This window comes from Myotis daubentonii, chromosome 13 (genome assembly GCF_963259705.1).
Source record: "Myotis daubentonii chromosome 13, mMyoDau2.1, whole genome shotgun sequence".
Lineage (NCBI taxonomy): Eukaryota > Metazoa > Chordata > Mammalia > Chiroptera > Vespertilionidae > Myotis > Myotis daubentonii.
In genome coordinates, this window is record NC_081852.1 from 1,259,800 (window position 1) to 1,330,827 (window position 71,028).

The 71,028-nt window shown below is 50.9% G+C and overlaps 1 protein-coding gene across 1 annotated transcript; it reads right to left on the reverse strand.

Annotated features, from left to right (window-relative positions):
• Positions 1-6,632: 6,632 nt before the first annotated feature.
• On the reverse strand, positions 6,633-56,015 carry LOC132214618 (protein Daple-like). Its single transcript, XM_059661957.1, is given in 27 exon segments — positions 6,633-6,669; positions 8,534-8,607; positions 8,777-8,781; positions 10,816-11,010; positions 22,170-22,408; positions 24,113-24,202; positions 28,929-29,074; positions 30,704-30,749; positions 31,548-31,591; positions 31,697-31,793; positions 34,011-34,176; positions 36,839-36,954; positions 37,028-37,272; positions 37,761-37,985; positions 38,037-38,222; positions 39,764-39,901; positions 44,544-44,689; positions 46,580-46,752; positions 47,009-47,127; positions 47,768-47,908; positions 51,260-51,313; positions 52,973-53,082; positions 53,085-53,121; positions 53,435-53,516; positions 54,214-54,332; positions 54,775-54,915; positions 55,932-56,015. Coding segments are annotated over 27 exon segments (3,255 nt in total).
• Between the last annotated feature and the right edge of the window lie 15,013 nt (positions 56,016-71,028).

Consider the following 71,028-nt stretch of genomic DNA (forward strand, 5'->3'; position numbering starts at 1 on the left):
CTTCTTTAAATCACACAAATAACATAAAGCCCAGAGCCCAGATCCAAGGGCACTGGAAAGTGCCCAGAAGGAAAGCCGACTTACCCTTCAGGCCACGAGGTGAGCTGTCACTGGACGCATCACTAGGGCTCTCCAAGATGCCTGGTCGATACCCTGAGAGGAAAGGACAATTCTTTTATTTATTTATTTATTTATTTATTTATTTATTTATTTATTGCTTACAGTATTACAAAGGGTATTACATATGTGTCCCTTTTTTTCCCCCCGCCCTTGACAATCCCCTGGCGTCCCCTACCCCCCAGTGTCTTATGTCCATTGGTTATGCTTATATGCATGCATACAAGACCTTTGGTTGATCTCTTACCCCCCTCCCTCCTGCCCTCCAACCCTCCCGGCCTTCCCACTGCAGTTTGACAATCTGTTTGAGGCTGCTCTGCCTCTGTATCTATTATTGTTCAAAAGTTTATAATGTTCTCTATTATCCATGAATGAGTGAGATCATGTGGTATTTTTCCTTCACTGACTGGCTTATTTCACTTAGCATAATGCTCTCCAGTTCCATCCATGCCGTTGCAAATGGTAAGAGTTCCTTCTTTTTTATAGCAGCATAGTATTCCATCGTGTAGATGTACCACAGTTTTCTAATCCATTCATCTACTGATGGGCACTTAGGCTGTTTCCAGATCCTAGCTATGGTGAATTGTGCTGCTATGAACATATGGGTGCATATATCCTTTCTGATTGGTGTTTCAGGTTTCTTGGGATATATTCCTAGAAGTGGGATCACAGGGACAAATGGGAGTTCCATTTTCAGTTTTTTGAGGAAACTCCATACTGTCTTCCATAGTGGCTGCACCAGTCTGCATTCCCACCAGCAGTGCACAAGTGTTCCTTTTTCTCCACATCCTCTCCAGCACTTGTCGTTTGTTGATTTGTTGATGATAGCCAGTCTGACAGGTGTGAGATGGTACCTCATTGTTGTTTTGATTTGCATCTCTCGGATGATTAGTGACTTTGAGCATGTTTTCATGTGTCTGTTGGCTTTCTGAATGTCCTCTTTTGAAAGGTGTCTATTTAGGTCCTTTGCCCATTTTTTGATTGGATTATCTTCCTTTTGTTAAGTTGTATGAGTTCCCTATAAATTTTGGAGATTAGGCCCTTATCAGATATGACATTGGCAAATATGTTTTCCCACGCAGTGGGTTTTCTTGTTGTTTTGTTGATGGTTTCTTTTTCTGTGCAGAAGCTCTTTATTTTGATGTAGTCCCATTTGTTCATTTTCTCTTTAGTTTCAAGTGCCCTAGGAGCTGTATCTGTGAAGAAATTGCTTCGGCATATGTCTGAGATTTTGTTGCCTTTGGATTCTTCTAGAATTTTTATGGTTTCCTGTCGTACATTTAAGTCCTTTATCCATTTTGAGTTTATTTTTGTGTATGGTGTAAGTTGGTGGTCTAGTTTCATTTTCTTGCATATATCTGTCCAATTTTCCCAATACCATTTATTGAAGAGTCTATCTTGGCTCCATTGTATGTTCTTGCATCCTTTGTCAAATATTAATTGAGCATATTGGTTCGGGCCGATTTCTGGGCTCTCTGTTCTATTCCATTGATCTATATGCCTGTTCTTGTGCCAGTACCAGGCAGTTTTGAGAACAGTGGCTTTGTAATACATCTTGATGTCTGGTATTGAGATCCCACCTACTTGTTCTTTTTCAGGATTGCTGCAGCTATTCAGGGTCTTTGTTCCAGGTGAATTTTTGGAGAGTTCGATCTAGATCTATGAAGTATGCCGTTGGTATTTTAATGGGAAGTGCGTTGAATTTATAGATTGCTTTGGGTAGTATGGACATTTTAATGATGTTGATTCTACCAATCCATGAACACGGTATGTTCTTCCATCTGTTTATGTCTTCCTCTATATCTTTTTTCAACGTCCTGTAGTTTTCTGAGTAGAGGTCTTTTACCTCTTTAGTTAAGTTTATTCCTAGGTAGCTTAATTTTTTTTGGTGCGATGGTAAACGGGATTGTTTTTATAATCTCTCTTTCTGAAATTTCACTATTGGTGTATAGAAATGCCTCAGATTTCTTGGGGTTAATTTTGTATCCTGCTACATTGCCAAATTCATGTATTAAGTCTAGTAGCTTTTTGATAGAGTCTCTAGGGTTTTGTATGTATAATATCATGTCGTCTGCAAATAAGGACAGTTTTACTTCCTCTTTTCCAATTTGGATGCCTTTTATTTCTTCTTCTTGCCTAATTGTGATGGCTAATACTTCCAGTACTATGTTGAACAGGAGTGGTGAGAGTGGGCATCCCTGTCTTGTTCTTGTTCTTAGGGGAAATGCTGTTAGTTTTTGTCCATTGAGTATGATGTTGGCTGTGGGTTTGTCATATATGGCTTTTATTATGTTGAGGTATGATCCTTCAATTCCCACTGTGCTGAGAGTTTTTATCAAAAATGGGTGTTGGATATTGTCAAATGCTTTTTCTGCATCAATTGATATGACCATGTGGTTTTTTTCTTTCAATTTGTTTATGTGATGTATCACGTTTATTGATTTGCGGATATTGTACCATCCTTGCATCCCTGGGGTAAATCCTACTTGGTCATGGTGTATGATCTTTCTGATGTACTGCTGGATCCGATTTGCTAAGATTTTGTTGAGGATTTTGGCATCTATGTTCATGAGGGATATTGGCCTGTAATTCTCTTTCATTGTGTTGTCTTTACCTGGTTTTGGTATTAGGGTGATGCTGGCTTCATAGAATGAGCTTGGAAGTGTTCCTTCCTCTTGAATTTTTTGTAGTAGTCTGAGGAGGATAGGTTTTAGTTCTTCCTTGAATGTTTGGTAAAACTCCCCTGTGAAGCCGTCTGGTCCTGGGCTTTTGTTTGATGGAAGCTTTTTGATGACTGCTTCAATTTCTTCCATAGTTATTGGCCTGTTGAGATTTTTAGATTCTTCCTGATTGAGTTTTGGAATGTTGTATTTTTCTAGGAATTTGTCCATTTCCTCCAGGTTGTCTAGTTTGTTGGAGTAGAGCTGTCCATAGTATTTTTTTAACAATCATTTGTATTTCTGTGGGGTCTGTTGTTATTTCACCTCTATCGTTTCTTATTTTGTTTATTTGGGTCCTCTCTCTTTGCTTCTTGGTGAGTCTGGCTAGAGGTTTGTCAATCTTGTTTATCCTTTCAAAGAACCAGCTCTTGGTTTCATTGATTTTCTGTATTGTTTTTTTGGTCTGTATGTCATTTATTTCTGCTCTAATCTTTATTATCTCCTTCCTTCTGCTCACTCTGGGTTTTTTTTGTTGCTGTCTTTCTAATTCTTTGAGTTGTAGAGTTAGATGATTTACTACCATTTTTTCTTGTTTTTTGAGATAGGCCTGTAGAGCTATAAACTTCCCTCTCAGGACTGCTTTTATTGTGTCCCATAGGTTTTGGATTGTTGTGTTTTCATTGTCATTAGTTTCCAGGATATTTTTGATTTCTTCTTTGATCTCATTGGTAACCCAATCAATATTTAATAACATGCTATTCAGCTTCCAAGTGTTTGAGTATTTGGGGTTGTTTTTATTGTAGTTTATTTCTAATATTATGCCATCATGGTCTGAGAAGATGCTTTTTATTATTTCAATCTTCTTGAATTTGGGGAGACTTTGCTTGTGACCCAATATGTGGTCTATGTTTGAATATGTCCCATGAGCATCAGAGTGGAATGTATATTCTGTGGCTTTGGGGTGAAGTGTTCTGAAGATGTCTATTAAGTCCATCTGATCTAGTGAGTCATTTAGGATTCCTGTTTCTTTGCTGATTGTTTGTCTAGCGGACTTATCCAGTGATGTCAGTGGTGTATTTAAGTCCCCTACTATAATTGTATTGTTGTCGATCTCTCCTTTGATACCTTCCAGGAGTTTTTTTTTATGAATTTGGGTGCTCCTGCATTGAGTGCATATATGTTTACCAGAGTTGTATCTTCTTGTTGTATTGATCCCTTTAGTATGATGAAGTGGCCTTCCTTATCTCTTGTTATGGCCTTCACTTTGAGGTCTATTTTGTCTGATATAAGTATTGCTACCCCAGCTTTCTTTTCCTTTCCATTTGCCTGAAAGACATTTTTTCAACCCTTACTTTCAGTCCGTGTGAGTCCTTTCTAATGAGGTGTGTCTCTTGTAGACAGCAGATGTATCGGTCATGTTTTTGTATCCATTCAGCCACTCGATGTCTTTTGGTTGGAGCATTTAGTCCGTTTACATTTAAAGTTATTATTGAAAGGTACTTGTTTGTAGCCATTTCTTTTTTAGTGTGGCTGTTTTCTTTCTGAGCTTTTTATTTCTTTTTTTACACCAGTCCCTTTAGCATTTCTTGCATTGCTGGCTTGGTGGTGAGAAACTCCCTTAGCCTTTTTTTGTCTGTGAAACTTCTCATTTCCCCTTCAATTTTGAATGATAGCCTTGCTGGATAGAGTATTCTTGGATTCAGTCCTTTGCTTTGCATCACTTTGTAAATTTCAGTCCATTCTTTTCTGGCCTGATGTGTTTCTGTTGAGAAGTCATTTGATAATCTAATGGGAGATCCCTTGTATGTAACTTTCCGTCTCTCTCTTGCAGCTTGTAAGATTCTCTCTTTGTCCTGAACATTTGCCATGGTAATTATGATGTGTCTTGGTGTGGGTCTTTTCGGGTTCACCTTGTTTGGGACTCTCTGGGTTTGTGTGACTTTTTTCTTCCCTACCTCAGGGAAGTTTTCGGATATTATTTCTTCGAGTAGGTTTTCTAATCCTTGTTCCTCTTTCTGTTGTTCTGGCACCCCTATTATTCATATGTTGTTTCGTTTTATGTTGTCCCAGAGCTCCCTTAGGCTCTCCTCCTGTCTTTTAATTTTTTTCTCCAATTGCAGTACAGTTTGGGTGTGTTTTGCTTCCTTGTCTTCTAATTCACTAATTCGGTCCTCCGCTTCTCCTAGTCTACTGTTGATACTTTCAATGGTGTTTTTTATTGCAGCTATATCGCTCTTCATTTCTTCTTGGGTCTTACTTAAGTTGTTGATTTTTCCATCTGTTTCTTCTAGCTTCTTGCATATGTTATTGATTTTTTCCTCCGTCCAGTTTATGAACTCTAGGACCCTTATTCTGAATTCTTTTTCGGTCATGTTGCATGCCTCTGTATCACTTAGCTGCTTTTCTGGCGAGACCTCTTTTTCTTTCCTTTGGGGGTTTCTTTGTCTACCCATGTTTGATCTCACTGACATATCTAGAAGTTGAGTCGTTCAGTGGCTGCTCCCTGGGTGGCAGTGACTCCTTGGTCTGTGGTTGCTCTTCGGGCAGTTGCGGTAGCAGCTGCTCCTCAGTTGGCAGCAGCTCCTCTGGTGGGTGCTGTTCACAGCTGTGGTAGTTCTTCTGGCTGGTGGGGGTAGGTTTCAGGTACAGCTGCTGTTCCTCAGACAGAGGGTGTGGTGCTCAGGAGGCTGCTGTTGTTTGGATCTGCTGCATTGATTTAAAGGCACAAAATACAACACAACAAGGCACCACGTACCAGGCACCACTCTGTGTTGTTGCTGGGATTGAAAATCCCTCTATAGGCCAGACCCTGTTAACTCCCAGGGACTGATCAGATTATTTTAATCCTTGATCTCGTTCAGGGTGGAATCTGGGTGTGGTTGTGCTCCTTGCCTGGGGGCTAGGTAGGGGAGTCCCACCCTCTGGAAAGGATGGCGGCCCTGATCCTGGGCCCAGGGCTGTCTCAGGACTCAATCCGCTGCCACCTCTCCCGGCCCCCCCTCTCTCCTCAGTCTCTCCCCAGATTGCACTCGTCTGCACCTTCTCCCTCTCTTCAGCACAGGTGAGTGTCTGTATCCGGAATGTCTTACGAACAGGATTCAGTGAAAATAAACAAGTAAACGCCAGCCGCGGAAACAGGGAAGGCTGACTTTCTACAAGCTCTTCTATTACTGGCACTGCATGCTCTGGTCAGCTCTTCAGATTGCTCCCCTGTAGGCTCAGTCCTCCGTGATCACAGAACCCAGCTCTCAAATCCCCCGGCGGCGCCAGGAATCCTGCGGATCTCCTTTCCCCAGTCAGGGGCTGTGCCTGTCCCAAGGGACGTTGCTATCTGCCACGCGGTCTCCCTCTAACCCTCTGGGCTCAGAGGTCTGGCAAATCTTCCTGCCCAGATCCCTGGTTTTTTACCTTTCCAGGGGAGCTCTGCCCTTCCCGGCTGCAAACCGTCTCACCAGCTGAGTAGTTTCGCCAATTTGGCGTGGGTGATATTAGTTTCAGCTGCTCACTCCATTTGCTCCAGGAGACGACCTGGGACCCGTCTGCCTATGTCGCCGCCATCTTGTTGAATCTCTCGGAAAGGACAATTCTTAACTGAAAGGGCCGATGACCCAGTCTAGCCCACACTAAGCCCTCCAGTCTGACAACAAGGACATAACAGAGCGATTCTGTCACAGCTCAGGGGAGCACCCCCAGGAGCACAGCTCGGATTCTGGAGACGCCCCAGGAGGGGTCCTGCCTCCCCTGAGTGCCTGGCCCCGTGCACAGTGGGCATGAGCTGTACGGGATGACAGCCTGTGTTTCTGTGTCTGTGAGGTCTGGGGCTGGGCTCAAACAATTTTGTTAACAAAGGAAATTTCACGCAGAACTCCGGTACAGGCCAAACAGGGCGGCTCTGGGAAAGCGAAGGGTTGGAGGGGTGTGGAGCCCACCATCACTACACATGGAGCTTTCTAGAACACATGGAAACACCCTGCCTAGACCAGGACAGTGGCACCTGGTGAGGGCGGGAGCCAGCACAGGGCAGAGTGTGTGCGCCACGTGTGCACAATGTAGCCTGTGCCTGCTCCAGGGCCCGCTTCCCCTCGGTGGTCCGAGGGGCGGGTGCTGGGGTCTCAGGAGGAAAGAACGTGCTGGCTTTCCATGGCTGTTTGCTGTCCTTCAGCTCCTTCTCTTTTTTGTTTCAAATTGACATCTGCCGCGAAGGGAAAAGAATCGGACCTCCCCTGTGACAAGTGTGGGGCAGCTGCCCTCCTGTCTGCGGTGTGTGCCCGCCTGAGCGTGCCTAGGGCAGCCCTCCCTGCCTCCCTAGGATCACAGGGGGAGCACCTGCTGCAGGGAGGGCGGCACCTCCCGGTCAGGGCAGGTGGTCCCTTCCAGGCCTGCAGACCTCCCCTCCTGGTCCACGCCTCCAGCACACGCAGTCCCACGGCGCAGCCCCTCCCCCCCCCACCCCCGCCCCCAGTATCATCAGACTGGTCCTACTGCACAGTCACAGCTGGGGACAGGGACTGTGTGCTCGTCATCCCTGCACACAGCTGGTGTTGAGCTGAACTGCACTGATAACCAGGGACACACTAGGAGCGGATCTGCTTCCTGCCCCACCAAGCAGTCTGCTCTGGACTCACTGGGGCACAGGGCTCCCAGGTCCCCAGCCCTGGCATGCTCTCCAAATAGCAGGCACCAGAAAAAGCCTCTTAGCAGCGGGGTTTGGGGGTGAGTCAACAAGTACTTGGTTTCGGTGAAGAGCACAGAAGCAGAATGAGCCCCCTCTTTCAGAAGGAAAAACTTGAACAAAAAACCCACCTTCCTCTTGGAAAAGGATGTGTCATTGAAAGGCAACTGTGATACAGATCAGCGGCTCCCAAAGCCTCCGTCCATTCCAGCCCTGCTCTGCCCACCCCTTTGCCTCTTTCTCTTGATGAGAGAAGCTCGAGGAATCAGAACACTTAGGAAGACAATCCCTTTCCTCAGCGGATTCAGCATAAATCTGGCCCCTCGGTGACACTTCCAAGAACAGTGGCCAACTCCTCCTGTCGTGTTACCCTCCACCCAGTGTGAAGAGGGTGGGCTCCACAGTGTCACACTGCCCCCCACAGAGCCTGTCTCTGCCCATAAGTTGCAGGAGCCCATGCCAGCACCATGGAGCTTTCTAGGCAATGGGAGGGTGGGAGATAGTGCTCCTCCTGCACTTATTGTTGATACTTCAGAAGCCGAAGCCAATGTAAACGCTCTCAGTTTTTGCTTTAATTAAAAAGTTAGCTCCCCACCCTCCTAGGATTTTGTTCTTTGGAAATTATAAAGACCCGAAGCGACTGTTAATGGTCGAGAAGGCTGGTCTCATTCCCTGATTCCCTTCTGCCTCCATGAGATGGCAAGAGTTTCCACCAGTTTCTAAGATGAAATTTACCACTGGGAGCTGCTCTGGGCAACTCCAATCCAGGTGAGGAAAGTGAGACCTTCCTGCAATCAGTGCTCTCTGCCTGGGCCACTAGGCCTTCCTTCAGGAAAGGGCAGTCCAAGCCTCCAGAAGAGTGACTCCCCATCACGGAGGGATGGAAGCAGGAGCTGCATGCTTAGGCCCCTCGGGGAGACAGGGAAGGGGTGTTGAGGAACTGCGGGTCCCTATTCCCGCTTCAGCATAACACCTCCACTTTCACCTCCTTTGTGTGTGGGACTTGCACACAGGCCTTAGCTTGAAGGAAAAGCACTGCTGATGGAAACAGGTCTGAGAACACAGGCTGAAGGGCACCACGCACCGCCCACTCCCCGTGCTGCCTGTGGTGGGGAACTGGATCTCCAGGGACCGTTCACAGGGGCTGTCATCTGAATTCTAGCCCGTGGAGAACATAATGCTGGTGAGTCAGCGGACCTGGAACATCCTCGGGAAACCTGGGCCTTTTGCCAGACGGCCACCTCTGACTCTGGCCCAGCCCTGAGTCGTGGTCGTGTCCAGCTCCTGGAGGAGGGAGGGATGGGTGGACCCTGCCCTTAGGGAGTACGTGCCCTGCATGTCCTATATCTCCCCATTTCTCCTGCTGGGACAGCCTCACACTCAGGACTCTCTCTGACTTAACTTTAAATCACTCTTCCGCCTGCGCAATGACTGGGACTCCAAAGGACAGAAGTGTCCTGGCCTAAGGGCCATGCAGCAAAGGCAGCTGATACTTAGTATCCTGGGAGCACCTCCACCTCCAGGGCCAGCTGCACCCAAAGCAGGGCCCTGAGAGCAATCCCCTCCCAGGGGCCTGGGCTCTCCGGCGGGGGGCTGGGGGGGGGGTGTTGGAGGAAGGTAAAGGAAAGAACCACCACCTGAGGGAGGAGGCGGGTTCCCTAGAGAATGAGCCTGCACCAGCAGCTCCTCACCAGCAACGTCAGGAATCCATGGGCCACCAGTCACTGCTCTTCCCTGAGAAGGACTAGGATGCCCTGTGCCTCAGGCCTGCCAGCTGCTCTCTGACAGCAGCCCTGGGTCCCCTCCAAAGGGACACCAGGGTCTCCATTTTGCGGACAGTTCTAGGTCCCCCTGAGCGTGAGCACTGGGCTGCCAGGAATCGCCGTGGGCAGTGCTGGGCGTGCAGTATGGGGGGCCCTGGGGCAGGCTCCGCAGGCATCTGAACAGGCCTGGGCTCTGGCTCAGGGGGGATCCAGGCTGAGGCAGCCAGAGGGTTCGCCTGGAGGGCCGGGCCTAGAGCCACACAGCCTGCTGGCAGGCCCAGGGGAGGGGGTGCTCCCGGCTCCTGCTGGAGCCCAGGCAGGGCTTCCGCTCTGCAGAGCCTGGGAGACTGGGCCGACTGCTGAGTGGCCACAAGGAACACAGAGCGAGCCCGTCCCAGCTGCACAGGGCACAGCACCCTGACACCCAACAGTCACTGGCTGCCATTTCGGTGTCTGGCCAGGAGCACAGAGGGACTGCCTCCTGCCCTGTGCTCACTCACCTCACCTTCTCCCAGGGGTGCTCCTGATTTGTAAACCAGGGGCCAGGTCCTGAAGCTGAGCCAGGCAGCGTTGAGAGCCGGGGCCCTGTCTGTCTTTGCTGGGCTTGTCAAATTACAGTTATGCTTGTCATAGCTCCCAGGGTCCAGTGGGAGGTAAGATGATGAAAAATCATAACCCCTTCTCTTCTTGTCAGTTTCTAACACCTCCGGGGCGGTCATTTCCAGCTCTTCTGCTGTCCTCAGATGCTGTCATCTCTAGGTCATAAGCAGAATGTCTTTTTAAGTTTTAAGCTGTATTTCTCCCATCTGTTGCACATTTTAAATTTCCCAGTGCTCATCCCCAGATGCTCCTTTTCATAGCATCCTGCCCTGGTTGCACCGTGCAAAGTGGTTTACTCTGCTGTCATGATGAGCATTTTAAAGCTTTTGTCTCTGCCCAATGCCTGCTGACCCTGTTGCTCTCACATTGGTTTGTCTCTGGTGTTGCAGACGCTCCTCAGGTGTCCGGGAACCCTGACCTCTCATGGGCTCCCCCTGGAACATATGACCCGACTACCCTGCTGGGAGAGTCTCCCGCTAATCAGATGCCTTGAAGAGGACCATAATTTCCCATGTAAGGTGCGAGCACGCAAGGCTACTGGCATCTGGGAGGCATCCAACCTGTCAATCCTCCCTGAATCCCCTTGTTTTTCAGTCTAGGACACCTGCCCTCCTCGCCATGGACTGGCCTCCAGGGCAGGGACCCTGTCAAGTCTCCTCCCGGAGAATAAACCTCCAATGTTGCCTGAAGTTAGCCCAAACTCTGGTTCACCTCCGTTCAGGAGCCACTTGTTGCTACCAATTTCTGAGCAGTGGTGTGGGTCCCAGGGCTCAGGCCCAGCCGTCCAGATGGCTGAGTTACCCTCCCAAAATCGCACAGCTGTAGGCGGAGCTGAGTTCTGAACCTGTGTCTGTGGGATGCCAAACCTGTCCACAGCGTCACCCACCTGCTGATCACCTCTCAGTCTGGGAGGCGCCTCCTGCCCCTGTGAGCCGGGGTCTTTGGGAAGGACCTCAGGCCGAGATGCTCATCCCTCTTGGTTCTGGAGCGACCCGTGACTCACCGTGGGTGCGGCCTGGGTGCCGGGAGGTGGAGGTGGAGCTGGAAGGAGCTGTAGTGATGGCTGAGGATGAACAGGGCCCGGAGCCCAGCTCTGATGGCCGGGGCTTGGTGGCTGGGTCAGCGGAGGCATCTCCTCGAGTGCGGTCAAGGCTGCCTCTGTGTGGGGCCACTCCCTTTGGTATTGGGTCCCCAGGGCCTGGGGCAGAGAAGGACAGTGAGAAATGAGGCTGCAAAATCCCATGCCAAGTTGGGGTGATCACCTGAGGCCTAAAAGCAGAGGCAGCAGGGCCAGGGAGCCCAGGGACAAAAATGGGGCTGTGTGCCTCACGGTCTGTGGTCTAAGGGGGGGCCCTGGCGGCAGCCTGAGTTGGAGGCCCCAGGATGCCGGCCCTGGCTCTAACCATGGCTCACAGTGTGAATCCCCAGCAGCCGGGAGGAAATAAAGGGTGAGCTCAGGAAGCTCAAAACAATGTTGGTAAAAGTCCAACACATTCACTACTGGCCCCCTGCCGTGTCCCTCAATCCCTGATCACTAGTGAGTAGACCTGGCCTGTGGCTGCTCAGGACCACTCCCGACCTGGGGCCAGGCCCTCAAGGTCCGGGATGTGCACCCTGCAAACGGGCTTCCCTTCTGATTTGAGAAAGAAGTTCACTGCCACCCTAATAGTCATCTGTTTAAGAAGTTTTCATCTCTATGGTGACTGACTGCAAGAATGAGTTTTACCTTGTATGTTTTGCAATCTCTGAGTTTTCTACTGTGAACATATACTCTTGTCCAAGTTAAATAAAACCCCAATGAAAACAGCAACATTGGGAGCAAAAACAAACCTAAAAGACCTTGGACTACCTCGTAGTAGGAAAGGGGATGGCTCTCCAAATACAAATGAAAAACGAATGTGGTTGGAGTTCCTCAGAGCATCAGGACAAGGCTGTTTTGCACAGTGTCCTGCTCCAGGCAGCCAGAGGGCTATGGTCCCGGAGCCACGCCCACTGTGGGGATTCTGGGCTCTCCACTCTCCGAGGACCTGCTGCCCTTGCCCTTCAGCCACCCAGTGTCTGGACTCACGGGGAAGTTTTAAGCACCCAAGCCTTGCAATTGAAACCAAGGGGAGATTTGGATTCTGAAAGATAACCTTGATGAGAAGCAAGATTCAAGTCTGGTGGGATGAATCTGACAGGCGTCCACTGCGTGAAGTCAGAGTGAGCAGTAGCCGGGAGGCGGATGCTCCAGACAGCAGCCAGGGCAGAGAGCGCGCGTTTCCAACAGCATGCTGGGCAGGCAGGCAGGGGACCAGCACACGGCAGCCCAGGAATCAGAGGGATGCATGTGACAAAGTCAGTGCCACATCAACTGACAGGAGCAGTGTGAGAATCACCCGTTTACTTTTACGGTGACCTTGTGTTTATATGATAGTGGTTTTCCATTTACGGTACGGATAACAATCTTTTAAAATAAAGTGGAAACTGCAAGTCGATTCAAGGGGAAGTATGTAAGTATCACTCAGGTGAAATAGACTTTGCAAAATCATGGAGATGGTATGAGGATGGCTGAAGACAGAAAACAATGCAGTAGCTAAAGGCTTCTGTGGACCAGCGCTCCAGCTGACGGTGACTTTGAGCTGATGTCCTGTTTGTCCACTGCTGCCCTCACAGTAGCATCCAAGACGTCAGAGGACCTCAGCACAGTCCTAAAACGTCGCTTTGGGCTGAACCCCGGCTGAGCAACATCGATCCGATTATTTGAGATGCTGAGTGGAGCAGTAAATTCTTCAAAACACAGAACACATCTAAAAATGGACTGCTCTGCAAAAGCCAAGATTCTGTGCTCTGACTCAGAAGGTGGAGACAAGGGCAGCAGATTTAAAGTTAGCGGCCCAAAAATGAGTCTGAAAAATCTCACTTGACAGGAGGTGCGCAGTTTCGGAAGCATAGCGACCGCTGATGAGTTCTGCGCTGCACAGGGGCATGGTCTACAAGCCTGCAGGTGCGAGAGAGGGGGCGGCACTGGGCCCGGGGCCTCACTTAGCACAGACACCCTGGCCATGGATACCCCAAACCTCCCCTAACACTGCGCTGCGCTGGAGTCAGGTCCAGAGTCTGAGACAACTGGTCTCCTTTAAAGTCAGAATCCAGGTTGGCTACTTTAAGCTTGGCTTGGAATTTGGGTCAGGAGGAGGGGTCCACTATGGGTCATCTGGCCTTTAGCTACTGTTTTTCTGTTTGTTTTTTGAATTTCAGACATGAAGGCAGGTACATTGTGAAGACACTGATGGATTTGAAATCCCCACTGTCTGAGAAATGGAGGGGCTAGTGAGAAGCAGGTTTGATGTCAGAGGAGGTCCAGAACCTCAGGCGTTTACAGAAAGCCGGCCGGGCTGATGAAGACTTGGCCTTGTCCTCACTTCCACTTCTGCAAAAGCGACTCTTTATGTGCCGAGTTGCTAAATTGTGATCCCCCGATAACCCAAGAGAGGAAGGAAAAACAAAACAAAACAGCAAATAAATGAAATGAATAACAAATGACTGCGTTAGCTAAATGTTCTTGGGAAATCAGAGTCCTGTCCTGCCCAGGAGAGTTGGAAACAATACCCACAGCACAATCAGAATCAGGACTCGATGAACCATTACGCTCTGACCCCACTTAATTAATTTAGTGGCATCCTTGTGCCCAGACTTTACCTAGCACGTGAGGAGGATTCTATATTGCTCTAGGAGCCAATGCCTTAGACTATTTTTCAATTTCAACGTGTTAAATTATTAAATAAGAATGTTTATTGGTTTAGGACCCAGTTTTTCTTAGTCCTCCACCCTAGTGACAAGATCCCTGGCAACTTGGCTCTCACACAACTAATTCCTGTTCCTTTTCGAACACCTTGGGACACTTCCTGGTGTGCTTCTGGCTGCTGCAATGGGACAGGCCACCTGAACTGCTCACTAATAGTCCTTGTGCATCTCAAACAGCCTCTTATGGAAGGATGAGTTTGAAATTCATCTTTTTCAGACCAAAATACTGTCAACGTCAAGAATTATTCCCATTTAGATCCCTATGCATCTTCTACTGCAAACCTACACTTCATGACCTTTAAATTATGGAGTCTCATCAGAGCAGACAATTGGCCTAACTTCCTGAACATGTCATGTACATGAGCGTAACTGACTTATCTGATTTCTGACTTAGGATTCAAGTTCATAGCAGGTCCACCGTTATTTCTCTCTCCACAGCACCACCTGGTGGCCACAGCTCACACCACAGGAGAAGGAACCCACTACCAGTGATGGTGAACCTTTTGGGCTCTGCCTGTCAGCATTTTGAAAAACCCTAACTTAACTCTGGTGCCGTGTCACATATAGAAATTTTTTTGATATTTGCAACCATAGTAAAACAAAGACTTATATTTTTGATATTTATTTTATATATTTAAATGCCATTTAACACAGAAAAATCAACCAAAAAAATGAGTTCGCGTGTCATGGTTTCACCATCACTGCACTATGCAATGCTGGTGCCCCAGGCTTGGTCAGCACCTTCAGGGACCAAAGCAGCCTCAACTGCAGGCAGTGCTCACAGTGTTTAAGAGTTCAGGCTCTGTAATCTGTCAGGCACAGGTTCAGATGCCAGCACCACCCCTTATTCTCTGGGCAAGTGCTTAACCTTGTCAAGCCTCACTTTCCCAGCCCTGGAAAGGGGATAGGAATCGTACCTGCCTCACATGGCAGTTGGAACTAAAGGAGAGATGTAAAGTGTGAAACTAGCTAAAGGGTGCTGAGCCCAGAAAGAGCCCCCATTACATGGCTGCCGTTACTAATATCTACCACTGACCTGCTCATTCATGGATCCAAACAGTTGTTTCTTTATCTTTTTTTTTAAAAAAAATTTATTTTATTGCTTAAAGCCATGGTCGGCAAACCGAGGCTCTCGAGCCACATGCAGCTCCCTGCCCTTCCCCTCCAGCCCCCGAGTGTGCCTCCTCCACAAAACACCACGTGCGGGCATGCACATACAGTGCAATTGAGACTTTGTGGCCCATGCACAGAAGTCGGTTATTTTGTGAAAGAGCCGGTATTTTGTGGAAGAGCCACACCCAAGGGGCCAAAGAGCAACATGTGGCTCGTGAGCTGCGGCCCGCAGATCCGCAGTTTGCCGACCACTGGCTTAAAGTATTACAAAGAGTACTACATGTTTCCTTTTTTCCCCATTGACCTTCCCCTGGCCTACCTTACCCCCCAGTTTCTTGAGTCCATTGTTTATGCTTATATGCATGCATACAAGTCCTTCCGTTGATCCCTTACCTCCCCCACCAACCCTCCCCAGCCTTCCTGCTGTAGTTTGACAGTCTGTTCCATGCTGCTCTGCCTCTGTATCTATTTTTGTTCACCAGTTTATAATGCTCTTTATTATCCATAAATGAGTGAGATCATGTGGTATTTTTCTTTCATTGACTGGCTTATTTCACTTAGCATAATGCTCTCCAGGTCCATCCACACTGTTGCAAATGGTAAGAACTCCTCTTTTTTTTTTTTTACAGCAGCATAGTATTCCATTGTGCAGATGTACCACAGTTTTCTAATCCATTCATCTGCTGATGGGAATTTAGGCTGTTTCTAAATCTTAGCTATGGTAAATTGTGCTGCTATGAACACAGGGGTACATGTATCCTTTCTGGTTGGTGGTTTTGGTTTCTTGGGATATATTCCTAGAAGTGGGATCACTGGGTCAAATGGGAGTTCCCTTTTTAACGTTTTGAGGAAACTCCATACTGTTATCCACAGTGGCTGCACCAGTCTGCATTCCCACCAGCAGTGCACGAGTGTTCCTTTTTCTCCACATCCTCGCCAGCATTTGTCCTTTGTTGAACTGTTGATGATAGCCATTCTGACAGGTGTGAGATGATACCTCATTGTCGTTTGAATTTGCATCTCTCTGATGATTAGTGACTTGGAGCATGTTTTCATATGTCTCTTGGTTTCTGAATGTCCCCTTCTGAAAAGTGTCTATTCAGGTACTTTGTCCACTTTTTATTGGATTGTTTATCTTCCTTTTGTTAAGCTGTATGAGTTCCCTGTAGATGTTGGAGATTAAACCATTATCGGTGATAACATTGGCAAATACTTTCTCCCATGCAGTGGGCTTTCATGTTGTTCTATTGATAGTTTTGTGTGTGTGTGTGTGTGTGTGTGTGTGTGTGTGTGTGTGTTTGCTATGCAGAAGCTTTTTATTTTGATGTAGTCCCATTTGTTTATTTTCTCTTTAGTTTCTATTGCCCTAGGTGCTGTATCGGTAAAGATATTGCTACCACAAATGTCTGCTATTTTGCTGCCTATTGCTTCTTCTAAGATTTTTATGGTTTCCTATCTTAAAGTCCTTTATCCATTTTGAGTTTACTTTTGTGTATGGTGGAAGTTGGTGGTCTATTTTCATTTTTTTGCAAGTATCTGTCCAGTTTTCCTAACACCATTTATTGAAGGGATTCTCTTGTCTCCATTGTATGCTCTTGCCTCCTTTGTCAAACATTAATTGAGCATGCTGGCTTGTGTTGATTTCTGGGTTCTCTGTTCTGTTCCACTGGTCTTTATGTTTGTTCTGGTGCCAGTACCAGGCAGTTTTGAGAACAGTGGATTTGTAGTATAGCTTGCTATCTGGTATTGTGATCCCTCCTACATTGTTCTCTCTCAAGATCGCTGCAGCTATTTGGGGTCTTTTTTTATTCCAGATGAATTTTTGGAGAGTTTGTTCTAGATCTCTTAAGTGTGCCATTGGTATTTTAATGGTGATTGCATTGAATTTATAGATTGCTTTGGGTAGTAGGGGCATTTTAATGATGTTGATTCTACCAATCCATGAACATGGTATATTCTTCCATTTGTTCATATCTTCCTCTATCTCTTTTTTTCAATGTTGTGTTGTTTTCTGAGTACAGGTCTTTTATGTCCTCAGTTAAGTTTATTCCTAAGTATCTTAATTTTTTTTTTTTTGGTGAAATGGTAAATGGGATTGTTTTTTTTTTTTCGCTTCTCTTTCTGTGAGTTCATTATTAGTGTATAAAAAGGCCATAGATTTCTGGGTGTTAACTTTATATCCTGCTACTTTATCAACTTCACTTATTAGGTCCAGTAGTTTTTTAATGGAGTCTTTGGGGTTTTTTATATATAGTAACATGTCATCTGCTAATAAGGACAGTTTTACTTCTTCTTTTCCAATTGGATGCCTTTTATTTCCTTTTCTTGTCTGATCACTATGGCTAGCACTTCCAGTACTATTTCAAACAGGAGTGGTGAGAGTGGGCATCCCTGTCTTCTTCCCATTTGTAGGGGAAATGAGTTTAGTTTTTGCCCATTGAGTTTGATGTTGGCTGCAGGTTTGTCATTTAAGGCTTTTATTATGTTGAGGTATGGTCCCTTTATTCCCACTTTGCTGAGAGCTTTTATCAAGAAAGGGTGTTGGATTTTGGCAAATGCTTTTTCTGCATTGATTGATATGATTATGTGATTTTTGTCTCTCAGTTTGTTTATGTGATGTATCACATTTATTTATTTGTGGATATTGTACCATCCTTGCATCCTCGGAATAAATCCAACTTCGTCATGGTGTATGATCTTTATAATGTAATGCTCAATTCGATTTGCTAGAATTTTGTTGAGGATTTTTGCATCTATGTTCATCAAGGATATTGGCCTGTAGTTCTCTTTTTTGTGGTGTCTTTATCAGGTTTTGGAATTAGGGTAATGCTTGCTTCATAGGAAGAGCTTGGAAGTGTGCCTTCCTCTTGAATTTTTTGAAATAGTCTGTGGAAGACAGGTTGAAGTTCTTTGAATGCTTGGTAGAACACCCCTGTAAAGCCATCTTGACCAGGGCTTTTGTTTGCTGGAAGATTTTTGCTCACTGCTTCAATTTATTCAGGAGTCATTGGCCTATTCAGGTTTTTTGATTCTTCTTGATTGAGTTTTGGGAGCTTGTATTTTTCAAAGAATATGTCTATTTCGTCTAGGTAGTCCACTTTGTTGGAATAGAGTTGTTCAAAGTACTTTTTCATAATCATTTGTATTTCTGTGGGATTGGTTGTTACCTCATTTCTTTCATTTCTAATTTTATTTGGGCTCTCTCTCTTATCTTCTTGGTGAGCCCGGCTAGAGGTTCATCAATCTTGTTTATCCTTTCAAAGAACTAGCTTTTGGTTTTGTTGAACTTTATTATTGTTTTTTTGGTCTCTATGTCACTTATCTCCATGCTGATCTTTATTATTAGCTTCTTTCTGCTTACACTGGGATTTTCTTGTTGCTCTCCATCTAATTCTTTGAGTTGTAGGGTTAGATAATTTATTACCATTTTTTCTTGTTTTTTTGAGATAGGCCTGCAAAGCTATGAACGTCCCCCTCAAGACTGCTTTCACTGTGTCCTATAGATTTTGGATGTTGTGTTTTCATTGTCATTTGTTGCCATGATGCTTTTTACTTCTTCTTTGATCTCTTTGGTAACCCAATCATTACTAAAAAGCATTCTATTTAGCCTCCAGGTTTTGATTTTTTAATGTTTTTTTTGAGTTGATTTCTACTTTTTTGCCATTGTGATCTGAGAAGATGCTTGATATGAATTCTATCTTCTTGAATTTGAAAAAAAACTTTACCTGTGCCCCAATATGTGGTCTACCTTTGAAAATGACCCATGTGCACTTGAGAAGAATGTATATTCTGTGGCTTTGGGGTATAATGTTCTGAAGATGTCAATTCCATCTGATCTAGTGAGTCATTTAGGATTGCTGATTCTTTGCTGACTTTTTGTTTAGGGGATTTGTCCAGTGGTGTTAGTGGGGTACTAAAGTCCCCTACTATGACTGTATTCCTGTCAATCTCTCCCTTGATATCCTCCAGAAGTTTTGTTATGTATTTGGGTGCTCCTCTATTGAGAGCCTCTATGATTACGAGAGTTATATCTTCTTGTTGAATTGCTCCCTTTAGTATTATGAAGTGGCCTTCCTTATCTCTTGTTATGGCCTTCACTTTGAGATCTAATTTGTCTGATATAAGTATTGCTACCCCAGCTTTTTTTTTTTTCATTTCCATTCGTCTGAAAAAACCTTTTCCAACCTTTCACCATCAGTCTGTGTGAGTTCTTTGTTCTAAGATGAGTTTCCTGTAGACAGGAGATATATGGGTCATGTTTTCTTATCCACTCAGCTACTCTATGTCTTTTGATTGGGGCATTTGATCCATTTACATTTAAAGGTACTTGTTTGTCACCATTTTTATTCTTTATGCCTGTGTTCCTTCTTCCCTTCCTATTTCTTCTTTTTATAGCACACCCTTTAGCATTTCTTGCATTGTTGGTTTGGGGGTAATAAACACCCTTAGTCCTTTTTTTGTCTGTAAAGATCCTGATTTCACCCTCAATTTTAATTGATAGCCTTGCTGGATACAGTATTCTTGGATTCAGACCCTTTCTTTGCATGACTTTGTATATTTCATTCCATTCCCTTCTGGCCGATGTGTTTCTGTTGGGAAATTAGTCAATAGTCTGATGGCAGATCCTTTGTAGGTAACTTTCTGTCTCTCTCTGGCAGCCTTTAAGATTCTTACTTTGTAGTTGGTGTTTGCCAATTTAATTATAATGTGTCTTGTTATCAATCTTTTGGGGTTCATCTTGTTTGGGACTGTGTGAGCTTTTTCTTACTGATATCAGGGAAGTTTTCTGTCATTATTTCTTCAAACAGATTTTCTATTCCTTGTTCAGTTTCCTCTTCTCCTGGCACCCCTATTACGCGAATGTTGTTTCTTTTTGTGTTGTCCCAAAGTTCCCTTAGGCTCTCATCCTGTTTTTTAAGTTTCTTGTATAGATGCTGCTCTGCTTGGGTATTTTTCCTATCTTGTCTTCTAGCACACTGATGTGGTCCTCCGCTTCTTCTAGTGTACTGTTGATGCTTTCTATTGAGTTCTTTATTGCAGCGATGTCATTTTTTCATTTCTTCTTGCTTCTTCTTCATTTCTTCTTGGTTCCTACACATATTGTTGAATGTGTCTTCCATCCTTTTAAGTGACCTTATGACCACTTCTCTGAATTCTTTCTCTGTCATACTGCTTGCCTTCATTTCATTTCCTTCCTTTTCTGGTTAGTCCGCCTTTCTTTTGTATGCGGGCTGTTTCTTTGTCTCCCCATGATCTCTCCTCTCAGTGCTTCTGGTTATGTAGCTCTCTGTCTCCTGCACTGACTTTCTTCAGGCAATGCCAGCTGTGTTTACTTTGCCAGTTCCAGGTGAGTGCTCTTTGATTCAGCTGTTCCTTCTGCTCTGTGACAAGGCACAGGGCTTGTCCGTGAGTTCGCACATTTGTCTCCCTCAGAGAAAACCTGCCAGGTGCCCGTGGTCGGGGAGGTTGGAGTTCTGGCATTCCTAGATTCGCAGCTGAGATAACTGGTCCCTGGAAGTCTTGGTTTTAAAGTCCCAGGAAGCATCCGAGATCTCCCCAGTTGAAGGTAAGACTGGGGTTCTGATCACAGTCCGTCTCTAATCACAGCCATCTCCCCTACAAGATGGCTTGGTCTCTACAGCAGAGCTGGCCACTCCAGAAGAGATTTCAGCTGCTGTAGAGTCTGCCCAATCATGGGCGGCCAGTCCGCCAGTCCCAACAGTCCCTTGGAGTATAGCTGTCCCTCACTCACAAATACTGATACTCCATGCACTCTCCTTTCGTTCTCTCACTCTCACACTATCTAGAAGCCTGCAGTCCTGTCAACAGCCATCTTACTTCTCCTATTTTTTTGTTTTGTTAATCCTCACCTGAGGATATTTTTTTCAGAGAGTGGAAGGGAGGCACAGAGTCGGAGAGAAAAACATCTTTGTGAGAGAGACACATTGATTGGGTGCCACCCACACACCTTGACCGGGCCAGGCATTGAGCTTGAAACCCAGGTACTTGCCCTTGAACAGAATCGAACCCTGGACTCTGTGATATGAGAGATGATGCTCTAACCACTGAGAAAAACCAGCCTGGGCAGTCAAGCATCTTTTCTCTGAAAGGGTTGCTAAGTCAATTCGGCTGATTATCATTAATTAACTCAACTTAGACAATAACACAAGGGGAGGTGTGAGTGTGAAAAAAATTATGTATCCTGTATGAAAACCAGAGGCAACAGATACCTCTAGATAAATGTTAATAAGTTTGTTATCATTTCCCTGCATGTGAGGATTTTACCTAATTCACCTCCTGTAAAGACTTGGAATGCAAGCATTAGTCCCCAAACACTAGTATGGATGCATGTACACATTGTGTTTTTTGAGTTTCGAGGGACACACCAGGTCCCGAAGTGGTGAATGTCACCCAGAAAGGCGTGTGCACAGGTCACACTCAAGAGGCGGCTTGTCAGGGGCCCTGGTGCTGTCACAGCTGTCCCTGAAAGGGCATGAGTCTCAGGCCTGGGTTGGTCTTCAGGAAGTCCTGGTGTCCTTCATAAAATTTAAATGCTCAGGGTGCACGTTTGGCAGGTTTATAGGTAAGTCATGTAGAACATGATATTTAAAAGTAAATTGAAAACTAAGCCATGTTTAAGGCAAGTAAGATGCACTTTCCCCCTCTCCCAAACCTTAACATCTCTGAAATCAGGATGCAGCTTCGAGCCTGTCTCACAGTCACTGTCGACCAGGTGGCAACTGTGACAAAATCGTCACTGCCACAACCCATTTATCTTCTTCTTATGTGAGCACCCTTGTCTGACAGCCTCTTAGATTCGATGAAATACATACAGCACATGCAAGTAGGAATCCACTTCAAAAGCTCTGGAAATTCCACATGACAACCCTGAATGATGAGGTGCAGTGCACACCGTGGTGGCAGGACTCAAGGACAGATCAAGTCAGAGAAGAAAACTGGACCCGCTTGTCACAGTGACAGGAAGATCAGAGCCACAGGAGGCCTCGCTGAAGACCTTGCAGCTGTCCATCACGTGTTAAATGCACCGGGGATCTCCCTACAGAAGTGGCCTGGAGGAAACATCCGCTGTGGAGCTATCTCTGCAGGAACTGTGTGGAGATCAGTTCTGGATATTCGAGTCCCTACCACAGTGTCCATGATTTGTGAGGCTCCTCATGCTGAAGGACCTGAATTGTTCTGGGAGAACATGCAGCCACACTGACAGGGGTTTATATTTCCTACTTGGGTGTTCACATACCAAAGGAGACAGATGTGGTGTGTGTAGCATGCCCCCTTCAGGCTCCTACACACACACACACACACACACACACACACACACACACACATGCACGCATGTACACACCTAGCACGCAGTCTCCTTGGTTCTCCCATCCCTGAGGGAGACCTGAGATCCTCCCCCCTTCACTTCCCGCCTGCAGCCAGGTAAGCCCTTCCTACCTTTTCCCCTGGGCCCCCTGCAGGTGTCTTGCTCTTCTGTCACCTTTGAGCAGCATGGGGTGGCCTCGAGGGGTTCCAGCTGCGATTGAAGAGGCTGAGAAGTACTGGGCGAGGCCTGGTCTGAGGACCCCAGCGGCCAGGGAGGCCTCTGTGGGGTTGACTTTGGTCGTTCTCTGGATCCCCCTTTCTTTAGTTTGATGAGTTTGACTAAGACTTTGGCTCCAATCCAGTGCTTTTTCCTGTAAGAAGTAGGTTTTTAGGACACAACCAAGCCTCACTGCCCCTCTAGCAGGTGTCTGGGTGCCCTACTCGAGCTGGGATTTCCATCACCAGCCTGAGAAGGTGGCGCTTAATCTGGTTCAGAATGAGGGTGCTCGTTTCCATTGCCATGCTCATCCCCCCTGGGCTCAGGAGGTGGCACACAATGTGCAGTTAATCTGCACAGACCCAGGGGTGGTGGAGGCCTTCAAATGGCAGGAACCCACACTAGCCCCTCGGGAAAACAGAACTTCACACCCAGCTCTCAGCTCTTGATTACTGTGCCAAGGGCAGGAAGTGGTGCCGTGCTGACCTAATCATGCTGGTTGGCAAAATTCCACCAAAACGCCATTTTCAGAAAGAGTCAGGGACCTCCTCATTTTCTGCTAGGTGTAATAATACATGAAATTGGCTGGCATTCTCTGCCCATTCTCGTCATTGAGGAATCTGGGTGAGGGGAAGAGGGTAGGAGAGTGGGCCGTTTGAATTAAAAACAGTGAGCCCTGGGTGGTGTTGCCTGGTGGTTGAGCGTCGGCCTGAGCACTGATGGGTGGTGGGTTTGATCCCCCAACAAGGGCACATACCTGGGTTGCAGGTTTGATCCCCGGCCCCGGTCAAGGTGTATGAAGATGGACACCAATTGATGTGTCTCTCTCACATAGATGTCTCTCTCTCTCTCCTTCTCTCTCTCTATCTCTCTCTCTCTCTCTCTCCCTCCCTCCCTCCTACCCTGTCTCCCTCTCTCATTTCCCCTTTCCCTTCCTCCCACCCCTACTCTCTCTAAATCTCAATGGGAAATATATCCTCGGGTGAGGATAGGAAAAATAACTAAATAAATGAAAATAGTGAATGTAAAAGGTAATTCACTGCAGCTAACAGGAAATGAAGCATTCTAATGTAACAAGGACCACAGCTGGGTTCTGGTCCTGGCTCTGCCATGAAACAGCACTGTGCTTACACAAGCCACTCAATTTCCTCATCGGTGCCTCAATTTCCCTGTCGACAGAAGGGTCAGGCGGAGGTTCTGAAATTTTGTGATTTCTACAGAGAGGCCATGCGGGACTCATGGTGATTTGACCTCAAGCCTGGGCTGGGACAGGACAATGGGAAGGCCCTGCTTCTGGGCTCAGGCCCGGGCCCAGGGGGAAGCCCTGCTGGATGGAGGCTGGCAGTCTTGGGGGTCAAATCGGCCCACCACCGGGCTGCTGCTCTCCGGGGAAGGGAATGTGTTTGTGAACCTGCCCTGGGGGGGTCCAATGAACCCAGAGGAATGGAGGGCAGAACAAAAGGTTCCTGTGCTTGAAGACAGGGGTGCTGGTCCAGGTATCCGCCCCAAGCTTCCTTCCCAAAACAGAAGCATGATTTTCTAGGTCCGGCAATCTTGAGACAAAAGCTGATATGCCTGCTTTAGTGGCTCTAAAAGCACAGACTCTGCCCTTAAACAGGCTCCTGGCCAGCAGCATTCACCATCCCTCATAGGATAACCCTGAGAACTGAGGGCGGGACTGAAAGAAACTCTAAATTCTTTCCATGCTGGGATGGACCTGCACACAGGGACCTGCCATACAGCGGAAGGTACGGGCCCAACAAACTGGCCGCTGCTCTAGGTGCTACAGCTTCCCCCACTCGTGAAAAAGCAAGCTTTCTGTCCTGGGTGTAAGCTACTGACGCTTAAATCAACTCACTTCTTTGGCGCTGGATCATGGAACTTGTGCTGAGCCATGCTTTTTTCTTCCAGTTTTTCATTTTGTCTCTGTAAGGCATTGAATTTGTCTCTAACAGAGGAGAGAGAAAAACAGTCTGTTTTTTAAAATAAAACACATAAATTGACGCATCACCCTGCCTGGGACCTGGCCCAGAAGGAGCCAGTGTGTTTCTGGGACTCAGACATCACGGTGCTCATGACCACCATGACCCCTGAGTTGGGAATACGGGGATGGAAGCATGTGACGTGGGTCCAGGAGCCTAACACGTCGAGGAGACAGCTGAACACCTAGGGTCAGGCTGGACATCACCTCAGGAGAGAGACCCCGAACCATCTGACACTCAAGCTAGGAAACCCCGAGGGTTCCTGCCATGTCAGCTCAGGACGTTGGGCACTCGGGTCAGACCCAGGGCTAGGCTAGCTCCTGCGGGTGCAGCCCAACGATACCTTTAGTGTGGAGAGGCGTCTGCCCTCGGTGACTTAGACGCACATCAGATTAAAAAGGTCAGTTTAGCAAAGTCAGACCTCCGACCTGGGCCCACTCCAATGTTGGGCTTCTGCTAACACTTCTAGTGAAGCAAACTCAAAGCCTTTTGGGAGCCAGACAGAGAAGATCAGGAGCAAAGCGGCCTGGGAGGACCTGAGGGTGGAGTGGGGGCTATGGCGAGGCTGAGCGCTTGGTGCCACCTGGGACCTAACGCGGGGCCTGCAAACGAAGCGCCGCTCTCCATGTGGTGGAGCTTCTGACTGCTTTTCCCGAAGGATCCAGAAGCCCCAGCTCTGAAGCACAATCTCTTAATTCCTAAACGTGGGAAGTCAGTTCACATTTTTAAAAACACAGAAAGGACCAGAGAGACACCTCTTAAACCCTGGGCTGCCAGAGGGCACCCCTGCTCCTGGGAGAGGGAGCCTGGCCTTCCTGAAGCAGAGGGCATGGCATGCTTTCCTGTTGTCTGTCTAGGACAGTGATGGCGAACCTATGACACGCGTGTCAGAGGTGACACGCGAACTCATTTTTTGGTTGATTTTTCTTTGTTAAATGGCATTCAAATATATGAAATAAATATCAAGAATATAAGTCTTTGTTTTACTATGGTTGTAAATATCAAAAAATTTCTACATGTGGGAGAACCAAGATGGCGGCATAGGTTAATGCCGGAGTTTGCTGCTTTGAACAACTACTTCAAAAGTGAAACTAAAAGACGGAACCGACATCACCCAGAACCACAGGAACGCTGGCTGAGTGGAAGTCCTACAACTAGGAGGAAAGAGAAACGCATACGGACACTCAGAGGAGGCGCAGTGCTGAAGTCAAATTCTGAGGTGCGGAGTGCGTGGAGCCCGCTGGTGGTGGAGGGCGCGGTTGTTGTTTTCAATCGGGAGGGAGTCGCAGACTCTGAGCTCCAGATACAGGCGAGTCTTTAGGGACCCAGACTCAAACGGGAGAAGCGGGACTGTCTGGCTTCAGTCAGAGCGAGTGCAGCTTTCTCTCCCAGCTTTGCAGCAGGTGCTGGGACTCAGAGAGGCAGAGCCCCTGGGGACAGGACTGAGAGCCCCCATAATTGCTCTCTCCGGCCCACCCTGTTGATCCTGTGCGACCCGCCCTGCCCAAGCCCTGCACAGAGGCATTTGCCGGATAGCCTCAGGCAAAGGCTAGATTAGCACCTCCCTAGAGGACAGAAGTTCTCTCACTGCTGACACAGCTGATTCTCATAGCCACTTGGCCTGGAGGTCAAACTCTCCCTGGTATTAGCTACAACAATCAAGGTTTAACTATAAGACTGCGAACAAAGACCACTAGGGGGTGCACCAAGGAAGCATAACAAAATGCGGAGACAAAGAAACAGGACAAAATTGTCAATGGAAGATATAGAGTTCAGAACCACACTTTTAAGGTCTCTCAAGAACTGTTTAGAAGCCGCCGATAAACTTAATGAGATCTACAAGAAAACTAAGGAGACCCTCGATGTTATATTGGGGAATCAACTAGAAATTAAGCATACACGGACTGAAATAACGAATATTATACAGACTCCCGACAGCAGACCAGAGGAGCGCAAGAATCAAGTCAATGATTTGAAATGAGAGGAAGCAAAAAACACCCAACCGGAAAAGCAAAATGAAAAAAGAATCCAAAAATGCGAGGATAGTGTAAGGAGCCTCTGGGACAGCTTCAAGCGTACCAACATCAGAATTATAGGGGTTCCAGAAGATTAGAGAGAGCAAGATATTGAAAACCTATTTGAAGAAATAATGACAGAAAACTTCCCCTACCTGGTGAAAGAAATAGACTTACAGGTCCAAGAAGCGCGGAGAACCCCAAACAAAAGGAATCCAAAGAGACCACACCAAGACACATCATAATTAAAATGCCAAGAGCAAAAGATAAAGAGAGAATCTTAAAAACAGCAAGAGAAAGAAACTCAGTTACCTACAAGGGAATACCCATACGACTGTCAGCTGATTTCTCAACAGAAACTTTGCAGGCCAGAAGGGAGTGGCAAGAAATATTCAAAGTGATGAATACCAAGAACCTACAACCAAGATTACTTTATCCAGCAAAGCTATCATTCAGAATTGAAGGTCAGATAAAGAGCTTCACAGATAAGGAAAAGCTAAAGGAGTTCATCACCACCAAACCAGGATTATATGAAATGCTGAAAGGTATCCTTTAAGAAGAGGAAGAGGAAGAAAAAGGTAAAGATACAAATTATGAACAACAAATATGCATCTATCAACAAGTGAATCTAAGAATCAAGTGAATAAATAATCTGATGAACAGAATGAACTGGTGATTATAATAGAATCAGGGACATAGAAAGGGAATGGACTGACTATCCTTGGGGGGGAAAGTGGTGTGGGAGATGCGGGAAGAGACTGGACAAAAATCGTGCACCTATGGATGAGGACAGTGGGTGGGGAGTGAGGGCGGAGGGTGGGGCAGGAACTGGGAGGAGGGGAGTTATGGGGGGGAAAAAGAGGAACAAATGTAATAATCTGAACAATAAAGATTTAATTAAAAAAAATTTCTACATGTGACACAGCACCAGAGTAAAGTTAGGGTTTTTCAAAATGCTGACACGCCGAGCTCTAAAGGTACGCCATCACTGGTCCAGGAGCCATGCACGCAGTGCTCGCTATACAGCGCCCCCCACTGGGCCGCCGGCGCCTGTCCAGTTCCTGCCTCTCCTCACCCATGTGGCCTTGACATCTCAGACCCCAGCTTTCCCTGCTTGAAAATGAGTCCTCGGCATCCAGGCAGCTGCTCAGGCTCCTTCAGTCAAGAAGGTGCCCAGGCCCCCTAATCCAAGGGCTTTCCCGCGAGTTCACCGCAAAGTGAGCACCCGCGAGAAGTGATCGCTTGCAAACCACTGGGTCCCTGGCCACAGACCTGCTCTGCTCCCAGCGCCCTCATTTCGGACTCTGCTCTTCTAGTCTGTGTTATTGTGTTCCCACAGCTGTCCCTTAGCCCCACAAACTCATGGCCCAGCTATCTCAGGGCTGGGGAAGACTCCCCTTGGAGCAGGCTCAGGAAGCCTGCCCACTCTCTGACCTCCTACAGACACTTTCTAATGCAAAACCATCATCAGATCATCCCCCAGGATACCAGGTCCCTACTCTTCTAGTTTGCACCTGCCCAAGCTCTGCTGGTAATTTTTAGCTGCTGCGTTATAGAGAGCCCACTTCAGGGTACAAACTCTCACTTCTACCCCAAAAGTACAGTGAGGTTTTCCATGTCAACCATCCTTGGTAGGTGTTGAGCCCCCTGTAGATGAGCAGACGAATCCGGGAGAACAGTGAGCAGAATCGTCACCCCGGGGAGCTGGGACAGTGCCCCAGTGGTCACTGTGGCCATGTCCCTCTGTCCCACACTGGCCAGCCATTCCCGATCGCAAGGAAGGACAGTCCCAGCAGCACAGCCCCGAGGGGTGAAGACCACCCTGGACCCACAAGATGCATCTCAGATGACTTGACTTCCAAACCACAAGGTTTCCAGCACCAAGGCTCTTCCTCCTGCCCTCATTTCTGGCAGCTTCCTAGGCCCTGTACACCAGCATCCCTTAATCACCCAATTCCCAGTGAATCCGACTCATTAGCCAGGCATGGAAGCCTTCCACAGCTGAGCACTGCCTCCCCCAGCCTTCCTTCTTGCCCCACCTTCTTGCCCCTATCCCCCCCACACACACACTGGCCAGCCTTCTTCCCATCCATGTCAGCAGCAGAACCCCAACTCCTACCACTATGCTTCCTTCTACCTCCATGGTGCTCCTCAACGTCTGTGTGCACATAGCTCTGCTCACATCCCATCACTCCTACTGGTTCATGGAGACCAGGTAACTGGTTCTGTGCACTTTGCAGGGCCAGGCCTGTTGTCAAACACAATGTCCGCAGAGGGAGGACAGCCACTGCGCACCAACAACCCACTCTGCAGCCCATTAAGGGAAAAACCGACGCAGAAAGGACTCAGCCTGTGATCTGAAGTCCTTCCCTAGGAGCCTCTCTTCATCACTGTTGTATTTTTCAACGTGAACTTGATCCCAAAAGAAGATTAAGAAGTGTCTGGCAGGGGGCAGTGTCTCTGAAAAGCCAACAAAGCCAACCACCCCTATGTGCAGAAATCTAGAACCATTCCCGGGAAAACGAGAGAAGGATGTGCTGGTAGGATGGTCCGTCCCCTTGCCTGGGACACCAATGCACCCAGGGGTTCTCTGCTGCCCAGAATGGTGCGGTCTAGTCGTGGAGCTGGAAGCCACGGCCCCTCTGTTGACGGGCGTCCGTCAGCCCACACCCCTCACACGTACTGCTGCTGCTCCTCCTGGTGCTGGTCCTTGTCCTCCACGTCCTCCTGGAGAAGCCTCTGGTTCTGCTCTTTCAGCCTTTGGATTTGGCTCTGCAGGTGACGGTTTTCTCCCTCCAAGTTGCCCTTGAGGCGGGAGACCAGCTAAAACACAGATGGACAATGTCTCAAACACCACACACTCCCGTGATTCCACTGCTGGGAATCGACATCCAAAAGGAGAAAAAGGCCACGTGCACAAAGATAGTCATTTTGGTATGATCTACGTCAGCTGGCATGACCAATACGGCCAATGCCATGGGGATGGCCAAGCCTTCTGCCGCTGCACCGTCCAATCAGGCAGCCACTGGCCACGTGTGACTGCTGAGCACTGAAAACGCAGCCAGTCTGAGCTGAGCCATAAGTGCAAAATATATAATAGGTTCTGAGGACTTAATAACAATTAAAAATAATGTAAAGTATCTCATTAATAAGCTGCCCGGTGTGTGTGTTTCTCAGTAGGTTGAGTGTCCCATTCACTAAGAAATCACCAGTGTAATTTCTGATTTGTGGTGAGCCGGCACGGCCATGGCATACTCAGCCCCAGGCTGCCTTATGTGCCAGGCCAGCTCAGCCTGGTTCAGTGACCCTGAGAGGGGTCAGTGAAGGATTAAGAAAAGACAGCAAGAGAATGAAAGCTGGGTCTCAGTGGGATGCTGCTCCTCTGACATAGAGACAGCGCCAGCGTCCACAAGCCGTGTCTTTATTTTATAGCAGATGCCACGAGGCAAAGGAAGGGCGTGATCAAGATGTTGACAACATTCTCGTGGGTTTCAGTCCTACTCAACTACATGCACATGAACTCTATCACTCAGGCATGTGGGGCCACGTGTTCGGACCACAGGTTCAAGCTTACCACTGTAGCTGTTGGCTATAATTGTGCTGGGAAGGCTCTGCCCTCCAAGCTGGGCCTTGCACGTCGCAATGAGAGGACTGTGCCCTTTCATCAGTCCAAGGCTTGAACCTGTCCAAACACTGTAGCTGCGCCCCACACTGATCAAGGCACATGCCTGGGTTACTGGCTCCACTCCCCAGTAGAGGGCATGCAGGAGGCAGCTGATGGATGTTTCTCTCAAAAAATCAATAAAAAATCATATTATTTTAAAAAATCTCATTAATAAGCTTTTGGGGTTACATGTGATATTTTAGATATAAGGGTTAAATAAAACAGACCCCTACATTAATCCCACCTGATTCCTCTTACTTTTTGAATATGGCTACTAGAAAGTTGTCTGTGCACAAACAGGCATGAAGCTGGACCTGAATTTTGGGCTGAGGCTGGCCAGCTCCTGCTCTAGAATATCATCGCGGTTGGTGTAGCAGGAAAGTCCCAAGCTTTGGCTTCAGACAAACGGGGTTCCAACCCGCTACTTCAGAGGGACAAGGATGGGAACCCCAGCTCACAAGATCATTGTGAGAATTAAATGAGATGACATAGAGAGCAGAGTGCTCAGTCGAGAGGATGGAGATGAAACGGTACTTGGATGCTTCCGTGCACCTCCCCGACAAAAAGCAAAGATCAGGTGAAAGGTGTTCTGTAGCACACCCCTGCCAGTCATGGTGTTCGTCCCAGTCAACTGCCTCTGGCTTCCTCTCTGCCTCTGAGTGACATTCACACACACCCTTTGAGCAGAGATGCCAATGAGGACCCATTCCCACCTGGCTGAGCCCACGGCGTCAGCCCAGGGAACAGGCCCACCCAGGGTCCTGAGGCCCTCCAGCCCCAGGCCTCACCTGGCAGCGGTTGTCCAGCTCGGTCAGCGAGATGTCCGTGCTCTGGAGCTCCTCCCTCAGCCAGTTGCACTGGTTCTGCCAGCAGTTCACCTGCAGCTGCGTGTCGTTCAGGGAGGTTCGCAGCTTCTTGTTGTCTGTGAGCAGCTCGTCCTGCTCCCCCTTCAGCTCCTCATACCGGCCCTGCCAGCTGTTCACTTCCTGCTGCGTGTCATTCAGGGACAGTTGCAGCTCCTTGTTGTTTGTGAGCAGCTCCTTGGTGAGGGCATACAGCACCTTGGTGAGGGTGTACAGCTCCTTGTTGAGGGCGTACAGCTCCTCTTGCTCTGCCTTCAGCCCCTCATACTGGGCCTGCCAGTGGTTCACCTCCAGCTGCGTGTTGTCCAGGGAGGTTTGCAGCTTCTTGCTGTGAGTCTGCAGCTCCTCCTGCTGCCCCTTCAGCTCCTCGTACCGGGCCTGCCAGCTGTTCACTTCCCGCTGCGTGTCATTCAGGGACAGTTGCAGCTCCTTGTTGTCTGTGAGCAGCTCCTTGTATTCTGTGAGCAGCTCATTGGCGTCGGCCTGCAGCTCCTTGTTGAGAGCATACAGCTCCTCTAGCTCCACCTTCAGCCCCTCACACTGGGCCTGCCAGTGGTTCACCTCCAGCTCCCTTTCATGAAGGGAGGTTTGCAGCTCACTGGCGTGGGTCTGCAGCTCCTTGGTGAGTGTGTGCATCTCCTCTTGCTCCCCCTTGAGCCTCTCGTACTGGGCCTGCCAGTGGTTCACCTCCAGCTCCCTTTCATGAAGGGAGGTTTGCAGCTCACTGGCGTGGGTCTGCAGCTCCTTGGTGAGTGTGTGCATATCCTCTTGCTCCCCCTTCAGCCCATCGTACCGGGCCTGCCAGTGGTTTACCTCCAGCTGCCTTTCATGAAGGGAGGTTTGCAGCTCCTTGTTGTCTGTGAGCAGCTCTTCCTGCTCCTTCCTCAGGCAGTTGCACTGGGCCTGCCAGCAGTTCACCTGCAGCTGGGTGTTGTTCAGGGAGGTCTGCAGCTTCTTAGTGTGGGTCTGCAGCTCCTCCTGCTCCCCTTTCAGCTGCTGGTGCAGGGAATTGGCCCTAGGGGTAGAGAGACACAAGGCCAAGGGCTGAGGCGCACTCCCAGGCACTGTCCCAGTTGTGCAACCTTAATCAAAACTGCAACCTCTCTGGGCCTCAGTTTTTTTCATGTGTTAATGAAGGGTTGAACAAAATCAGCGGTTTTCAAACTCTGTTCATTGGGGTTCGAGGAGGCTACCCCAGGTGCCCCACTGCCAGCTGGGGTAGAACGACAGGCAGGCTCGGACACCACGGCAACAGAGCATCCCTGTTAAAGTCCTTTCTATCTGAGGCTTTGGCACATCTGCCTACTTGGAAAAAGGGTTCTTTGATTCAAACATTTAAACACTGAATCAGAACATTACTGCTCTAAGACTCTATGTCTATGTCCTGCTCTTCTCCCCAATTCCAAGCCCCTTTCTAATTTCAACTACTGAGATAAATAAAATAGAAGATTCTGGAGTGTTACCTATATCCACTTAAATCATCATCATCATCATCATCATCATCATCATCATTACCTGGGATTCCTTGGGGTAGATTATACTAAAAAAGATCATATGACCAGAGGCTCATGGACTCAATGTGAACACAGGTGTGTGAAGTTTGGCCCACACAACTTTTTAATTTTTTTCTAACATTTACTTATTTTATTCTATTTTATTTCATTTTAAAGTGTGTATGATTTTATTAATTGATGTCTCTCCAATAAAGACAACTAAAAAAAATAAAATAACATAAAGAAGAAACAGAACAAGATAAAAAGATTCGCCATTGTGGTCCTGTGAATACTCGCGGGTTAGGTTTAAGGGTCCCTGGCCTCAAATATGTCTCCAGGTCCTCCCATTCCTCTGTCCTGCCCAAAAAAGCAGATTTAATAAAAAACACAAACAAAACAAAAAAATAATTACTGTATCAGCATTCCAAACTTTTAAGGTACCCATCAACATTCAGATATCTTTTAAGGTACCCATCAACATTCAGATATCTTCTTCTCAGGGAAAAAAAACTACAAAAAAACAAACAAACGAACAAAAAAAAAACAACAACAAACATACAGAAGGAAGACCTGGCAGCCCCGCCTGCCTCCCAGCTGACAGCCTCTATAGCTGGGCTGTATTCTCCACCAGGGCCTGGTCTATTGCTGACTCTCCTTCCCCACCTGCTGGACCTGCCCGGCCACTGCAGGCAGCTGAGTTTACTCAGGGCTGTAGGAAGGAAGGGTTCATATGGTCACGCCTCTGGGTTGAGGCAAGACTTGGATTCGAATCCTGCCTGTGTCACTAACTAGGAGCATTGACCTTGAACAAGTTGTTTAATCTCCCTGAGCCTGTTTCCTCCTCTGTTGCTGTGGATTTCTTAAAGGATAACAATAGCTCAGTCAATTCTTGTGATTCACAGTATAATGTTCTGCCCAACCACGTGAACCCTGAATTAGTGAGTACTGAAACTATTCCCACCGGTTCCTGGGAATCTCTGGTCACATTTTGTCAGCTCATCAAGACATAAAGACGCCTCGTGTAATACACTCAGAACCAACAGCACCATACCTGGGCCCGAATGACCCTTGTGTGCCACTCGAATATTCCCCGTGAGGCCCAGCGCAGCCTTGCACTTGGGAACACTAGACAGCACTTCAACACTCCATTTGGGGGCCATTTCAAACAGCAAAATCGCCTCCAAAGCACACAAAATAGAACACCATGGCACTCAGTGGCCCATGAAGAGGACTCTGGTAGGTGAGAGCTGAAACAAGTCTGGGGTCAAAGGCCTTGTTCAACCTCAGCTGCAAATGTGCACATCAGGCAACTCCAGTATCTCCCACTCTGGGCACGTCCATGACAGGCCACGGGCACTGATTTGGGGGTCACCAGTGCATTTCAGCCAGGAGGTGAATTCACAAATGGGAATGCGTGAATGCTGAGGACCACGCCCCCTTCCTCATGGGATCGCTGGTGTGAGAGGATGCAGGTACCCCTGCCCGACAGTCATCAGCATCATAACTGTGGGAGGGGAGACTGTCCAAACCGAGACAATGCCCCATCCCAGCTGCCGAGTCCTTCCTTCCAGCCACCAGCTGGAGGCCCCTTTACCTTGTTCCCACCAGGGGCTTCCAGGGCAGGGTTGGTAAAAATGCACCATCACCAGGGGTCTCACTTGAGCTCAGCTCAGCGGGTGCTGAGTGAGTGGGTCTGAATGACATCCCGGCAGAGGCGCTGCAGGGGGACTGGGGGTTACCTGTCCAGCTCTCGCTGCAGCCTCTGGTTTTCCTCGGCGGCCATGGCGCTCGTCCTCTGCTCCTGCTGCAGAGCCTCCCGCTCGGTGGTCAAGAGCGTCCCCAGCTGCTCCAGCGCCGCCTTATGTTGGAGCTGGTCCTTGTATCTGTTGAAGGGAAACACACCCGCTAGGAATGGACACCCAGGGAGACCTCAAAGCCTGGGTGAGCGGCTTCTCTCTGCAGAGCTGAGGGAGAGGGGGATCCGCGTGGGACAGGGCTGGACAGAGAGAGGGGACAGTCACTGGGCCACCTCCGGGGGTCTCCTCCAGCACAGGAGGCAAGTCCTCCCTCCTCCCACCCGACGTGTCTCCATGGTCCCTTCCAGTCCCTGTCAAAGCAGCCTCCCTCCTTCATCCCACTGGGAACAAAACCACTGTTTTATGAACTCCACGCCCTTCTCAAAGAAACCACTGCAAATACAGCAGAATTCCACCGCCCATAACAGCTGATCCCCCTCACCGGGCCCTGGGTGAGCCCTCCGCCCCAGCTCAGGAACACGACTCTTCTTGCTCTGATCCAGGCATCTTGGGGGCCAGAGTCTTGCCTGGTGGGGCCCAAGCAGCCATCATGGGCAACTGCACACCCTCATGGCTCCTCAAGACACCCCCAGTCCAGCCCTTGCCCTTGCTCTCCCACAGCCTCCCCCTCAGCTCGGGCTTTTATTTCCTTCCTGTCTCAGTCTGCAGAGGGTCCCACACAGCCTCTCCGGAGGGCAGCAGAGCACAAGAGGGAGCCCCTGACCAGCCCCAGGCTGTTCCTCCTCCTGCAGGAACCTTCCCTGTTCAGGTGACTCAGGGGCCTTCCCAGGTCCAAGGTGGAGACTGAGTCATCACCTTTCAATCTTCCCCAGGCAGGCAAAACCCTTTCCAGACCCCCTTCCTGAGGTGTCCACACCCAGAGACAGGCTGACAGAGTCCACCCAAGTTCCAGGCTTTCAGCCCCTGCCTGCAGCCCTCCATCCAAGCCCACCCCATATCAGCTGTACTTGTACCATCTGCCTGGAGCCAAGACTTGTGCGGACTCAGACACACACACACCTGCTTGGTCGGCTGTTGGAAGACAAACATTCCTTCCTGTGGCCTTTAGCCACAAGTGGAGGCTGCCCAGACATGGGAAATGGAAGGTGGGGGTGATGGCTCTGCTGGGCACACAGGGCGGCGATCTTTCTCATCCAGGTTTGACAAACAGGGCTATGGACCATTAGGGTCCCCACCTCCTGCTTCCCTGTTGTGTCTTGGAAAAGCACAGGATCAAGCATATCGCAACCATCAATAACCACCCTCCTGCAGGGCAGAAACTGCGAGTGCTTCTCCCCACTGAATCCCGGGTACGAGGCTTGACACCCAGTGCATGTGCACCAGGGGAAGGAAGGAGCGAGTGTCTCAGTCAAGTGTCAGGTGAAATGAATACAGAGCCCCCTGCCTGTGTTCCAGGCACCTCCACCTCTAACCTGCAGCCCTGCTGCAGACACACCAAGGGCCTCCAGGTATCTGTCCAACCAGCAAAAACCACTGAATCACACAGTAGGTCCACCAAGCAAGGAGTCATAGGCAGAGCAATGAACTCCTCCCTCAGACCAGGCAAATGCCACCTGTACAAACCTTCCCATGTTAACAGCCATAAGAATATATCCACACGGTTATCATTGAGGGTAGGGCCCGCAGCACCTGGTGAGGGGTGGGCACCACAGGAGGCTCCCATCAGTAGTCAGCTGGGTGCATTCAAACCATGTTAGACAGCACCAGGCGCCCAGTGGGTGCTCACTAAGCATCTCGTGAACACAGGATGGGTGCGGAGGAGGCAGAGATGGAGATGCCAAGAGGCAGAAGATGCTCATTCTGGCTGGAAGAAATGAGAGTCTGATAGGAGCAGACATCTTGGCACCCCCGAAGGATGGGCATCTGGGTGGAGAAAGGGGTGGAAGGCTCTGGGGAGAGTCCACAGGAAGCACTGGGTGAGTGTGTAAATGTATGTCATCTCCCCCAAGTTCATGCAGCAGCAGGCGCCCTCTGCAGGCTCTGCAGGCTCAGTGCCCTCCTGGTCCCTGTGATGCCAAATCCCTGCACCTCAGCTGCTCCCAGGGAGCCCCGGCCTTTGCCTAGCATCTTGCTGAGGCAGAGGCCTGGGAAGAACTCAGCAGGGACAACTCACAAGCACAGGAAGTGGACAGCTCCCTCCTGGGCTGCTCCAAGTGTGGGAGAGCCTCTCTTTAGCGCATCTCTCCCTCTCTCCCCCACCACATTGGAGTTCTCTGTACATCTCACTTCCCCCAGGCTCTGGGTCCCGGTGCACCTGCTGGGGTCACTGCACTCAGGGATCTGCCTGGCAGGAGCTCAGACGAAGTTGGCTGACAACATGCACACAAAGCCCTGATTTTGAAAAAGTGCAAAGTTAAGATTTATGCATTTAAGGTACATCAATTTTACCTTAAAAAGGTATATGGAGAGTCAGAGGTAAAGGTGACATGAGAATGGCAGGGTATTGGTAATGCTGCTTCAGGTGAGGGGAACACGGGGTTTTCACTATACTAGTCTGTACACATCCATATATTCAAAACTTTCCAAAATTAAAAGTAAAAAAAGAAAATCAGAAGTGCAGACTTTGAGACTTGGACAGGGAAAAGGCCTGGGGAGCTAGATAAGGCACGCCCCTGAAAATTGGCAGCTGTGGTGACTTCTCCTCCTGGTCCTTGGTTTGGAGAGGAAAGGAAGAGGGGGTAGGAATCCCCCAGGAGCTGGGACCCCAATGCTGACACCTGGTTTCCTTGAGCCGGGATTAGTGGGCACACCCTTCTCCCCTGGGGGACCCTCCTGCCCCTCAGTCTCCAGCCGCACCAACTCCACATCGCTGAGGGTGAAGGTGGATTTACTTCTCTTCACTGTGAAGCAGCGGGACCAGAGGAAACTTGAGGGGCCAGAGTGAAGGGGGGACAGGAGCCCGGGGAGCCTGTCCGTCACCCCCAGCCGCAGGCACCCACCTGTCACTGAGAGCCTTGCTCTCCAGCTTCAGGGTCCGACTCAGCAGTGTCTTCTGGCGGCGGTACTTGTCCAGAAGGGCCTCGTGCTCCCTAGTCAGGCGCTCGTGGAGCACGCCCAGGCACGCGTGTTCCTGCTGCAGGGCCTTGTGGGCTGCCGCCAGCTGCTGGTGCTGGAGCTGCGTGTTCTGCTCTGTGAGCGCAGTGAGCGAGGCGCTCTGGGAGCTCAGAGTGGAATTTTCCACCTGCTGGGAGGGAGAAGGGGATGATGCCTCACCAGGTGCAGGCCCAGGGGGACCACAGACTCCGGATCCCCACGTCCCCACACGGAGTGAGGGGCCAAGAGCAGGTCAAGTGTCGACACCAAAATAGCAGCACCCTCAGGAGAGGCAGCACCCAGCCGTGCTGAGGACAGTTCTCCCTGCACTCAAGGAGCTGCTCTGGGAAGGCCCATGGCAGAAACGGAGTGCCCCATGGGCCTCAGCTTAGTCCTGGGCCCCTCTCTGCACATGTGACCTTTCTTGGCAATTTGTGCCCTTTCTCTGGATAAGCTCCTTGGGTACCCTCTCTGGCCACTTTGAAAAGTGCATGGAAAATCACTGAGGACACAGAGAACCTGAACAGCACTACCAACCCATTTCTCCGATATTTACACAACACCCATCCAACCGCATTCAAGCCACCAGAAAGGTGACCGGGAGGAATCCGTCCTAACTCATTCTGAGGCCAGAATTACCCTGGTGTCCAGCTGCTTGTCCTGCTCCAGGCCCTCGGGCTGCAGGGTGTCCAGAGACGTCTGCAGCCTCTGGTTCTCCAGCAACAGGTCCGGGCTCTCCCGCTTGAGGGCGTGGACCTTCTGAGGGGCCGTCGTCAGGGCGCTGACCTCCATGGCCAGCTTCTCGATCTCCTCCTGCAGGCGATGCAGCTCCTGCTCCAGCTTCTGCGCCCGCACCACGTGCTCCTTCACCCGCACCTTCCTGTGCTCCAGCTCCTGTGCCTGCACCGCCTGTGCCTTCACCTGCTCCAGGTCCCGGCACAGCTGCAGCCGCTCCCACTCCATCATGGTCACTTTCCTTTTGGTGTCCGTCACCGTCTGGAGGAGCACTTTTTTCTCAGTCTTCTGGCCCTTCATGCGGGCCTTGCTGCTGGTCTGTGAACTCTCCCGCAGCGAACGCACCAGTTGTTTAAGATCCTTGAACTGCAGGAAAACACAATGGAAATGACACAGGCGTGATTTCGGTCCAAATTGGAGACCTAAAGTGTAGGCCTGGAATGCCCATTTCATCATGGACCCAAAGGACGTCCTAACATTTCCCAAAGGCCTGATATGGACAGAAGGTGAAGGCACGGAGATCCCCACCCAGACAGTTCCAGTCTAAACACTTTCACAGAAGCCAAATGACTTAGAAACAAAAAACACATCTTCTCTTAAAGCAATGAAAGTGATTTCCTTGGTGCTTTTTACCCTGGTTCAGAGTGGCTCGAGAGCTGACCGCCCACCTCTGTGGCCGCCCCTCACGCCACTCTCCCCTGCAGACATTGCACATGATCTTCCCTCTGCTGTGAATGCTCACCTGCCTCCACCCGCGGCCTCCAGCATCACTGGCTCCTTCTAATCCTCCAGGGCTCAGTGTGATTGACAGCTCCTCAGGGAAGCCCTGCACCATGATTCTAAATGTCCTCCACCTAATAAGACTCTCCCTGGACCCACGTATATTCCCTCAATAGCACACGTCTCAAGTCACCTGTCGTTCCACCTCCTAGACTGGAAGCCATATTGGGGGAGGGTAGATGCATGCCTCTTAAGTCTACACAGCACCTCCCCAAGCCCCTTTTCTGCAATACTAGAGAGGCTGAAGAACTCAAGTACCTGATACCCAGCCTCCCTTGCAGCTAGGGTTAGTCATATGTCAGGTGTGGCCAATGAGATGTCCACAGAGGATCCCGGGAGGCCTTCCCTCTGTCTCTTCACACTCCACATTCTTCCTGCCCACTTCTTGGTGAGGTACAACAGCCACTGCCAAGACTGGCAGAGCAGGAAGAGAGAAGCCTGGTTTCTGGGTGGCGTCCCTGAGCCGCTGCCCCAGCACTGGGCTGCCTACCCTAGGACTTCCTGTGGGGTGAGGCGGGTCAACCCTGGAGGTTATCCAGGGCTCTGAGTGTGAAGCTGGACATTTGAAGGGGGATCTTTGTCCTACGGGCTGTCCCATGAGCTGCAGGACATTTAGCAGCATTCTGGCCTCTCCCACCACAGCCTGGAGCACAGCCAGGAGCACCTCCCCTCTCCTCCCCCAAGTCATGACAATCATGAACAAGATGGCCAGTGATCTCCAGCCAGTGTGGGTCAATGCTTGAGCATCAACCTATGAACCAGGAGGTCACGGTTCGATTACCGGTCAGGGCACATGTTCAGGTTGCTGGTTCAATCCCAGTAGGTGGCATGCAGGAGGCAGCCGATCAATGATTCTCTCTCATCATTGATGTTTTTATCCCTCTCTCCTTCTCCCTTCCCCTCTGAAATAAATAAAAAATAGATTGAAAAAACAAAAAGATTGCCAGTGTCCCTGGGAAGCAATATCTGTCCCCCTGCTGTGGCTGGAATTGCTGGTGTGAGCTGCAGCTGAGGGAAGAGACTGGTAACCCGGGAATCACTGCTGGATTCCCAGGACAGCCTATGGTCCTGGACTCTCCCTCTTGCAGGCAGGGGCGCCAGGGGAGGCATGGCGCTGGAGGGCCTACCTCCTGGGCTTCCTCAGCCTTCAGGGTCTCGATGTCACGGAGCAGCTGTTCTCTCTCCTCCACCAGCTCCTCACAGAGAGTCGCCAGATCCCGGCTGGTCTGCTTTTCTCTTTCCATCTGGACTTGCCAGTCTTCAATCTGTGGAGCCAAAGACCCAGCCCGTGCAAAAGTCCGTTTCAGGGAGTGAACTGTGTTTTAAAGCAAACCCGAAACCTGTCAGCCCCACGGAACACTTTATCAGGCCTTTTCTTAAGGGAAACCTTCTTGCCCACTTCCTGGGGAGGTACATCAGCCACTGCCAAGGCTGCAGAGCAGGAAGGGAGAAGCCTGGCTCCTGGGTGGCGTCCCTGAGCCGCTGCCCAGGTCAGGCCTAGTTGTGCAGTGAGCTCCCCATACGCTGGACCATCACCTCTCAGCCCATGGTGTACACTTCCAGCTCATGGTAGAGAAAAAGGCCATGGACACCCATCGGTCAGCTTCCCTCCCAGCTTTCCACTGCTCACTCTCAATGCTTCCGTCTTAGGCCGTGTCCACTACTGTCCTGAGGGTCAGGCCACATTCCTGGGGCCAGCAGCCACCACTGGATGTCCTACAGGGACTTCACCCAGTTGGTGACATTCCTATTCATCCAGATGCTCTGAGGGGTCCTCTGCTATCTCTCTCCCTCCTCTCCCCTCCAAGTAAATGGACCACCAAGGCCTGTCCTCATTCCCCATGTGGCTCCCCCTCCACACCCCACTGCTGCCCAGGCCAGACCAGCTCCGTCCTGCCTGGACGACTGCCCAATCAGCGGCCTGACACGAGGTCTTCTGCGGGAACCACCAGTGCCCACTCCCTGAACATGAACTGCCTGGACCCGCACGTCTCACACTCTGTGCCTGACACCTGAACACCGTGATGGATGCAGATTCAGACTCAGGGTGGGCCCTGAGGTGCGACTCCAAGGCGAGGCCCGTGCTACTGTCCCTTCCCACTGACAACAAACTCATGACCACAGGGGACGGGAAGAGGGTCATTCCCTGCTAACGATGTGACTGTGAGCAGGTGTCCTTAACTGACAGTGCCAGCAAGCAGCAGGCATTGGCGCCAGCTTCTGTCAGGGTGACATGCTCAGCTCACACCTGGCAGGGAGCAGGTACAACAAGAGCTGACCCCTCCTGAGAGCGCCAGGCCCCTCCCACCCTCAGAGCTTCTGACATGGTCATTCTAGGCTGGGGCCCAAGAGCCTGCATTTGACTTTTGACCCTGATGCTGGTTTGGGATGATGGCTCTAAAGCTAAAACAGAGGAGCCCCACGATCCAGATCAGGTGGCTCTCAGAGCTTTTAGACACCTGAGACCTCAGGCCACTGACTAGAACCTCTGGAGGCAGGACCTTCAGACACCCTGCAACCCAGTGAGCAGCAGGACCGAGAGCCGGCTCCATTCACCGGGCTGGGGGTGGCCTGGTACAGGCAGGTTGACAAACTCCTGGAAGGATCGCTGCTCTAATGCCAGCTTTGCCTACTTTTCCTTGGCCGAGGCCGCCCTGCCTTTATCTCACAGGTCTGGGCACCGTCTCCAGACTCCTAGGAAGTAGCAGGCAGGCAGCTTCTTCCCGATGAGGGGGAGGGCCAGGTACAGTGGGGCTCATATCCGTGCCCTCACAGCACCCTGTGGGCACACCCAGCCCCCTGCCCCAACATGGGGACCCGAGGACGGGGCAGCCCCACCCAGCCAGGGTCAACAGCAAAAGGCGCTGCAAGGAGCTATGTGTCTGAGTCTTTCTCACAAGTGAGAACACCTTTCTTCTCCTTCCTGATCACTGCCTCACTTCTTAGCACCAGGTCTGGGCTCAGCAGGAAGCAGGCATCTGCCCTGATGGCAGCGCCTGCTCTGGAGCTGGCCCTGAGGGGGAAGGCCCTGCACAGCTGTCAATCCCCCTCATTCAGAGAAGGACACCAGCCCAGGGAGTCCAGTGATCTGCCCAGAGCCCCACAGTGAGGATGCGGCAGAGCCGAATGCACCGCAGTGGGCCGACCCCAGGCCTGCTCTCTCAGACGGGGCCTGGGGTGTGTGCCCCCCAACCTCCTGCCTTGTTCACCCCCCTCCCTGTCTTACTGTTAATCCTTCTCCCTGCTGCCCCCCATCTGTCCCAGTGAAAGGAATGTTATGTCCAACCTTTGCATATCTGGCATGGCTGCTTCTTGTCTAAAGCTGTGATTGCCCCATGCCCCCCCCAGCACCCCCCACCCGCTGGACACCCCCATCTTTCTCTGCTTCTGTTTGCCGTGGAACTGGAACTCTCACTCCTGTCCTTCCCTGAAGGCCCTCCCTTCCCCTAGGGCAGCGGTTCTCAACCTGTGGGTCGCGCACAATGAAAATACATCCTGCATATCAGATATTTACATTACGATTCATAACAGTAGAAGAACTACAGTTATGAAGTAGCAATGAACATGATTTTATGGTTGGGGGTCACCACAACATGAGGAGCTGTATTAAAGGGTCGCGGCATTAGGAAGGTTGAGAACCACTCTGAGAGCTCACTGGGCTGAGATGGTTTCCTGTCTTCCTCAAAGCACCAGGCTTGGGCCGCGGGCTCCTGTGTGGAGGCTCCAGGTCCCCAGAGCACGCGGGTGCCAGGGGCCTGCCATCAGCCTCTGTGCTGCGCTTGTGTTCCCACGATAGGCCCCAAAGGGCTGCCCTCTTCCTAAGAGGAATGCAGTCTGAGGATGTCAGTGCCAAGTGAGGGTGGGGGGCGCACCCTCTCTAAGGTCCACAGAAAGGTCATGAGTTACAGGGAAGGACGTGAACTTCGGGAACTAAGGTTTACACAGACCGAAGGGAGCCTACATCCTGGGCGACACTGGGTGGTGGGAGAGCCGAGCTGGCACCGGGGGGCCTGGGACTCCAAGCCGCCTGTCCTGGCTGAGCCTGGTCCCTTCTTCTCAGACACCTCCCAGAGGGCCACGTTGTCTGGACGTGTCCAAGATGGGCCTGTCCTGGCTCCAGGGAGGTCAATGTCAGGCCACGTCCCCTGTGGTTTTTAGCTGATGGCCCAGATGCACCATCGATCCAACATTCGGGAGGACCCATGATGCAGCCAGGCCCCAGCGGGCTGAGTAGGACAGGGAGGAGAGCAGAAGGGCCGCCTTCACAGGGCTCCTGGCAGCAAACAAGGGACAGTGCTAGTCTGGGAACTGTGGCCCCTCCCTCCCACCAGGGGCTCAGAGCCAAGACAGGTCTCTGAGGGCTGTGGCAGGACTGCCCTGGGGTCCTACAGGGATCTGATCAGGAGAGGAAGTGGGGATGGGACCCCAGAGACAGGGCTAAGGAGTCACGTGGGGAGGCGGCAGCCACCACCTGTCCTGTGTGTGTGGAGGAGGGACCGGAGTGGACGCCGAGGGCAGGAGAAGCATCAGAGATCATTTGTCAGCCCTGCCGGGAGCTGGGCCAGAGGCTACAGTGCAGGCCTCTGCAGCTCACCCCTGAGGACCCGCCCCGTTGGAGGTTCTCATCTTTCTAAAGGTCAAGCCTTTCTATGTCGGCAGAGGTTGAGCTGCCATTTACAGAGACATTCACTGTGCCCGCCCACATGAATCTAAAACCCAGGCTGCCTGGTGGCTTTCCCTGAGCTGCGCTGCACAGAGTGACGCGGTACGAGGAGGGCCTTCCTCCGGGCCCCCAGGGAGAGGACACGCTGCTTGGCCGCTGCTCTGCTGCGAGGCGCACGGAGCCTCAAAGGACGAGAAGCGTGAGTCACGGAACCTCGGAAGCCCCACGAGAGGCCTGGAGAAACCACTGCACAGGAGGAGGGGCGGTCCCAGCCTCACCCAGAGATGAAGTTCCAGCAGAGCTGTGACCAGCGGCACCCAGGTCTCCGGTCTGCAGCCCACGTCCCTTCCATTGCCAGGGCAGCCTCAGCAAATGACGCTGGCAGGACCCCTGGGCCGGTCGGGACAGACACCAGACACCTGAAAGCACCAGTCCTGCCAGGTGGTCAGCAAGCAAGAGTGACCTTGCGCCTTCCTCACCCGGAATCCGGGCACCCGTCAAGGTGTGCTCAGAGCCCGTGACGCAGCTGTGTCACCCGTGTTGGCTACATGGACTGAGGCCCTCTGACCCAGAATGACCAGCACAGGGAGGCTGTTGCTAGCCTCTCAGGGCCCTTCTTGCCATGTGAATGGGGTCCTGGTAACTGTAGGATGAACCTGGCTGGTAAGCCTGTCTGTCCTCCCAGATGTCTGTTCTACTGTGCTACTGGGAAGACCTGGTTTGTCCAGAAAGGCAATGCAGTCCAGCCATCTCCTCTTCCTCATCCCCTCGACCGAAAGGAGAGAGTGGGCACTGTGCTCCTGTCACCAGCAGCCAAGCCCTGAAACGGCCCATCCATGGTCTCCACACGGGAGCGAGTCTTCCATCGCTGCTTCTCTCCCGGGCCCGCCTGATGGTTTCTAACAGGGCGCTGCTCTCCTTCGATGAGGCACTCACCACGGGCTGGACCCTCTGCCTGCACTAACTCACACCATCCTCACCACACCTACTGGTGGGTGCATCGCTAACCCCATTTCACAGATGAGGGCAACGAGGCACACAGAGGTCCATCGTGTGCGGTCTCACTGCTGCAGGGACTCCTCATGCTGCCTCGTGACGCCTCTCCAGGAGGCCTCCTGTCCCCCTACCATAACAGTGGCTGCACTGGACTTTGCCTGTCCCCCAACTGTGCATGCTCACCGACACCTGGGTGCTCCCCCTGGCCACTTTCATGCCTGTATGTTCTGGACACCACCCACGGGTACCTGCTTTCTGAGCTGCTGGTTCTCCTTCTTCAGCTCCCGGCGCTGGAGGCTGCTCTCCTGCATGGCCAGGGAGGCGTCGCGCAGCCCCTGGATGGTGTCCTGGAGGCTCTGCTTCTCCTTGTCCAGCTTCAGGAAGCAGCTGGAGGCTGAAGAGCAAAGTGGAGTCAGAGCCCATATTCCAGGGGCCTCAGCTTCTGCTCTCTGCCCCCAGCCCTGAGATGGCCATCACCCTGAGCCCTAGGCTTGAGGGTCTGGGATGGTCAGCTGGGTGCCCTTCCTTTTTCCCAGGGTGCTGTTGCTGTCTGCACCTGAGGGTTCCTCGGGCGGTTATGGCCCCTCTGCTGGCTCAGCTGGGTTTGTTAGGGGAGCAAGCAGAGCTTAAGAAGAAAGCAGGTGATGGTAGAGAGAAGCCAATGCAAACGTTCAAGACAGTGGAATTGCTGGCACCACTTTCTGCCACATTTTAACCTGACCGTCAAGCCAAGGATTTCAGAGACTAACGGAGATGGCAAAGAGAGTGAGCTCTCTGTGCCAGACTCAGAGTGGTGGGAATCCAGGTGGCTCAGCCGAAGGTGTAGCGGGGACACGATCATTGACCGCATGTCTGTGGGTGGAAGAGGCTATGGGGCGCATATGCCCAGTACTCGCCATCTCTGGGTAAGGTCCTTCAGTCAGAGATTTCATTTTGTACTTTCACAGTTGCATTGAAAGAGAATGAGACAGTGTATCCAAATTGCTTTTAAAATTCTAAGTGAGATGAAAACATAAGGTAGAAAAAGGCAATGTCCTCCTTTGCTTTTAAACAGCTTCAATGCGGAACAGAAAGGGAGCACAGACCTGAGAAGAATGGGAGTTCGCGGCCCCTCCCTGCCGCAGGCAGGTGCGTGACTTTGGGAACGTCCCGGGGCTTGTTCAGGAGGAAACCATGACTGTCCGAGGGGTCAGGGTTGTTCCCTCGCCTGTCTCTCCAGGCCACACACTCAGCTCTGGGAGCCTTATCACACTGTACTGCTAGTAGGGCTGCTCATGAGCACCCCAAGAAGCAGAGCAATGGGTATCTTTGGATAAGACAAGGGCGAGGAGAACATCGATCCTTTGTTGGCGCCCCGTGGGCCAGGCACAGCCTAATGCTTCACTGCCTCCTCTCACAAGATACCCATAGCAATCCTGTGAGGCAGCTTCATTACCCCCATTTTTCAGATAAGAAAACTGAGGTGCAGAAGAGGTCACCTGGCTAACACGTATAGGAGCCAGGACTTTAAACCAGGCCTTTCTGACTCAAGAAGCCACCACCCCAACCACACAAAGTACGTTCACGCTTTGTTCGTGAGCTGCCAGCTGAGCAGTAGGAGTTGGGAACACGAAGAAGAAGTCAGTCACTGACCCTAAAGGCCTCACGAGCTGCACTGAGCATCTGGATCAGGGAGGCTTTCCAACCCCATCAGCCACCTTGGTCTCTAACAAGCACATCTGGTCTGAGCCAGGCCCTGCCAGCTGGCACCACTTCTGTGTCCCACCAGGGGGCAGTGTGCTCCCCAGGAACCTGAACTCCCAGAGCCTGGGTTCCCAGGACTGGGGAGACACCAAACCACGGAAAGAACTAACTTCTCACACAGACTCGCAGTTCAGTGAACTGATTTTAGGTTTGCAGTGGATGGGACGCCTTGAAGAGAAGGAATACCCAGCTGCTTTCAACAGCCTTTCCGTGACGCTGAGGAATGTTGCTCAGAGTTGAAAAAGCAGCCCCTCCCCAAACCAGCCTAAGGCCCTCCTGGCTCTGCAGAGCTCTAAGCAAACCCTAACCTGCACTCTCAGGTGCACGTGTGCTATTATTGGACACAGGAACTGGCTTGTTGTTTGCCGGGTGCTGAGGCTCCTGCTGCACCGCCGGCCACCACACCCAGTTTCCTGGCCACCCCCTCACCTCCTCTGGGGGCTGGGAGGGGGCCAACACCAGAGGGAGTGGAAGAGGCCTGGGTCCCCTGAACAGCAGCACTGAGCAGCCCCAGCCCAGGAAGACGGAGAGCAGACCATACCCATCTGTCCGATGATGAAATCAACGGAGGAAACCATGCCCCGGGTACAACTATCATGGAGGCGAGTGACCACTGGGGACGCCTCCTGCATCCCGAGCTTCCACTCCTCCCCCGACAGATCGAAGACCCCCCTGGGCATCAGCGTGCTGTCACCTGGAAGCTCCTGGCACTGGCTGAATGGGAGCTGAGAAATCTGGCAGCACTTCCTTCGCATTTCGCGGCCTGACTCAAGGTGGCCAGGCCCTTCATGTTCTGGGGGAGAATTGCAATGACACAGTTCCAAATGGCCCTTCAATAAAACCCTATTTACTTGGGTAGAGGAAGGGCTGACACATGAGTTTCAGAGCCAAGGGCTCAGCTCCCTGGGTAAGAGAGGATCCACAGCCAGGCTGGCTCTCAGCCACCAGGGGCTGCTGCTTACCCTCTGACAGCTGCTCCAGCTCCCAGTGCAGGTGGGCGGGCTCCTCCACACTCTGCCCTTGTGCAGTCTTGAGGGCCATGGTCTCTTCCCGCAGCTCCTCAAGGCATTTCTGGTCTGTGTCCCGGGCCTAGTGCAGGAAGTGGGGGTGGGGGTGAGGATGTGGACTGGGGCACGCTCTGGAAAAGCCCCGGCCCCCGTGCATCTGTCCTCATTTCCTCAGGATGAAGGGCCTCCATGCCCCTGCTCAATTCCAAAAACACAGCTGCACAGAAATGACTCCAGTACATGGCCCAGCGGTGAGACTTACAGCCACTAAAAGGTATGCTGACCCAGTGACCTAGGGGATGAAGACACCCGAGGTCTCTGAGGGGTGTCTGAACAAAGTGACGTACAGCACAGGGCTTTAGAGCAAGTGCTATGGTGACGGCAGCTCTGTGGCCCCTTAGCAGGCCTAATGCCTTGGAAAGGCCGTAGGGACTCACATCACAGCTCAACCCACATCATAAACGCCAGGGAGACCCTTTTTTGCAACAGAGGCCCAACCCCTCCATCCTCACAGGAAAGCAACACAGCATCAGGCCTCTCTGTGTTGGAGGCTTCAGTGGTGCCCACTCAAGCCACTGAGCTTAGCAAGCGACTCTCTGCCCTCAGAGCGTCACTGTGTTGGCAGCAGCACCGACCCAGTAGCTGAACCTCAGAGAAGGGCACAACATGAACCTAAAACTGCCCCCATCTCTGCTACACGTGGTGACCACAGCTTGTCCTACCAATTGGAGGTGGTGCAGCCTCGATTTCAGCTGCACATTCTCCTCCTCCCGCTCGAATAGCTTATCAATCCAATACCAAATCCAATGGTCCTGGAGATGACTCTCAGTGTCCATGGAAAAATAATCGTCTCCAGTCGGCACCTGGTCAGCAAGAACACACATGAGAGCCATCAGGTTAAGGCCCCTGATCATGACAACAGCTCTTCCAGTCACTGGGCCCAAACCAACAACCTAGGGATGACCCTGCTGCCGCGGGAAGCTCTGTCTCCACTTTTGAGCCCCTGCCCTTCTCCATTAGGCCAGGCCAGATGGAAAAATCCCCGCAGCAAGACACTATTTAAATTCGGGAAGGGAACACTGTGAGAGTGTCTGACATGTACAGCCTCCGTGGTTGGACGCGTGCACCTCCTGACAGGTGTGGGATGTGGCTGAGCCACTTTCTTAAACAAGGAAGGGGTGGGGCTGAGAGTCTGTCCTGGCTTTGAGGGCCGAGTCTAGGCCTCTCTCAGTCACTCCACTGATCTGGGTCATGCAACAAAATTCAGAGGAGCTTTTGTTCAATAGCAGGTCCTATTTGAACATGTCACACACCTACTCTTAGAGAAACAACAGCTCTGGGCAGTTTCCCGGCAATGAGGGTCTGTAAGACACAACAAGCAAACCAGTACTATGGCCTCTGTGTGCCAGGCACATGCTGGGGGTGGAACACAATGGTGGGGCCCCTACAGGCAACCTCACGGGAGGCGTCCACTGCACTCACTCCTGTCCCAGTGCCCAGCACACACCGGGGAGCTGTTCAGCTCATCCCCCTCATCTCTGGTCCTGCCCCACCCCCACAAGCCCTCCCAGCGCCACTCAGTCTCAGGGGGACTGAGTCTCCCCTGAATGCACTCAGAGTCTGCAAGCACGCATCCACGGGGACATGCCCATTTCTCTTGGCGGGCTGTTTTCCAAGGCTTGCCCCACTCACGGGTTCTAACACCTGGGAGCGGGCCAGTAGCTCCTGCTTATCCATCACGTGTTCATTTCCCCGCACGGGCCAGAACCCCGGATTCTCGGTAGAGGGGAAACCGTGCACCTACCGTCAGTGGACACGGTTCTGGTCAAAGCCTGGCAGCTGGAAGGGTTTGGTCAGTGACTCTGGCTTAACCTCGCAGCCCCCTTCCTGCCTGTTCCTGGCCCTGCACTAGGTGCTCTCTGTCTCTGCCACATTCACTCTTCACAACAGCCCCCAGAGGGAGGCAGGGACAGTCCCTTCCTACACACGAAGAGGCTGACTTGGGTCAATTAAGGAATGAACCCCAAGTCACAAAGCCAGCCAGGGGTTAAGCTGGGCTTGTATTCAGGCAGGAGAGGTCCAGTCCTGTTTCTTCACTGCCCTCAGCAGCCTTGCACCTTATCCTTAAGGAGTCCGCGTGGGTAAGGAGCCCCAACCACTATCAGAGCTGTGAGCCAGAGCTCATGGAGGGGCTTCTACAGGAAGGAGGCCCATCTCTCACCCCTTGGCCACTGCCCCCAGAATTCTCATCTTGTGTCTACCCACCAGTACTTACCAGTCTCACCATATTCTCAGGCCCTGAAGGATCCCATAGCACAGCCTCTCAGTCATCCTTACAACCAACTCCTACTCAGCCTTCAAAACCCAGCCGGAATTGCCCACTCTGAGGACTTCAACTCCACTCTATCCCACCCACTGAGTCAGATGCTGGGCACCCAGAGTGCCCACTATGAGGCAACACTGAACTGGCCTGTGAGCCCGCCCCCCGCAAGGCTATTCCTGCAGGGCAGGATTATGCCACTCCTCTTCGCATGGGGCCCCCAGAAGTGTTCAAAGACACTTGTCAGCTGAATCATACCATGAGGGGGAGTCAGAGGTGCCATGTGAGTTGGGCCCTGAAGGACCTGGGGAAAGGCAGGATGGACAAGTGTCCAGAAGCAGAGTACAGCATGGAACGAAATGATTTACAGCTATTCTTCCAATGGGCCTCAGTTTTCTGGGGGTGTCAGCCTTCCCCATGTATCAGGCAGCAGAAACATCTAAACCTGCTTTGCACACCCCACCACCGCAGAAGTGAGAGACCAGACCCCGAGAAGCTGTGCCCAAGTCCTAAAGTGGCAAAGGCTGGGCCTGGAGGAGGCAGAGAGTGTGAGACCACCTGCCCCGGGGCCCGATCTTAAACCCAGCTCCTACCTGCCTTGCTACCACCTGCCCTGCCCCTCCCTGCACGATCGGATCCAGGGGCCCCATCTGTGGACAGAACGTCACGTTATAAGCTCACTAGAAACGTGTTCCTATCGACGCCACCCGGTGCCAGGGCACGAGGGGCTCAGAGGTGCCTCGACCACCTCTTCTGTGATGGATGGGGACAAGGCTTGCTCCACACCCAGCAAGTGGAGTGAGAGCTGGGACTCCCCTGCGGAGCCTCCGCCGCCTCTGGGAGCAAGACCTGCCCAGGAAGCTCAGTGCCCATCCCTCTCTGAGGGGCAGAGACAGGCCCAGCTGGCCCTCAGCTGCTCAGGACCCTCAAGGCACCCGCACGTCTGCGCTCTGGAAGCGGGAATTTCAGCCAAGGACAAAGCATAGGACCAGCGGGACCTTCCAGGCACTCTCTCTCTGCCTCTGTCCTCCACCCCGGGCCCTGGCAGCAGAGGTGGGATGAGCGTTTGCAGACGGAAGTCAAGGATCCCCTGGTGCACCCCCACTTCCCAGCTGTGCCTAGGGGCGCCCAGGCCTGTCTCCTCAGGTTGTGGCACTGACACCCTCCCCTTTTATGTTTCTCAGTGGCGACACTGGACGGCCACCCGGGCCGTCTGTGGCTCCCCCTACACCCATAGGAGGGCCCCGAGTGGTGGGTGTCCGCGTGACAGTCGTGTTTGGCTCTCTGCTCTGCTGCCCATCACACCCAACACTGTCACCGTCCGAAGGAGACAACACCTCTGATTCCTCCGTCCTTCTCCCCAGGTTGCAAGTCTTTTCATGCTGAGATGTGTTTTTACTTGGCCTGTGAGGTCACTACCAAGTGACTTGTGTGTGCCAGGCCCAGGCATGCAGTCAGACAGGCCCTGCCCCTGCCCTCAGGGGCTCGAGCTGCACACAGGAAACCTGGCCCAGCAGGGCTGACGGGAGGCTCTGCACAGCCTGCAGGGCTGTTGGCACCACTGTGATGTAAGCATGTGGGCGCAAGCTCTGTCTTCGCTGCTCCCTGGGCCCTGGCACACGGGCCTTGGAGAACAGTGTGACTCATCCTCTATGTGGCCTGGTCTCCATGGACCTCTCTATTTCTCTTGTAATTCATTTACTAATGGAAAGTGTAAGGCATTACTAGTTTCACAGCAAAATGATTAATTGACTAGAGGCCCGGTGCATGAAATTCCTGCTGGGTTGGTCCCTAGGCCTGGCTGGAGATCGAAGTGTGAGCGCCTGGTGTGGAAGGGCAGGTCACAGCTGACCTCTGGGCCCCTGGCCCCTATGCACCCCCCTCCCCCCCATACCTGAGTCATGGTGCCCAAGTCTCCATACGGAGATGTGGTGAGCAAGGCCAGACACTGTGGGCCGGAGAGCAGTGTAGGCCTCTCCCGGAGAGCAGGGAGGGCAGCATGCTCTCTCCTGGCCGGCCTTGCAGACCAGCTCCTGTTCGAACCCACCAGGAGCCCCACAGGCCCCTGTGGTCCCAGCTGCTGTGGCCTGGCTCACCTTAAAGAGGTTGTGCGGGTGCAGGGTGGGCTCCTCCTGGGCACCCAGCACCTGAGCTCAGGGGCTTCCCTGGCGGGCGAGCCCTGGCGTCCTGGGGGAGGGTTGCAGGGGGAGTGAGAACGAGCTCGCATTCTTACAGCACTTCCATCCCTGTCACCCCCGCTCCCGGTTAGCCAGCAAGAGGTCGCAGCACATTGCCAATGCCAGCAATGTTCCACGCCGTCCCCTGGTGGTCAGCGCATGTCATAGCAAGCAGTCGGACTCCTGGCCTCCCTGTGGAACTCCCATCCAAGGGGACAATTTGCATATTAGGCTCTTATTAAATAGGATATTAAAAATGTTGCTGCTGTTATCCAGAGGCACGCACCTTGAGAACACGGAACAGGGGTTCCCACAGGAAACCCTGCAAAAGCCCAGAAGCTCCCCAGTGCCAGGAGTGAGTCTCGCTTTGTGTTAGATCCCCTGCTCCTGGCGCAGGGCTTGGCGCCACACAGGCCTTCAGTCACTGCGTCTGCATGACTGAGCGAGGCTGCTTGGACAGGCCCGGAAAAGACACGGAGACAGAGGCTGAGCCCTGAAACCTACCCCCATCCACAGGGCAGAGTGTTGGCTGAGATGTGGGCCTGCCTTAGGTTCCCCGTGTGCAGGAGGCTGCGGAGGCGGCAGCCTGGGGAAGCTTGCACATGACCTTCCGCAACCCTCCTACCTGTGAGTGAGGGTGCCCGTGCCCCACACCTGTCTGTGCTGCAGATTGATGCCCTTCATCACCAGTAGGGCCAGGGGACCATTTCCAGGACAAAGCCGAGAGCTGGCCTCCCACCCCCACCCGTCCTGGGCCGGGCTGCTTGGGCACAGCACCCAGGGTGCCTTCTCCCCAGGGGGCAGAGCAGTGAGCCACCAACATTCCTGCGGGAACAACCATTCCCTGAGTAGGTGGGAGGAGCAAACAAGACTGGAAGAGAGGGTCCTGAACCCACTGCTCACATGAGGCAGCTGGGTGCATGGTCAGAGCATCAGTAACCCTGCCTGGGTCTTGGTCTCCATCCCCCCTCAGCCCTGACACCCTCCCCTGAACAGGCCCATAACCTCGGGATCTGAGTAGGCTACACCACGGAGAGCTTCATATGGGACTTGCCCAAATACCAGGTATTTTACCTCTTTCATTGTATAAACCTCACAGACTAGTACAGTTATCTCTGTTTTATAGATGAGGAAATAGTCCTGGTAAGATTTAGCCATAGAGATTACAAGGAGTCTTAAAGAAAAAGATCAGTGAATAGAAAGTCATCACTATAGCATGAAGGAGGAGAAGGGAAAGTCCTAGAAGAATCAGGGCCTTTCAGCCACAATCCCAATCCTATTCCTTCCACTACCAGAGGGAGCCCAGGGGACTGGCAGACAGTCTGGGGTGCAGGGAGAGGGCCAACTGGGGAGGCATCACAGCCCCTCTCCCCTCTACCAGGAAACAAGTGCCCGCGGGCCGCCTGACCCTGCTGGGGTCACTTCCATGCGGCTGCATAGAAGTCTATGTCTTTCTCCTTCTGCCTGAGGCCCATCGCCTCCATCTCCAGCCTCTCCACGCGCCTCACCTTCTCCCTCAGGGAGTCCAGCTCAGGGAGGGGGCAGGAACAGCCTGGGCGCTGGCTGCCAACTCCATGTTCTGGGAGGTGGGCAAAGGCAGGGGACCTGGCTCAGGGCACCCTCGGGGCTGGGGAAAGGCCCAAGTCCCTGCAGCCCCAGGAGAAGCCAGGGGCGGCCAAGCTGGTCCATGTGCAGGCCCCTGTGTGGGGGCCCCACATGCTGTCACTGCAGCATGTCACCCCCCAGAGGCTCCCAGGATAGCTGGCTCTCAGGCAGCGCTGCTTTGAGCGGGAGGGAGAGGTGTCCCAGGTCACGTTCCTGGACCTGGGGTCCCGGTGACTGGGGCGTCCCAGCCCCTCACCCCCGGCCCACAGGATAGGCCTCCTGCTCACATTGCGGCGGGCCTCCTGCAGCTCCAGCACCAGCTGGTACAACTGATGCCTGGCGTCCGCCAGCTGCTTCGTCTTCTCCTCCCTGCAGGCGATGAGAACACGTGGTGAGGGCTCCTCAGAAGCACCCGGAAAGCCCACCACCTGGGAGACCACAACGGGGAAGGAGGGGGTCCTGGCTTCTAGGAGTGAGGAGGGCGTCTGCACGTGGGGCTGCAATAACGCTCTGGAGTCCAAGGTGAGCTTTAAGTTGTCACTGCAGCGCTCAGACTACACCACAGACCTGAGCTTTCCTCTGAGGTGCAGACAGGGAAGGAGCCCCCAGAGCCACTGCTCCCTCCACAGTCAGGCAGGCAGGGAGGCCCCCTGGCAGGGAGGTGAAGGGGGCAGCTTCCCAGGAAGTGGGCATGGTGCCATCACCAGCTGCAGGAAAGGGGGAGCAGGCCCACCGGACCGGATGGGAGAGACACATCCTCCCTCCAGCCAAGAGCACCCACACTGGGCCCGAGGCTGAGCGGCAGGCTGCTGCTCTGAGTCTGACAGGTCTGGACTGGCCGGAACCCTACAGGCCCAGCAGAAACCTGCTGTGCAGGCCCGGGGAGGGGAGGGAGCGGGCTAGCCCAGGGCCCAACAGGGACCCAGCTCACAGCAGAGCCCTGTCACCCCAGGGCACTGTGAGAGCTGCCCCTTTTGCTGCACCGCATGGCAGTGAACCACATGTGTGAGCAACGCGGGTGACACAGGGCACAAGAGCAGAAAGACCGGGTCACTGGGGGACTCACAGCTCCTGCCTGACGCCGCGCAGCGTGGCCTTGGTGTCCGCCAGCTCCACGGCCAGGGGCTGCGTGTCCTCGCTGGGGCGGCTGCTGGTGTTCCACTCCTGGGTCAGGGTCACGACCAGCTACAGCAGGGCAGACAGAGGGGTCTCACCGGCGTGCTCCTGTGCCCGGCACAGTGCCCGCACTAGAACGTGGTGAAGAATGACCAAAAGACGGAAGAAAGTGAAAGAGAAGATGGCAGCCGAGACTGCAAAGCCAGGAGGGAGGCAGGAGAAAGTGGGGAGTTTTTAAGAAGCGAGGATATATTTAGTGAGAAAGAAGGGCCAAGGGAATAGAGCAGGCTCCCCAAGCTCAACCTCTGAGCTCACACAGTTGTCTCAGGGGACTGTGCCCTGCAGGGAAAGTGCCCACACCCTGCCCCCTCGGAAATGGGCCAGGAGGACAGACAGTGCGCAAGCTTGAGGGGAAGTCAGGATGAGGAGCGCGACCATAACTAGGGCCCCAGACCCAGGCCCCTCCCCACCGTCCCCCAGGCTGTTGAGCCACCCGCAAACGCAAACACACCTCCCTGTAACTGTCTTGCTCAATTAAGAGCCTCCTGAGGCGACAGGTCATGTTGCTGGAGAGAAACTCCAGCTCCTCCAGGGCCATGTCTGGGGCCTCCAACCTCTGCAGGTTAAGCAGGGTCTCCTGGTGGCGGGTCACCTGAGGGCACACAAGGGTAAGGTGCTGCAGAGGTCGGGCAGGGAGCAGCGCTGGGGTCCCCGAGAGCACCCACCTCCCAAGGCCACGCCCCCTGGGACCTAGGCCCACTCTCCCACAGCTGACCCACCTCACTGACATTATTAACCCTCAGCCACCAAGTTCCTGTGGGGGCGGGCAGGCTCCTCAGCAAGTGCAGCCACAGTCTGCAGCCCAGCTCTTTCCTCACACACCACTGCTGCTGTCACACTAGCTCGAGGAGGACACTGACTTCCCACAGACAGCACTCCTCCCAGTGTGGGAGCTCCCTCAACTGTCCCAGGGATTGCAGTCGCACACCACCCATGTGTCACACAAAGCGGGTAAGCCTGGGAGGGGAGGGTCAGGAGGGATGGCATCTTATTCTGCAAATAAAATCTAACGCAAAGATGGCAAAATATCAGAGCGCTTATGTCAGAAGGTTGGGTCCATGACAATCTTATATTTTGAGGAAACCATTCATAACCTGAAATAATTCTGAGGAGAGCCTGTATCTCATCCCCACTGGCCACACAGGACCACCTGGTTCCCCTTTCTGCCGGGTGTGAGCGCAGGCCCATGGCCTCATCCTCACTGGGCAGCCTCTCCTCCACCTGCCGACATCACCTCCTTCAACCCAGGGACATGCCCTTGACGGGGAATCAAACCTGTGACCCTTTGGTCGGCAGTCCAACACTCTAAACCACTGAGCGAAACCATCTAGAGCCTGGACCCGCAGCCTAGCCCGCTGGCAGGAGCAGTGAACTCATCTCAGTCCAGGGCTGGAAGCGCCAGGGGGTCCTGCACCTGGTGCATGGGCTCCAGAGTAGGAAACCCCTCAGGTTCCCAGGCCAGGACCCCTGCCCCCAGTTTGGAAACCTGTGAAGACCCCTGAGTCCCAGGACTGCTAGGGTCCAGGAGGGTGGGGTCTGTGGAGACCCCAGGGGGGCGGGAGAGGAGCCAGGGCACCCGCAATGGGACAGGGAGGCAGGTGCACTCACCCCCGCCACCAGCGTGCTCTGCAGAAAGAGCTCCATGAGCTCTCGTACAGTAACGTCCATCCTGAGGCTGTGTCCACCGTCCATCGCTATGCACACAGGCTCTGGGCCCACCGTCTCTGAGCCCACCAGCTCTGCGCCAAGCAGTGCCAACGGCTACTCGCCCCACATTCCAAATGGCTCATCACCCCACATTCTAAACTGCTGTTTGCACCACATTCTAAACTGCTATTTGCTCCACATTCGAAAAAGGCTCTTTTCCCCAAATTCTAAACGGCTCTTGAGCCTGTATTCCTAACAGCTCTAGGACCCATATTCCAAAGGGCTCTAGCAGGGAACACAGCTGGGTCAGAGGCTGTGGCAGCTCCCGGCCAATGCTAAGTGCTTTGGAATACACAAAAATTATGACACACTCCCTGTGAAATTTAAAATCATTCTGGGCACATAAAATATGAGGAAATATAGAAGGTCTATGTCTACATCCTATGTACTTATAAATGTAAATTAACCACTTCAACATAATTTTGCCAATCTCCATTTTTAATTATTTTTTCCATCAGCCAAATTGCAGAAATTTGATCAGTTCCTTTGAAGTAACCATTCGTTTTATTTTGTTAAGTCTGACCTAGTAGCTCAGCTTGGGAGTTCTCTTTCCCATCACAGTGAACGGAGACCCTCCAGTTAGTAGTTCATACATTACAACACCTAAACCCACCAATTAGCTGCCTACAAAACGATTTGATAGAATATTAACTAGTAAGTAATTTAGAGGAAAGAAAAATGAACAAAATAAAGCTGCGTATTTGGGAAATATTTTAACAAAAAGAGCCTGTGCATAGCTTTCTGTGCAAGGAGCATTAAACTAGCACATGCAAGAAAGACATTTAGAGAACAGATATGCAGGTATGTCAGAACAAATTTAAACATCTAGGTTGTCAATCAATGAACTAGAAGTGTTTTAATTACTTTCTAAACTAGTAATCGTTTTATTTTGGTTAACTAAAAAATTTATTTTGATTTAAAATAAATTTAATTTTTTAAGTAAATGAAATCTTTGGACTTATGATAGAGGGGGGACAAAGTACCAGTTAGCATTTTTAGTAACTACCCAGCTCCAATAAATATTACAAATTCCCTAAAGTCAAAGAACAAAAATAAAAAAAAAAGCCCACCTACAGGTGTTATTTTTTCATACTCACCTAAATCAATTCCTCTTATAAAACCTACCAAAAGTCTAACAGCCTTCATTTGTGAGAAGCATGATGAGATTTAAAATAATGCAAAACAAAATGTGACCGAAATGGGAAACAAATTTATAAATGTAGTTACCTGAACTGAGAACACAGCACATTACATATAACTTAGAGATTCTTGATAAATTTCTTTAATGATTATGCAAATAAGGATTTGAATAACGGTTGATTATATGAGCTTATGCCAATGAGATATTAACTAAATACTAAAATTTTAAACTCTCTGCTTCCAAACTTCAGGGCCAAGGTTTCAGAGAAATGCAGCACAATTTATGGGACAAGAACTGTTTTAAAGAAAACACATAACAGTGACATAGAAAACAGGGTCAGGCAGACTGAAACCACAAGAGTGAGTGCAAGCCAGGCACAGTGATGAGCACGTTGCACACATTATAGCTCATTCAATCAACTCAACGGCCTCCAGGTGTTCCATCAGCTCCCACTGACTTAGCTGAACGTTGGACCTCAGGTATGCAAAAATTCTAGGAGTAATATAAGGTTTTCTATCCTGAAAACCGGTTCCATGCCATGGCTGCTATGGCTCAGTTGGCTGGAGCAGCATTCCATACACTGAAAGGTTGTGGGTTTGATTCCAGTCAGGCCATATACCTAGGTTGTGGGTTCAATCCCCAGTCAGGGTGTATATGGGAGGCAACCGATCAATGTTGCTCTCTTACCTAAATGATTCTCTCTCTCTCTCTCTCTCTCTCTCTGTCTCTCTCTCTCTCTCTCTCTCTTCCCCCTCCCCTCTAAAATCAATAAGCATATCCTCGGGTGAGGATGAAAAGAAAATGGTTCTATTAAATCTTAGAAAACTTAGAAAGTAATTTCCAAATTTTAATAGTTATAAATTCCTATCAAAATTCCCAATAGTTTCAGAGAATACCTTGACTCGAACTAAACCAACAATTCAATTATTTTATTATACAAGCAGTTTTACTGCCATCTGAGTCAGACCCTCAGAACGTTCTGCCGTTGGATTGGAAATCAATAGATACAGCTCTACAATCAGATTCCTAGTTGGGAAAAGTTGAATAATAGTCTTTAAACATACGATGAGACATTAGCAAACACCTCTACACTTAAGATATGTGGACTGTACATGTGGGATTTTGCAAGGGAATGAGGAAGAGGGGAGGTGAGAAACAAAAAAGTCAGAATCCCTTACTTGGAGAAAGTTATTAATAAAGCAAAAGTGTTAACAGCTGGACAGCCCTAACTGGTTTGGCTCAGTGGATGGAAGTCGGCCTGCGGACTAAAGGATCCCTCTCTGGTTAGTTTCCAGTCAAGGGCATATATCTTGGCCGCAGGCTCGATCCCCAGTAGGGGACGTGCAGGAGGCAGCTGGTTGATGTTTTTCTCTCGTTGATGTTTCTAACTCTCTGTCCCTTTCCCTTCCTCTTTGTAATATCCATAAAATATATACTTTTTTAAAAAGATAAAGAACTGGACAGGTGTGTACCCTTTCATTCATGAAATAAAAATATGTGACCTAGATTTTATAACATAATTACTTAGAAAGCCTCTTCCCAGCCTTCATTTTGCAAATACAAAGAAAGCGGGAAGGAAAAAATTGAGCTCTTTAGAGCAGCGGTCGCCAACCTTTTGGACCTCACGGACCACCAGTGGTCTGCGGGCCACTGGTTGGTGACTGTTGCTTTAGAGGGCTTAGGAGAACAGAGACTATCTTGGATTTTCTTTCTCCAAGGAGTGTTCCAATGATTATTTCTGTGGGAGAGATAATCAACAAAGTCTCCAGTATGTCTACAAAGTTAAAAGCACAATTGGAAATGAAAAATAGGAAAGATTCCTTTTTCAATGCCCTCTTACAAAGCAAATATCAACCTAAGGTGACACAGCCAACGATATGTCCCGTGTATTTTTCTAACAAAAATCAATAATGCCTAAAAGCGCTGTCCAAAATCATCACGCGCGACTCAGACAGGAGCAGTGGACAGTCTGCACATTCAGTGACTCCTCTGCCCTGTGCTGTGGCTCAGCTGAGTCCTAAAAGAGCAGGCCCCATGCAACAGAAAATGAATGATTTTGGTTTTATATAGAGTTACCACTGGTGCTTTGCTCAAGATACAGTTTCTTTTCATGGAGATAACGTAAAAATTACTATATGAAGAATTAGTTGCTTTTGAAGTTTCCTTTAACAAAGTGTTACTCTATAAAACAAAAGATGATCCTCAGCAGTAATCCTTGAAAAAAGGGAAATCCAGAATGTCCTAACCTTTCTATTATCTTTTCCCTCACAATCCTAGATACCATAATGTGTTCATGTATACAAAGCAAAGGAGAGAAAAAAGTAAAGATAAGGCAACACCAGAAAGAGGACTCTGTTAAAAACTCTACCTAAGTTATTAGCTACGATTCTTATTATACAGTTTATAGCGATATATAAAGATGTGTCAAAAACAGAACATACCTTGTCATGTCCTGAATCTCCGCCTCTGACAGTATCTGGTGCCATGTGTTCAATAGTGCCACAGAACAAACACAACAAATCGAAAAGGTATGACAGGCAACAGTTTCTGGTGGGAGACAGGAAATTTTGTAGGTCATATTTTATGAACTACTAGAGGCCTGAGCCAGGCCTGCACCATCTCACAGTCTGGGGCTTCCTGTGGGCAGCTGGACAGCCTTAGCTTTGCTGCAAAGGCGGGCTCCTGCCACTGCCACTGCCCCTGCACTCGCCAGCTGTGAGCCAGGCTTCTGGCTGAGCTGCTCCCCCTGTGGGAGCCCACTGACCACCAGAGAGCAGCTCCTGTGCTGAGCATTTGCCCCCTGGTGGTCAGTGCGTGTCACAGCATCATAGCTTGGTCTTTCTGCCATTAGGTCGATTTGCATATTAGCCTTTTATTAGATAGGATGATATAATAGACTAGGATAACATAGCTAAATTCTATTGTGATTACTGTTTATTGTAGCACCTAAAAAGAAATAAATGAAACACAGACCATATTTTATTTTTATTTATATATGTATATATCATAATTAAGTAGTTTTAATATACTTATTAGCATCTACCTATGACACCAGGAGGTCTCAGTTTGATTACAGTCAGGGCACATCTAAATATCCTTTTTTTTTTTTTTTTAGGAAAATCTTTATTGCTGAGAGCATTACAGATGCCTCCCTTTGCTCTCCAGGGCCCCCATCCACCCAGATCCCACCCCACGCCAGACCTTCACCACCCTATTGTCTGTGTCCTTAGGTAATGCATATATGCATATAAGATTTTTCCTGAATATCTTCCCATACCCCTCTCACTCCTTTCCTCTGAGATTTGTCAGTCTGTTCTGTTTTCATGCCTCTGATGCTATTTTATTCATCAGTTTATTTTGTTCGTAAGATTTCTTGTTCATTTATTTTGATTTTTAAATTCAGTTGCTGATAGATATGTATTTATTGCCATTTTGTTGTTCATATTTTTTCTTTTTTTCTTCTGCCTCTTCTTCTTCTTCTTTAAGAATACCCTTCAACATTTCATGTAATACTGGCTTGGTGGGGATGAATACCTTTAGCTTCTTCTTGTCTGTGAAGCTGTTTATCTGATGTTCAATTTTAAATGATAGCTTTGCTGGGTAGAGTAATCTTGGCTATAGGTTCTTGCTATTCATCTCTTTCGTTATTTCTTGCCACTCCCTTCTGGCCTGAAAAGTTTCTGTTGAGAAATCAGCTGACAGTCATATGAGTGCTCCCTTGTAGGTAACTAATTGCTTTTCTCTTGCTGCTTTTAAAACCCTCTGTTTTTCTTTAACAGTTGCCACTTTAATTATGATGTGGACCTCTTTGGATTCATCTTGTTTGGGACTTACTGACATTCCTGAACTTGTAAGACGATTTCTTTTACCATGTGGGGGAAGTTTTCTGTCATTATTTATTCAAATAAGTTTTCAAGATCTTGCTCTCTCTTTCTTCTCCTTCTAGAAGCCCCATAATGGGAATGTTGGTACACTGGAAGTTGTCCCAGAGGCTCCTTACATTATCTCCATACCTTTTTATTCTTTTCCCTTTTGTTCTTCTTATTAGGTGCCTTTTGCTTCCTCATGTTCCAAATCATTTATTTGATTCTCAGAATCCTCTACTCTACTGTTGAATTCCTGTAAATTATTCTTTATTTCAGTTAGTATATGCTTAATTTCTCACTGGTCCTATTTTTATGTCTTTGGCATTCTCACCAAGATCCTTGAACATCTTAATAAGTCCCTTGAATCTCTCATTAATTCCCTTGAAGCTCTCATTAAGTCCCTTGAAACTCTCATTAAGATCCTTGAGTGACCTTAGAACCATTGTTTTGAACACTGTCTCCAGGAGTTTGCTTACTTCCATTTCTTTCATTTGTGACATGTTTCATTGTCTCTGTATTTTGGCAGCTTCCCTGTATCTGTATTTGTTTCTATGTATTAGGTAGAACTACTATGTCTCCTGGAATTGGTAGAGAGAACTTGTATATTAGGTTTCCTGTAGGGCCTAGTCACGGTTCAGACTCCCCAGTCACCTGAGCAGGGCACTCTGTGTGTGCTCCTGTGTGGGCTGTGTGCACAGTCTTGTTGTAGTTGATAATTGACTGCTGTTGGCATCACTGGGAGGAATTGATTTCCAGGCTGATGGGCTGTGAGGACCAGCTGCATCCCAAATGGAAGAGCTTCTGTGCAGGAGACACCCATATGGAACAGGACTTGTTTCAGTGGGGCTTTGGTGCTCACTGAGTCAGCTCCTTGAGTGTGTTGCTTGTGGATGTGCAGAGCTGTAATCTGTTATGATATGAAGCGGTCCACCAGATTCATTGGCTTTGGGGCCTCCAGGAGGTGCAAAGTCAGCCACTGCCTGGGGCCACCTAGCAGGAGCTACAGAGGGATCTGCAGATGGCTGCTATTTGTTTTGGGCTAGGAAGTGCCCAGGCAAGACCCAGCTGTAAAGCCAAACAGGCTGGTGATAGTACAGAGTCTTCGGCCTTTTATTGATAGGTTCGATGCCAGCTGTTGCTTGTTTGAGATTCTAGCAAAGTCTGAAGCCTGAGCCAGGATAGGCCACTCATATGGAAAATTGGCTACAAACAGCTTGGGTAGGGCTGCAAATTGGATGGGGTGAGGTCTCAGGGAATAACCAGGGTGGAGAAAACAGTGAGAGCCACGCTGATGGAAACTCAGATATGGCTGCCAGTCAGCTTTGTGACTGGGGAGGTCCCAGCACAGGAACAATGAACCTTGCAAGCACACACTTGACAATCATGCTGGCAAGTTACTCTCAGGGATCCTTCTTTTCAACAAAATTAGATGTTTATGTTGAAAGAGTCAGTACTTTAAAAATTAATGCATAAGTCGGGCCAGTGTTGCTCAGTGGTTGAACACTCAACTATAAACCAGGAGGTCACAGTTCAATTCCAGTCAGGGCACATGCCCAGGGTTTCTGGCTCAATTGCCAATAGGGGGCATGCAGGAGGCAACCCATCATGTATTATTTCTCATCATTGATGTTTCTTTCTCTCTCTCTCTCTCTCTCTCTCTCTCTCTCTCTCTCTCTCTCCCCCTCTCCCTTTCTCTCTGAAGTCAACAAAAATATATTAAAATTAACACATAGGTATACATATGATAGGATGTACACTACCACAGGGCATAATCTTTGCAAACCAGTCTGAGTGTACAGTATTGATGCACAACAGCATGGACTGGTGAATGAAGCATAGAGCAATCTGCCACAGCTCTCAAATCTCCCCTGTAAGTACACCCCCTCGTCTCCTACAAGGTGGTGTGCTTTGGCCAGCAGCCATCTGGTCCCCTGGCAAAATAGCACTGTTAGAGGTGTTCAAACGCATCTGTCTGTAACGCTGCACAACAATGCATATCTAACAGCACTCATTCTGAATTGCAGGCTGAGACTAGAGGAGGAGGAGGTAGAAGTAGGATGACTTGGATGGATGTCAACGGTCCAGTCAGGAAGTGAGACCCAGACCTGGAGGAACACAGCTGTGCCGGACAACTAGCAGGTGTGACCAGCCACTCAGACACTTGATGGGAAGGTTTAAACGTTGGGGAACAAAAGCCGGAAAAAGAAAATGGGGGGAGAGCAGATTAGTGGGGGCTAGTTAAAGTGTGGGTGCAGGTGAGCTCAACAGGATATACACGTGTCACTGACAAAATGCAAACACTAAATGCTAGAAGACCCCAGAGAAAGGCACCGATGGGCAGGATGGTACGATGACTTCACAGAGGCCAGCTCCTATAGACTTGGAATATTCTTTAGTTAATAAACAAATGTAACCTGTAAACTCCCCATTTGAGCCCCTTCACTAAAGATAAACCTGAAGTGCCACTATATTATGTTCAAACATAACTTAAAAAAGGGAAATTAGAATTCTTTAGATATCAAGAAAAAATCATGCATAAAAGCCACTCAGGTTGGACGTTTTGAACACATGAATGGGATTATTTTATTATATCAAATTTTATCAAATTTTAAATTCATTTGATGTCTTCAAAATAAATATAACTTAATATAGCATTTAAAAATAGCAATGCCATTTATGTTAGTGAAGTTATTTAAGCACATACATTCATTCGATGGGATTTTAACCCAAATCAGCAGAGACCTGGTTTTACTTTTAAGTGACTCAAGGGCCACTCAGTGACTGGCGCCAAGGGCTTCGTGCCCCTCTCATCCCGGGAGGCCCTTCCTGGCCCCACAGCACTGGAGTTCCATGGGCGCAGCGTCGGGAGAGCTCCTCGCTGGGCACAGGCTTCAGGGGCTGCCCTGGGCTGAGGCGCCGCAATGGCTTCCCTGGAACCGTCATTGCTGGTGCCCTTCACGCCACGAGTGAAGGTGAAGTGAGGAGCGGCCATCACCTCCCGTGTTCCCGTCAGAGAACTGACCTGCTCGGTGGTCAGGCCCATGGCTGTCCCCGCATCTCCCTGCCATCCTGTCCTGGTCAGAACCGTGTGGCTGTGGGGGGTCCCAGTCTGACACAGGAGGGGGGGAGGGGGGCGCTGGGAAACTGGATCCACAGGGGCTCGAGGAAGGCCCGGGCTCCATCACACTCTGCAGGGATCAGCGGGCCTGGCGAGGTGAGGAGGGAGGGAACCCCGACCTCAGAAGGCGGCTCCCTACGCAGCTGGTGCCCACAGAGCGGGGCCCCGTCGGGAGGACCAAGCCCGGCCTGCCCTGCCCTGCCCGGCCCTGACCACCTTCTGGGGGAGGGAACGGACCACCTGCAATGGGCGCTGCTCCCCCGCGGGCTGGCTTCTGAGGCCCCAGCACAGACTCCTCACCAAGGGCTTAGCTGCTCCAGGGTCCCGCCCGCTGCCCTCTGTGCTCCAGCCCATGCCTGCCTGAGGCCATGAGCACTGGAAAGCCACCATCTTCCAGAGGCAGGAACTCCAACTTCCAGCAGGGGCGGGACTTCCTGGGGAGAGCAGGCAGCAGGGAGGGGCGGAGCTTCCTGGGGAGAGCAGGGATCAGGGAGGGGCGGGACTTCCTGGGGAGAGCAGGCAGCAGGGAGGGGCGGGACTTCCTGGGGAGAGCAGGCAGCAGGGAGGGGCGGGACTTCCTGGGGAGAGCAGGCAGCAGGGAGGGGCGGAGCTTCATGGGGAGAGCAGGCAGCAGGGAGGGGCGGAGCTTCCTGGGGAGAGCAGGCAGCAGGGAGGGGCGGAGCTTCCTGGGGAGAGCAGGCAGCAGGGAGGGGCGGGACTTCCTGGGGAGAGCAGGCAGCAGGGAGGGGCGGAGCTTCATGGGGAGAGCAGGCAGCAGGGAGGGGCGGAGCTTCCTGGGGAGAGCAGGCAGCAGGGAGGGGCGGAGCTTCCTGGGGAGAGCAGGCAGCAGGGAGGGGCGGAGCTTCCTGGGGAGAGCAGGCAGCAGGGAGGGGCGGGACTTCCTGGGGAGAGCAGGCAGCAGGGAGGGGCGGAGCTTCATGGGGAGAGCAGGCAGCAGGGAGGGGCGGAGCTTCCTGGGGAGAGCAGGCAGCAGGGAGGGGCGGAGCTTCCTGGGGAGAGCAGGCAGCAGGGAGGGGCGGGACTTCCTGGGGAGAGCAGGCAGCAGGGAGGGGCGGAGCTTCCTGGGGAGAGCAGGCAGCAGGGAGGGGCGGAGCTTCCTGGAGAGAGCAGGGATCAGGGAGGGGCGGGACTTCCTGGGGAGAGCAGGGTGCAGGGAGGGCCGGGGTGACGCCCCCTGCTGGCCGGAGGGCCGCAGCCCCGGAAACGCGGCCACAGTGTGTCCACTCTCAGAAGCCTGGTCCCCTGATGGCAGTGAATTCAGAGCTAGGCTCTCACTTCAAGTCAGGCGGGTCTGGCTTCTCCTATGGTGACTGGCACTTAGGGAATGTCTACTTCACATCTTAATAAGGTATGACTTTCAAAATACTGTCTTGTTAATTCTGTGTTAGCACTCAAAAGCTGAATTCCAAATGTGTTTCCTTCTTTTCTGCTCTCAGAGTCCTAACCGCACACATTCCTCTGCCCAGGTAAGAAAACCACCCCCTTCCTTGCCATGAGATGGGTGCCTGTGGATGGTGAGGGTCGGTCACATACACAGCAATGAAAAGATAAAGGCACCTGAGTATCAAAAATACCACCCCCATTCTGGTAATGTCTCCAGGAAAAGGGTTACATTTCACTTTCTCTGTGTACTTTCTCACGCTGCCTAGCACATAGTAGGGGCACTTGGGGGTGACCAATGTCCCACCGTCGGGCACTTTGGTCTTTGGCCGGAACAACTATTGGATTTCAGAAGGCTAGAGAAATGGCTGACTGTGGTACAAAGGTGAAAGAAAGATCTGCTCTTTAACAAAATCTTGTATTCATAGTTTCAAACTGTAAGTCATTGCTCCGTGTGAGAAACGCCAGGACAGAGGACTGAGGGAGGGGTTATCTTCTAATAATGTGCAATGAAGGACATCTGGGCCATGGTGCTGGGCTCAAAGTGGTGGCGGGCGCGCGATGGGGATGTGCTTCAGGAGACAAGGGGTTGTGCCCTCGACCTCTGTCAGCACCACACCGCAGTGACTTGCTCAGATGGCCCCACCACTTGGCTGGGGCCCTCAGAGTTGGGGGCTGTGTCACCGGCACCTGCCTCATAACATAACTTCCGTCCTGGCAGTCCTCTGGGAGTGACACCCTTTTCTGTGTCCTTCACAACCAGAGCCGAACTCCTCACTGACCTCTCTATACCATTTTGGGGGGACACCTTATATTTACATTCCATCGGTATCATTGTCCATCACGTGTCTGACCTCTTTGGATCTGTTTTGGGGGACAAACTATATTTACATTCAATGGGGACTCATTGTCCATCAACAGCCTGCCCTCTCTATATCTTTTTGGGAAACAGCCTATATTGACATCAATTGACATCAATCTTTCTCCTGGGGTCTCACCTATAGTGTGAATTTGGCCGGTTTCCTGACACATCGTTTCGTGTTTACTAAGGTGCTCTCCTGGGATGGGCTAAGCCTGGGGACTGGGGTTCTATAAAGAGGTTTTCCTTTGGAGTTAATGTGCTGAGTAAGAACTGGGTGTGCTAATGTGTTCTGTGTCTGAGTGTTTTGACACATATATTAAATACCTATTGATTCTGGAACACAAGGAAGGGTTTTTAATAAAATGAGTTGGAGTAGAATTGAGTCCTGGATTTCCTCACCGCTCGTCACTGGCAGCGATGCCCGGGCTCTGGGCTCCCCGCGTCCGCCCCCGGGGCCTGGGCCCCTGGAATGCAGACCTCCCTCGGCCAGGAGGCCAGAGAAGGGGAAGCCAGGTTTCCTGTTTCCCAGGCAGCTGATCTTCCCAGGCCTTGGTGTATTTTAAGTCCCTCTAAGTGGAATCCCATTTTGATTTGGGATTTCTATCACAGCAGGAGCTCAGCTTAAAATGATCCTTGGGTTTTCCAAGGCCACTCAACTAGGAAGAGGCTGAGGAGGGAGGAGGGTGGCAGGTGAAGATCCCCCCTGACCTGACCTCATGGCGGCCCATCCAGCTGCCGCCTGCGTGTCCCTGCTCCCTCACCAGCCTCTTCTGTAAGGTGCCTCCTGTGGCCTCCTTTCCCCTTCTTTCCAAGGCCCTGCCCCTGGGGGAGCTGCCCCCTCCGCGAGCTGCCTTCCCCAAAGCTGGGAGCCAGACTGAGCGTGTGGACCCCTGCAGGCCGCCTCCCCTGCGCCATTGCCTGTTGCAGGGTCTGAACCTGACCGGTCACCCCTGGGAGCTCTCAGCCTCTGTCCCCTGATTCTCTCCCGTCTGGGACATCTCTTCAGGGCGCAACTGGCCAGTCCCTGGGTCGCCCCTCATCCTTTCCACAAACACTCATTGAAGCTCCCTGTGTGCTCGCTCCTGGGTTCCATCGTGGAGGCAGCCCCCTCCCTGCCCCTCTGCAGGGCTGAGCCACCTGCTCACCAGCACTGACCGCTCCTGAGCTTCAGGCCTGAGGTCGCTGCCTTAGACCCCCTGCCCGGGCTGCAGGCTTCTCCACTGTCCCTGACTCCTCTGGGCTGCCTTCTTATTCAAGGCCACCAGCTGTCAATCACAGAAGCCAAAACCTGGGGTGCAGGCTGGACCCCTCCTCTCTCCACTTCCCACAGGTGGTCGCTCCCCTGAACCTGGGTCTGGATCTGGAATGTGCCAGCCCCTCTTAGCTGACTGTCCTCATCCCAGGTCCCCCCAACACCCTTGTCCCTGGGTCTTGGCAGGGCCTGGCCAACTGGTCTGCCTGCCTCCCACAAGTTGTCAGCTCCCTGGCACCTCTGGCATCCACCCCGCTCACCTACCTTTGTGAACCTGTTATGGGTTGACTTAGCGAGATAGACCACAGACTCAGAATTTAAATTTAGGAAGCTTTATTAAGCTGGCCAGCTGTCTGCAGTCCCAGCACTCCGCCAAAGCAAAGGCTGAACTGCAGCAATGACTGCAAGTGTTACAGCCTATTTATTTGCAAAAACTACAAAGTTACAAAGCCTTATTTATGCAATTTGTTTCCGATACAGTATAGCATTATCACCTTCCTATTTATGTTCTCTGGGAACAGAGAGCACAGTATATTGAGGAGGGACCATGAGACCATATCTCAAGACCTGACCTGATGTCAGTACCTTCCTATCTGTCTGTTCCAGAAACAGACAGTACAGCGCGCCCCGATATGCAGCCCAGTACAGGGCCACTCCGTTTGAGTTATTTGTTACGGCAGGAATAGGAGCCCATGTAGTCCCTGTCACCCCCTCTTCATATCACCAAGCCTGTGTTCTCCATGGCTTTGGGTATCTTCTGAAATAAAATGTGGCTCTTGTTCTCCTGTCTGTCTCCCAGCCCCTTTCAGCTCCTGAAAGGTAAACTGTGAAGGCCCTCCCCCCAAAGACCCAGGTCCACGGAGGAACATGAAGGGGCACACATGTGTTCAATGAGTTCGGGAGTGAGGGGCTCTTTTCAGATTTTATAAAATGTTATTTTTGTAATAAACCTGATTGATTTACATATAAATACATATGATTTTTATTTTTTAAGAAATATTTTTATTGATTTCAAAGAGGAAGGGGGGGGAGAGAGAGAGAGAGAGAGAGAGAGAGAGAGAGAGAGAGAGAGAGAGAAACATCAATGATGAAAGAGAATCATTGATTGGCGGCCTTTTGCACACGCCCTGCTGGGCATGGAGCCTGCAACCCAGGCATGTGCTCTTGGCCAGAATCGAACCTGGGTCCTTTTGGTCCACAGGCTGACGCTCTATCCACTGAGCCAAACCAGCTAGGGCTACATATGATTTTTAAAATCTCTTTAGGACATCCCAAATATATAAATTCACAAATGACAAAAAAATATTTTTGTCAAAACCTGTGTGTTAATTTTTGGTTCAGAAATGCAGTAGTTGCTCTGTGAGCTGCCTCAGAGGGGGAGAGGATCCTGACAGCAGACCCGGTTCACACTAGGATGTGCCTCCTGTCCACCTTTCCCCACTAGCCTGCCCTCAGGCCTCTGGTGGCCAGTTGACTGGCAGTGGTCCTGACACCTCATCTCATGTTCACCCACCTGGTACTACTTCCGGTGGTGCCAGGGGACCCCATCTCAGGGCTGTGCAAGCTCTGATGATCCTAATCCTTGAGCTCTGGTTCATTTCTTACTTGGGGACCAGGAATTGTGACCATTGAATGTGGGGCAGCCCCATGCTCTTTGCTCCTGGCTTCAAGCCTGCAGGGAGAGGGGGTCAGGTAGTGTGGGTCAACCCCTCCCAAAGCCCCCAACTAACTGGCCTGCTGCCCGGCTACCCCTCCTGGATGGCAGCTCCCCTCCTAGCTGCCTTTGAGGTTCAGGGAGAGGCTGATGTCAGGTGTCTGGATGGTCCCCCTGGAATTAAGAAAGCAGATGCTTTGGAAATAGAAGAGGCAGACATGCTGTCCATAGGGAAGGGCTGTTTCTTGGTCAGGAAACTCCAGCAAATCAAACAGCAAATCTGCAAAGAGATGAGTTGTGTCTTCCAAACAGTGTGAGCTGTGTTGAGAAAATCCAAATACAACTGTTCTGCAGATGGGTCTGTTTGATGAGTCCTGCACCATGTGACCCTGACTGGGAAGTGTACGACAGGCCTGGGCGGACGTCAGGCACAAAGTGTCCATGTGCTCGCTGCCAGTTCAGGTGGTGCTACCTAGGACTCTGTGACCCCAGGCCGGAGGGCTGGTGGCCCAGGAAAGCTGGAGAGGATGTCCTTCCCGCCCGGCCCGGTGTTGGTTTCTTTTGTGTGGCTGGGCCTGGTTTAGTGGAGCCCAGGTGCCCTCAGCTGTCCCCGTGTCACTGAGGACTGAGGTGCTGAGCTCAGACAAGAGCAGGGCCCAGGGCCCCCTTCAGACTCTGTTATCAGCAAAGGGTCAAACTTTGTTTCAAATAAATCACTTCCCAGTCAGCAACCCAGGGATTGGGCCCTCATTTCCTCCCCTAGGTTGATAAAAACAGTCTCTGGTTTACTGTACAAAGCAAATAACTCCAGCAAAATTAAAGGAGTCATATCTCTAGGAAAATAATATTGTATTCTCACTCAGCCTCACCTCCAGCATGAATCACACATTTTATGTTTCTGCGTCTCTCCCACCTGGAGCAGCTTTCCATTTCCTCTCTGCCTGTTTCTGTCCCTTCACGCCATAAAGCAGGTTGTGATCCTCACAAGTCCCGGGTATGACCTGCACAACCCCTCCTACCTGCACAACCTCCCTCTCAGATGCACAACTTCATTGGGAAGAGACATCAGTAGCAATGTCGGCCCATTTTACAGATGAAGTGTTATAATCAATTTAGATACTTTGGCCCAGCTAGGGTCATTAGATGGCAATGAAAGAGCCCAGAGGGAACCTTGTTCCTCTTGTACAAATCCTTTGACTCCAGGACATTTAACTTTCCCTCTTTCTCCTCCTGCCTTCCCCTAGAATTGACACCATGTCCAGTCGGGGCCTCGCCTGTCTTGTGCCATGGGACAGTGCTGCCCTCCCCGGGCCCTGTCTGGTCCTTGCTGAGAGGATGGTCTGAAGGACTGAATTTGTCATTCACCCTCATTTCTCAGCCCTGATGGTCCCTAATCTACATACAATAGGTTCCTGATGGAAGAGGGAGAGAAGAGTCATGTTTGGGTGGGGCCAAGTCCAGAGCAGGGTTGCAGGGGCAGAGACAGAAGAGAGAAGGTGCTGTCAGCATGGGTGAGGCTGGAGGTCATGACAGTGGTGAGCTCTGGGACATGTGTCTCCTTCCTGGCATCACCATGATGGAAGGCTGGGATGAACTCTGTGTGACCCTCTGATTCCTGGGCAGGTTGAGAGAAACGTATGGGCAAACTGCTTTTTTGTTTTTGCTTTTTAGTTTAAATAAACTTTAATTTTTAAAGTTATAATA